Source organism: Doryrhamphus excisus, chromosome 17 (assembly GCF_030265055.1).
Source record: "Doryrhamphus excisus isolate RoL2022-K1 chromosome 17, RoL_Dexc_1.0, whole genome shotgun sequence".
NCBI lineage: Eukaryota > Metazoa > Chordata > Actinopteri > Syngnathiformes > Syngnathidae > Doryrhamphus > Doryrhamphus excisus.
This window is the reverse complement of record NC_080482.1, coordinates 3,351,997-3,424,085: the sequence shown is the minus strand read 5'-3', so window position 1 is coordinate 3,424,085 and position 72,089 is coordinate 3,351,997. Positions and strand designations below refer to the sequence as shown.

At 40.1% G+C, this 72,089-nt stretch overlaps 1 protein-coding gene across 3 annotated transcripts; it reads left to right on the top strand.

Moving 5' to 3' along the window:
* The first annotated feature begins 16,551 nt into the window (after positions 1–16,551).
* On the top strand, positions 16,552–55,079 carry LOC131105506 (zinc finger protein 516-like). Of its 3 annotated transcripts, XM_058053668.1 has the most exons (6): positions 16,552–16,809; positions 35,316–37,516; positions 40,771–42,012; positions 44,816–44,920; positions 47,484–47,554; positions 51,081–51,291. In XM_058053668.1, exons 2-6 carry the CDS (start codon positions 35,776–35,778, stop codon positions 51,138–51,140), a joined length of 3,219 nt encoding a protein of 1,072 aa, XP_057909651.1. In that variant the 5' UTR covers positions 16,552–16,809; positions 35,316–35,775; the 3' UTR covers positions 51,141–51,291. The 3 variants fall into 3 exon arrangements, with proteins under 3 accessions (XP_057909651.1, XP_057909648.1, XP_057909649.1); XM_058053665.1 differs by lacking the exon at positions 47,484–47,554 and having other exon boundaries at positions 51,081–55,079; XM_058053666.1 differs by lacking the exons at positions 16,552–16,809; positions 47,484–47,554 and adding an exon at positions 19,325–19,435 and having other exon boundaries at positions 51,081–55,079.
* The last annotated feature ends 17,010 nt before the right edge of the window (positions 55,080–72,089 follow it).

Sequence of the window (72,089 nt, the reverse complement as noted above, 5' to 3'; positions counted from 1 at the left end):
TAATATTCTTATGTGCAATATAAGACTGGGCTGTGAATGCTCAATGACGGCGAGAAATCTTATGATGACCTCTGGAATGACCTTGTTCACCAAGATTTCACATCCTGCCAGTGTTTCTTCTCCCAGGTGTGGCACAATTCTCCGTTGCATCCCCACAAAACCAATCATTCCTAGGCATCATGGAAACAACATGTGACAGCCGCGGTCGCCATGGGCAGCCTCCCTTGTGACTGTCCGCCACAAGGGAGCATGGAGGTAAAGTCTTGCATGGCAACACTCTCAGGGCTTCCATGCCGCTCCTGTGAGTAAAAAGGCAATTCACCACATAATGTAAACCATAACAATCACAATAATGCGATGAACCATTTTTTGGTGATTACAAAGGAAATCCTGCAAATTCCAGAAGAGAGAATGAAATGTATACTTCATTTGGCCAAATTAATATAATAATAATTATTTACTTTTTACATTTTTTTAAATTAATGTTTATTTTTATTTTTTATGAAATGTATACTTCATTTTGCCAAATTAATATAATAATAATTATGTACTTTTTACATTTTTTTATTAATGTTTATTTTTTATTTTTTTATGAAATGTATACTTCATTTGGCCAAATTGATATAATAATAATTATGTAATTTTTTAATTTTGTTAATGTTTATATTTATTTTTTAGTTTTATTAATGCTGACAATGATAGTGGATAAAAAACACTGTTGAAAAATACTTTTACCTGTGCCAAGGGTGCCTCACAAACATATCTTAGTCTGCAAAATACACTATACTCTATACTGCACATTATAATTAAGGGCATGCCCACTCAGTATTATTGGCGTCTTCAGTGGTGTGGGCATTACATCGCACAACTACCTATTTTTTTTGCCAGCAACAGTGTTGCGTTGTAAGACTACTACAATACTCTTTATCACCTTTAACATATATACAACTTTCAAAGCAAACATTCAGATTAATGTTTCCAAAACATTGTAACAAACAAAAATCCTTCTTTGTCTTATCATACATAATACAATGTACAAAAAAATATCATAACATCAAAATATCAACAGTACACATGTCACAATCCGCATCGCCTCCTGTGTGACAGTTTTGTGTTTCACGTTGTTTGCCTTAGTTCCTGCTTTCATGCTTTTATTTTGTTGTTCTTCCTGTGTTGGTCTGTTCTGTGTCCCGTCACTTTTACTTTCCCCTTCTACACGCACCTGTTCCTAATTTGTCTTATTTAGTTCAGCCGGGTGCGTTTGCTTTTTGTTGGTTCATTGTTTGTTATTAGCTACGTGTCGTATGCCAGTGCTGCATTTGCCTGTTTTCAGAAAATAAAAGCAAAGCTTTTTCCTGCACCTTTTGCTTCTTCTCTGCATCCTGGGGTCGCACCGCAACACCCGCATGCCGAACCGTGACAACACATAGCATAAAAATTTAAAAGTCTCCCGTGTCAATTTAAAACAGTCACTAAATGCACTTCTTGGTGGTGTCATCTTCCGGTCCTGGAGGAGATCCCAGAGGAGTCACAGGAGATGGTGGCCTGGTAGAGATACCTGCAGCGGTGATGGCTCTGTTGACCATGTCAGTCAAATTCAGGGAGTCAGTGGTCTTGTCAGCAGCGGCAGTAGCTGCAGCATACGCTTGGGAGCTGGTAGCAGTGAAGGGGGTGGAGCGCCAGAGGCTGGCTGGTCTGTGGTCCTGTCATCTGGGTTGGCCACTGGGATGGTGGAGGCTTCCGTTGCTGATTCTGTGACATCAATCTGGAGGGGTCATGCCTGCTGGTGGATCTGGGACGTTACGGCTGAGGGTGTGGCTGGAAGGGGGCGACCTGTTGCTGCTGCTGTGGGAAGGTAGGCTGCAGTGTACTAGGCACCTGCTGCTGAATCTCCTGGCGCTCTTCAGCCTGTTTCTGCCCCTCGTGGAGAACGGCCATCAACTTCATCTGTGTTGTGCGTCTGATGTCGCTGGGAAGCTCAGAGAGTCCCTCGTCTATATGTCTGGCAAAGGGGGAGGGAGCCACTTTCTTGGAACCAGAAATGTACTCCATCAGAGTTTGTTTGAGGTCAGCACTCTCTGTGGAGTGTCTTCGAGAGGATCGAGAGGAGGGGTCTGTAGACTGTGACTCTGACCCAGAGTCTGACTGGATGTTGGAGGCTGCTGTAGGTGGTACTTGTGCTGCTGACCCAGTAGCTGTGGATGTTGGTGCTGTCCTGCCTGCTACCCTCCCATTTCTGCCATGGATGCTGACGACGTTTCTGTGCTCAACTGTCTCGATGTGATCCTTCAGAAAGGAGAAGTTTTCCCAGATCCATCGATCAGTAGCAGACAGGTCCTCTAGAACATCTGTACCATCACCAGACTTCCCAACGCTCTTCTTCAGGCGGCTCAGTTGGGTTCTGTTTGATTTGTAGAAGGTTTGCAGGGCTGCCACCTCCAAACCCATCGCTTTGGCTTTGTTTTCCCATAGCTTCTCTTTTTTGGGTGTGTCTTTGAACTCAGTCAGCCTCTTGGAGTAGATGCACGGGTTCTGTTTTAACCAATCAATCAACTCTTCCTTCTGAGCCTCTGTCAGCTGGGCATAATAATATGGCTTGTTCTTACGCTTTTTGCGGGCTGCTGCTGCTGGGATTTCTGGGAGATCTTCCCCAGACTCTATGACAGGCTGATCTTCCCCAGACTCTACGACAGGCTGTGGTTGCTCTGGCACCAGTATGTCTTCTTCTAGCTGCGGTGGAGTTGGAGATCTAGCCCTCTGAATCTCAACAACATGGCCTCTGCGTCCCCCTCTCTGGTTCTTCCTGGTTGTGTCTCGACCTCTCTTGGGTCCCATATTTTACTTCATAGTAGATTTAGGGTTCACCAGATTTAGAACTTCTTTCACAGGGACAATTGGAATTAGAAGAACTCGAGTCCCAGCGGTATTTATAGGGATGGTGACAGAGCGTGTGTGTCGTGGGAGAACGTGAGAGAGCGTGAAAGAGCTTGTCAATCGTAACAAAGTGTGACAGAGCCTAACAAAGCGTGTCAATCCTATTTTATCCTATTCCGATTCGGCGTCGGTGTGAACGTAGCATAAAATAGACATGTTAGATTTTACAAGCTATGTGTGATTATATAGTTGATCTGCATTTCATTCACTCTTCTATTGTTCCTCATTGTTTTTTCTCTGCCTACCTTTGTCTCTAGTGCAAGTATGTCAGCGCACCGTTCCTCTGTAGGGGTATTATGTGTTACGTGTTATATGTTGTATTGTTATGTGTTGCCATGGAGAGATATGTTCCGGGTTGGGAAGGAATAGGGGTGGCGGACAGGAAGTGAGTAAGAGACCGCATGTGAGAGAGTTGTAGGCGTGGGTTATGGCCGCAACAGTAGCCCTTGTTAGGAATTGTCTCCTGTGAGCCTTAAATAAAAAACGACTGTTGTTCCGCCTGTCTGGTCTGGTGTTTGGCCGATCGAAGAGTGTTACACTGGTGTCAGAAGGGTTTTTACGGACCTGTGCCGAGAACTAGTGTTGCTGAGTGAGGACTCGTCGCGCACACTATGTCGACGGCCAAGGTGAAGGAGGAGGAAGGGGAAGAAATGGATCTTCGTTCGTCCAGACGCCGGGTCAGAGAGGAGGCAAGACAGCTGGCCGCTGAGGCAGGATTCGCGCCATCTTTCGCGCGGCGGGCGAACTTTGGACACCATGACGGCAGCATGGACGAAGTTGGAGCGGCACGTGATGTAAACAAAGATGGCGGCGCCCATGTCCGCGGCGTTCCGGCGAATATAAAGACGCCGAAATTTAACGGCAAATCGGCATGGGAGGTATTCCAAGCCCAATTTGAACTTTTGGCTGAAGCAGCCGGGTGGTCCTATAAACAGAGAGCCCTGCAGTTAGCTATTTGCCTGTCGGATGAGGCTGCTGAATGCCTGCTCCTGTTAAGTCACGAGGAGAGGGGGGACTACACGTCACTGCTGGGGGCGCTACAGAGGCGGTACGGACGGTACAACCAGCCTGTGTTGCTACGCTCAGAGTTTCACAATAGACACAGACGACCTGGAGAGTCCTTGCGTGTCCTGGCACACGATATAGAGTGTCTTTGCAAGCGAGCGTATGACAATATGCCGCCGTTTGTGCGCGCAGAGCTTGCTAGACAGCCTTACAGCCAAACAAAGGAGCACACATTAATGCAAACCAAATGTGGGCGCTCGAATATAAAGTCCAACTCACTCTCATCTGCTTTTGCAGGATTGCAGGAGTGCTTTGTGATCAATAATGCATGGCTGTCCATCTTCAGTAAAGATGAAGCCCATCCAAACACCAGAGGCCATTTTTATGCCACTGAAAGTCAACATGGAAGTCGTATGGCTGAAACAAATACAGGATAACTGTAACCTTTTAACTATTGATTAATGATTGAAGAACAATATACATTAACAACGATAATGAAAAGGCACATTTTTGATCATTTTGACTGAAGGCACACAGAATATTATGTTATAAGGCTGTACCGTATATGCATGATATTTACCAAAAGAAAGGTTAGACTCTCATTCTGTCCCCTCAATGCTACAAGACTTTGTGCCGCACTTCCTGGTTCTTATAATGAACTAGAGTTCTTATAAAAGGTACTTCTGTCACCTTGTGGCCGGTTTTCTGTCTTAAAACTGCATCAAATGGCAAAAAAACACAAAAAATGCACAGTATACATACATTGTTGGAAGCGAATGAGTTAACTTGCTTTAAATGTAAGTGGTCGGATTGAGGTTTGCAATTTAATATATTATATTTGATAATAAGCAGGAGAACAGAATGAACAGAATGAAAATATGTTAAAATTGTGCACAGACTGTGTACCCTTATTGCAAGTACATATTCCTTTGTGAGTGTCTGAATACAAATGGGTCATTCTTTAACTACTTTAACAAGTAGCATTGTTATGTTTCAGTGTACAGTAAATACAGTACATACGTTCCATCTTTGTGTTATTTATTCCATTGTCTCTGTGACACACTTTTGCACATCACAAAATACAATACAACCAAACCCAGAGCCAACACAGATTCAGGTGATGTAATACAGTAATTCTTGTGTTACATTTGCACAATCACAGCCATGCATACTGTATGAACATTCCTGTATGCACAAGTCTGTAAAAACCGGAGTGCTTCTGCACTGAGTATGACACATAAGGATAATCATCCGCCTACCACATGAAGCCATGGCCCCATGACAGCTTCGATCAATTAGACACCATTAAGGCTGGTCCCAGAACAGCCACAGAGACTTCCTAATGTCTTTTTCCTCTCTGTAAGGTACTAACAGAATCTCTCTCGCTCACCCAAACCTAATTACAGATAGAAAAGCATCGTATGAGATGAAAAGCTGGGAGATGCTTTGATGAATGGTGGGCACCAACTCAAAAACAGAGCAAACAGGTAATTAACATGACAATGGGGATGATGCCAGAGTCTCAAACAAAGACACAAGTGTGGTTTAAACTGCAGAATTGGAGGTTGTGCAGATGTGTTTCACATACACTCGCCCAGAAGACAAAAACACAGAATTTATATCGAAACTCGTGATGCTCTGTGTACGGTAATTCTTTTACGGTGATAAGTGAGGGGGAATAAATTAGAGCTCTGCACACATCAGCAGGGGGTGACCAGACATTTAATGGGGGTGTTGATATCTTGTGCCGAGATAAATAATTAATGCTTGACAAAGTATACCTCTTTCATTTTTCATTACTGCATATTTATGGCCCAGTCATTAAGATGTGATAGCAGTATCAGTTTAAAATGTCAGGTGAACAACCTCGAAAATTACTTCTCCATTTCACACGAATAAGAATTTGCAAGATGAACTCAAGAAAGAATTTGTCTATTATTGAGCAAAAAAAAACAAAACCTTTAAATTAGCAACTCATCACTATTTACAGCTACACAGAACACTGAACAGATGATGGTGGAAACCAATCACTATACTTACCTCTTGCAGGCACAGTTTATTTTACAACTCATGAGAAATTTAAGCATGATTGATGATTTTCATGCATGTTTCAATTTACATTTAAAAACTGGAAATTTTGTATTTTGAAGCATTGTCAGTATTTATGTTGTTGTGCATCCTATTATTTACTGTTTACTTACAAAGACCCGGCATGTTTGTGTTGGAAAGTGGATGCTTCTAGAATGCAATGCAGCATGTACTATTTAATATATTGCTAAAAAAACAACAAGTCCCCAGTGTGATCTGTAAGCAAGTTCAATTGTGTTTCGTCGTGTTTCATAGAAGTAGAAGTGTTAATATAATTAGATTTCAGAAGTCTTCAGTGTTTCTGTATTCATATCAGTTAATCAGTCAAAGGTCATGCAAAGGTACTGTAAGCTCATATCAGCCAAGACAAGCAGGACAGCCTAAGTACTGTTTTTTCGTAGTGCCACATCAGCAGAGATGCCAGTTTATCATTTCCTGTGCATAATTCAAGCTTCGTCAATGTCAAGGAATAGTGAAGGGGCGATATCTTTGCAGAAACTAGCCCCAATCAGTGTTGCAAAACAGCAATTTAAGCAGAATGAAGGGAAGAAAAACAGCTTTTTTTAGATACATTTCAAGCACAACCTTGACTTCAACACCTTTTTTCTTTTGCTTTTGTGACAGGTCAAACGTCTAAACAACTGTACTACAGCATAAGCAATACAAAAAAAGCATTGTTTTACATCCTTCTTCAAGTAACATCCTCCATGCTCTTCCACTTCCTTCTTATACTAGCTTTTGTGTAATGAAAATATATAAATGAACAAACCATTTCAGAGATAGACCTACAATTGGGCAGCAGCTTTATATTGTTACAAATGATTAGCAATGACTTCTACTGCTTCTCCTTCTAATCTACTTGGACTGCTGACTGAATAATTTCACCATCTAGTGGTACTTGAATGGTGTAGTACAATAATAGGTTTGCTATTTTTAAAGGTAACCTGACTGCAGTTGAATCAGCATTAAGGGTATTACTGACATCGGAGGACTATGCCTCATAATCAGGGTCCACATCACACTGCCCTCAGTCTGAGACTGTTGAGGTCACAATAGGAAGCAGCATGGTAACTAAGGTCCTGTCCACACGTCAACGCTCCAGATTTCTTTTTTGGGGGGGCCAGGTTGAAAACAAATCATGTCCACACTGTGCCAGAAAGTATAAGTTAATAGTTAAAGTTAGTAAATAATTGCATCCAGTTGTGACAGGCGCTGTGAACACACACGCAAACGGAACCACATGACACACTAAACCATAGAAGAAGAAAGAACATTATAGGTCAGAATAGGTCTGTTGTGTTCCGCTTCCCAGGGCTCATCTAGAATTTCCAGAAGTGGAATTACATGGAGTATAAGACAACAAAATATCAGGGGGATGTTGACTGAAGTGAGTCATGAAATATTCAGACATTATTTTGGTTCTTCAAAGCATCATCATTTTTGTGTAGGTTGTCGACACGAAAACGACAAGTCGGTATTTTCAGATTTTCACACTCCGAAACCAGTTTTCAAATAAAATTGTTTCAGGGCATCCGAATGCAGTTTCCATGTGAATGTGAGCCTGAAATTATAAAAAAATAAAAATATAAATACATTAAAAATTAATATACACCTAAAACAGGCACCTACCTACTTATTTGACCAGTGCGGCCAAAACTACCAATCCAGTGTTGCCCAAAGTGTAAAATGCTAATGTTCCCTTGGAAGGAACCAGGGGATTATTCTCCACGGCAACATACCCTCCATGAAGCCCAAAGTGTGAATAGTTTCCCACCTCTGCCCGCCTCAAAGATGGTATGTTTACATACCATACATATGTATATATTCTTTGACTCCTGCATTACAGCAGAGATATGCCTGAATACCCCTGTTTACGCCTTAATATCTGAGAAGCATTTAATATTTTATGCAGTGTTTTGAACTAATTTGGCATAACGACCCATTCGTGTTGATGGATTCACCTTGCTCACTAATATCCCCTTATAAAGGCTGTGGCATTTTGGTGGTGGGCATTATGTCATTATTATGACCAATTAAGGTTAGGGTGAAGTGAATTGGCGTGTAACCATGTTTTACATACAAGAACTACATTGTGTGGAACTAATCTGATCTGGAAATATTGCTGATTGGGAATTTCTGCCTGTTCATTCAAAAAAAAAAATTAATTAGCTCAAACAGTATTTGATTGCCACTTGATTCATATATGTCTTAGTACTTATACTGTTTTTATTTACTGCATGGATATTTGCTTAAGGCAGTTTGGTCCACACTGTTTACATTTGCTCATGCTACCTTTGTCAGTAGTGTCGTTGCATGCGTTGCCCATGCTAACCCAAGCTAACTTTGTGTCATCCCAAAAAGAAAGTGAATAGTATAGAGTGGTAGTTCTCAAATGGTCACTACTATCCCCACATAAGGGGTGTAGCATTTGACGCCCAACTTCCACAAGCGTGGCCGATAAAGCATTGAGGTGCTGAACCGATGCACAGAGTGAACTCTCTTCCTGGCTGCCAAGGAAAACAGACACACATGCACATGGAAATATATGCAGGACATGAGAAAGTGTTTTTCTGAACGTAAAATATTTCATGTTTTAATCTAATAAAATGTTGTGACACCAGATCTTGTGAAAGCCTCAGTCATTAATTTAATGTAATTAATGACAGATGCCACCTCGTGCATCAGAAATAGACTAGAAATCATCCAAAATGTTGGGAAAACCGCAGTAACACAGCAGAATAGAATTGATGGAACAAGAAAACAGATTGAAACACGAATGCTCAGTTTGAGTGCAGGCCAGTGGGGGCCAGGAGAGGGAGGACCAATCATGCCCAAGTCCAGCCACAGCCTGGTGTGACACATTCAGTCTTTTTAATGAGTATAACCCAGACCCTTAAATATACCCTGTTCCCCTTTTCCTGTTCCTTTATTTACAGTACGTTGATGCAATGCAATGTATTTCACCGCCTCACCGAGATCCAGTAAATAAATCCTTGATAGCCACACGGTTGGAAATACACAGCAATTCTCAGTCTGTGGCAGAAACCTGCCAGTGTGATTAGTGTTGTGTACAAGAGTCCTTTGTTATAGAGTTCACTCCAACAGCCTCACTGCTCTGAAATCACTTTGCAACCACAAAACTCCTTTCTTAGCAGCTAACAGAAATACTGAATGTGATCAGCCGCATCACAATGCGCTGACTCCCACTATTGAAACAGATCACATCATTCTATACAAAAGGAGAAAACAAAGACAAGCCCTTGTTGCGGCTTCTTTTTCGCAGTAAATATTTTATCCACACATTCAGGCTAATTTCAAATTATTTAACACTTTAGCACCAAGATAGTTAGTACAATGCATTTGTGTGTTCGAGACGCAGGCTCCGGGACTTCCACTGCACATTTGTCATGCTTTTAAGTGATTTTCAAATAAGACAAATGGATGTTTTGTGAGGGAGATGGGAAAGAGAGTGGGGCCTTCTGTGTCCCCACCCAAACCACAGCATATAGAGTTGTGAATAGTGCTGTGCGTCATCAATAGTCATTAAATCAGGAGATACACCGCAGGCACTTACAATATGCTGAAAAAGGGTCAGAGGTGAAAGGTGAGGGTCATAATGAAATCATAATTCAATAAACAAGCTGATGTTTCAATAAAAGAAGTATTTGATTGAAACGTTGACATTAGTTAATGTTAATGTTATTTCTTATCTTGAACTCTTTGAATTGGATAACATTTAAATTCAACAAGTTTCTGTTTCCTCATTCACTTATGTTAGCTTTACTGCAGCTGACGCCAGCATCAGCAGCGAAGAGCCACTTCGGTGTGCAAGACTTCATGGCAATTTTAGTATTTTTATGAATCAGTTAATTCAGCAGCAAAACTGAGTTCCAGATTGCATTAACACCAATTTATCAGTCAAAGCCCCTGTAAAACTACAAGCAGCTAGAGGGGCTGTGGGGTGGGCATTATGATGAGTGTGACCAATTAAGGTTAGGGTGAAGTGAATTGGCGTGTAACCATGTTTTACATACAAGAACTACATTGTGTGGAACTAATCTGATCTGGAAATATTGTCGGTTGGGAAAAAAAATATTAATTAGCTCAGAGACTATTTGATTGCCAATTGATTCATATCTGTGTTAGTACTTATACTGTTTTTTATTTACTGCATGGATACTTGCTTAAGGCAGTTTGGTCCACACTGTTTACATTTGCTTATGCTACTTTTGTCAATCGTGTCTTTACATGCATTGCACATGCTAACCCAAGCTAACTTTGTGTCAACCCCAAAAGAAAGTGAATAGTATAGAGTGGTAGTTCTCAAATGGTTTGGCTGTGGGAGAAACCATCACCCTTTAAAAGGATACATCCGATTTTTTGACTTGACCATCAGCGGTGTAGTATATCACCGGTGACTTACCCCTCATTTGGTCCAGTGAGCCCAGTTCTGGTCAGATTTCAGTGATGAAGTTCCAATTAGTTACTGAAGCCACTTAACTTCATGTAAAAAAAAAAAAACGGTACCGTAGAACGAGGTTATAAGGGACGGCGGAGTAATAAGGGACAATATTTGGGGTAATAAGGGACAATTTTGGGGAATTTTTTTAATGTAATTTAATTAAATGTAATGTAATTTAATTAATAATTTCTGACTTTTCATGTTAAACATGGAAGCTGCTTTGTGTTGTTTTTTTCAAAGAAGCATATATTCTTGAAGAAATCGTTCAAAAAACATTTTCCCCAAAATTGTCCCTTATTATCCCATTTTACGGTACTATCCCTTTAATGACAAATTGCAGAAAACCCAAATCTGCCAGCACAAAACAAGTATCATCAACATTCCAGGAACAATACATTGTCATCTACAAACTCCAAATAATTTTAACAAAAAGTATTCATAAAGGGTTTCACATTTTGAGCAGTTACTGAGGAACTAATGATGAACTAATAAGGAACTAATGAGTGGAGTGGTAACCGAGGAACATGCATAAAAAGTCCCATTCATAATAAAAATACAAGATGAAGACCAGCAAACTGCAACCCACCAGTTGAGAGAAAGCTTCAACAGTTCAAGCGCCACAGTCTCTTTGAAATAGTCGTGTCCAATCAACAATGAACGTCTTTGTCAGTTAGATGTTTGCGCCATACGATGCTATCAAAACCAAGTGAGGAAATGTGTTGCTTCATTAGCAGCACGTGGAGGGCTTGGTAAATTGGGAGTAGAGCAGAGCTTCATTCCAGACAATCATGCAAGTTAAGTCCTTCAGGGCAAGAAGCTACAGAGATAGCCAAACAAAAGATAATCAATATCATATGGTGCGTGGCCCGGAGTCTAGACCAGCCTCCCCAACATGCTCATCACATGCCTCTGAGCGAGGTCTATCAGCACATTCAATGTCAGACACAATGTCAGACAGGCAACACATCCGGCCGGGGCAATTATGACACAATTGCGACACACATGAAAACACGCTCCTGTAATATGGCAGTTCTATATACAAGGAATCACGTGAGTCGCTATGAACAAAGGGATTTTTCATACATTAGCAGTTATGTAATGTATCATAATATAATTACTCAATGTTTTCTTGTGTGCTTTGCTCATTTAAAAAAAGAAACTATTCATTTTGTGTAGTCATGTGAATAAGTTCCACATAAATGCCGACTCATTTCAGTCCCACAGGCGATGTAAAGTGGAAGTGATGCTAAAACAAGTCTGTTCAAAGGATGTAATGCATGAGAAAAAGCAGCCCTGCAGGACAACCTTGTGATTCTTGCCAGTCAATAAAGCTTCTTCTTTTTAAAATTGTTTAGTTGCATTTGAATGAGTGTCCTCTATAGAGGTATTTATGACATTTTGAAGTCTCTCAATCTAAACAGATTTGCAACCGGCTTCTGCAAAAAGTATCAAACCAGTTGTGTAAAGGTTCCAATCCAAGACATTTGATAACAAACTTGCCTTAGCCAAGGTCATATCTCGGTCAGTGTGTAAAAATAGGTTTATTACTGCTGTTTGTATTGGTGTTGAAGCACACTGCTAATACTGGGATGAGTCCAATGTTTTGTAAACACCTATCAGGTTGACACTATGAACCTACTGTAGTGGCAGTGATTGTGAACAATATTTCCGATAGCTATTTGTGCCGTTTTTTTATGCATTTCCAATGTGAGGACAGTGCATTTCCTGTGCAGGCCTCATCTATTAGTGGTACTTTACTTAAATACGTTATGTTCCAAATGTTAACTGTAACTTAAAAAGTAAACTTGTAATAATTTCACTTTTAAAATAAACCATGCATGGCACGGTACATCAACAGCCCCCAATCAAATTTCCCATTTCCTTATGGCATCCTTATTTGAAATGAAGAGGTGCAGCAAGTCTATAGAATGACAAGATTTGATGACGAAATCCCACTTCCGATAAAGTGCGTGTATATAGTAGAGTCATTCTTGCCTTAGTGTTTGTGCAACCTATTTTCTCTGAACATGCGCGGCAGCCTTTAAATAAGCCTGAAAGTACGTGTTTGCATTTGTGCACTTTTACATGAAAGAGGGTCATCAATCCTCTTGAATAGCTACGTGTGCTTTTTCACATTGAATGTGATTATGGTTGCATATGGCCACACTTACTTCTGCATCTCTGGTTTGAGTGTGTGTATGTTTTTGTGGTGATTATTCTGCTGCGATGCAGAGAGAGAGAGAGCAAGAGAGGGTGAAGGAGGAAGAGGAGGACGACTGAAGACAATGTCAGCGCTGCGGTATGATCCTGTATCTGCCTCCTGCAGTCACAGCTGTTTAAAATGCACTACCAGAGACACACACATACTCCTTGTGCACCCCCCCCCCCCACACACACACACACAGGAAATGGCCTCAATCACTGTAGAACACAGCCCCAGTTTCTCATTCCAGATGGGATTATGATGTTATTATTGCACGATTACACCACATAACTATATTAGAAACTGAACACAACCTGGGACATTTCAATCATTCACCTTTCCTTTATACTTAGATTTTTCATCAACCTCCCTGCTTGTCACACACACTGTACACACTCTGGAATAATGGCAGAATTAAACAATTTCCCTTTATCCTCCCTGCTGCTGGTGAATTACTCTTATCAGCATGGCGTAATTATGTTTGTGTGGTGATGTATTGTCATTATCTGTGGAAATGATTTGATGAAGAGTCAGTGCTGCAACAACTTTTTGGGTTATTGGATGTTTTTGCAGGTGGATGTTGTAGCCCAGCTGAGAGCTGAGCACTGCTAAAATAGCATGAATGATGATCGCTCATGTGGGTGGATACACCCTCACTTCCCCTCCCCACCCTATGGAATTTGATAAGATGGGAAAGGAAAGGTGGACAAAGACTAGAAACGGGAGGGGGGCTAAAAATAAAAGGGATGTGAACATTTCAAAAAGATGGGGAGGAGAGTGCCAGGAAATGGAAGGAATCCTAAAACTGTCTCAGAACAAATCAACAAGACACAGAAAGAGAGAGTGGGGAGAACACCAGCATGCAGACATGTTGTCATTCTTCTGGTGGGGGTGCTCGAGGGGGTAAGGGGACATAAATGCACAACAAAATAAAGCATATTCCACGTTTAGTCAGCACTTTTACTGAATTTACACAACACGCATATTTTTCAGATAATTAATTTCTAATTAATTCTGTTCAGATCCACTTCACAAAGAGTCCAAAGGGAGGTGTTCTTATTTTCCTTATTCAAACAACGTAATGTGATAACCCATAAATATTGAATATACAGCAAGATGTTGGCTGCCCATGAACTATGCATAGCATACAAACTACGTGCATGCTCCCATGGTTGACGTTACACCCCACACTCCGTTTCCACCATCACCGAATCTCCCTGAGGTATCACCATGAGGGCTTGTCTTGACTCCTTTGCCAGCTGACAATTAGCCCGCAATTGCTAATGCACTACAAGCTAATTGAACACAAGGGGGCTGAAGGTGTCAGTCATCGGAGAATTCTTATCTCAGAGATGTAGTCCTTAAATGAACGCTTAGAAGGAATGACCTTGGTAGAACCGTTTGGAAAGACAAATAAATTCTGACATTGACAGAAAAAATGGATGATATGATGGTAGATAATTGTTTTAATCATTGTGGGACACACGGTGGATGAGTGGTTGGTGCGTATACGCCACACCGTGCAAAATGCAAAATACATGCATACATCTTGAGTATATAATGCTGGTACAGTGGCAAGTCTTAACCCCGACTTTTCAAAGGTGAAAGTTCACCGTGTTACGTTTTGTAAAATGTAGAGAAAGAGGCATGTTCTAACGACAAATAGGTTTCTTCCCGGATTGATTCAGAAGGAAGCAAAGTGAGGACATGTTGGTGTATGTTATGGCTGACATTCATACAGCAGGGAAGCTTGTTTTATACAGACTGCTCTCTTATAACAGGAAGTATCTAAATAGTGACTCACACACTGCAGGAGCGAGAAAGAGCAGAAAAGCTCTGTTGACTGTGTTCCGACTATGTAACACTTACGGGTGTCTTTGTCATCATATTCAAGGGTGTGTTGTTGCTGTCTTGTGAGTCATTACATTTGGAAGGTGTATCAGTTATGCCTAACAGAGGGAATACCATAAATGAAGCATGTATGTGGTTGGTAATTGTATGTGTTCAGATCAGTGTGGCTCTCTGAATTGGACATTTTCTGGGAGGTCTCGCACATGTGTTATGAAGTGCTATTTACACAGCTGACTTGATCATATTACATTTGTGACTTACTTTTATGTGCTGCTGTGGAAGCCCTGCAGTCGGCTGCTACAATGCATTAATGCCTGCCGTTACAAATGAAAGGCCGGTCCCTGATAAGTCATCTGTGTGTCTTAAGTTACTGGCAGCAGCCGTCAACAACATGTCTGTCTCGCTGCACTCATGCTGAGTAAACATGCCCTCTGCAAAACATCCCAAACGCTGTGGAGTGACAGTTATTACACACGACTGCACGGACATGCTGGCGCACAACATTTGTGTGTCATTATGCCTGAAAATATATGTGTTTATCAGACCTGTCCATGTTTCCACTTCTTACTTTATCACAGTCATCTTCCTTGTTTCTCCAGAAATTCCAGTCTTCCAAGAGAGTCACTTTAACCCTTTTCTGACTGACGCTTATGAGACTGGAGGCATATATGACCTAATTAATCACCTCGCTTTAGTTATTTGAGTAAGTTATCGTAACACATACGTATGTCCTTGGTGAACCTCAAGGTAATGAGCTGCAGTAAGTAGACGTGTTATTTTATTATTGTAGTTATGTAAAAGACTGGCTGTCGGTTCTATTTTAACACAAAGCACCTTGTAATCCACTGGTGACTAATTAACTTTACTTAGATTAATTTAAAGAAGTGAATTAATGTGTCTGGATATAAACTGCATATGTGTTAGTGTTACAGAGCAGATTAAAAAAAGGTGAATTGACATTTATACTTCTGCAAGCTGATTTAATTTAAAGTGGAACCTTGGTTAGTGTCATTAATCAATTCCAGAAGGTCTGACTCTAACTGAAACAGATGCTAACAAGATCAGAAGTAATGCAAATCCAATTAAGTCAAGACAAAACGAGTTTTTGTTGTTTTACAAGAGTTTTAGATGGCGACATGTGCAGTTCTTGCACTACAGAGTTTTTTTTCTTTGCTCTGTGTGTTGTCTTCTTGCAATCTCATCAACATGTAATGGGTGTGTTTTCATGTAATTGTGTGCTGGGGGTGGGGGACGTGGCCATGAAGGAGTAAAGGGAAGAGGGAGGGGGTGGATGGAGTGTTTTTTGTCAAAGCAACTTTTCCCCCAAATGATACTACCTCCCTGTATAATGTTTGCTACAGGCGCAGTTTTAAAAAATGTGCCAAGTTTCTGTTTTTTCTTGAACTAATCAGACATACAGTTCATGTCATTGTCTTGAAATGAGGATGTGTTACATTTGATGAAAACCGTGTAATTTATATTTGCATATAAAAGTGTGTACTGAGACAAATGTTGGTTATAGGATCCTCTTAATTGTGTGACTCAACAGGCAGGCTGGCAATTCCGTTGGATGAAAAAGAAACAAAAACACACACACATACATACAAGTGTAGTCATGTATGCCTTCGGCGATAATACGCTTCGGAGCCAAACTTTATTTTTGTTTCGTTTTTGTTGCTATTACTTTTCGAATGTGTCCTCGAAGTCTCCCTTCCAATTGTGAGACTTTCACGGACAAACTCTAAGCTCAGATATTAACTTGAGTGCCTTGAATCACACATGGCAAGTTTCACGAATCTATTAGTTTTTGTTAGATAAGTAACCATCCACGCCATATAACAATATTATTATCGATTTCCAACATAACTATAATAAATGACATAACAGCTTAATGTGCACTTCATTCTGCACAGCAACCACAGTTGACTATTAAACCTATCGCAAGTCTTTGAATGAAGAAATGAACTTTTCGTAGCGTCTGTGAAGGCAGCATCAGTGGAACGACAGAGACAAGAGAGACACACGGAGAGTGGAGTGAGAGAAGAACCTGTACTCTTCCACAGCATAAGGAGACATGAATCCAAAACACATATTAATCGTTCTGCTCAATTTTTGCAAAGTGGGCTGCCAATAGCCTCACCCGGAGCCACATAATAACCACTCTTTATCTTCGCTGGATTTGGACTCTTTACATCGTTTTTTTGGAAAGGTGCACCGGTCTTTTTTTCGTGTGCGTGTGTGTTGGAGCTCAACGGTATTTTAACTGGTAAGGAAGTGACTAGATCATTACGATTACTGTTTATTATTTTGGCGTTGCGTTCATGTCGTAATGTATTTTTTTCCTTTTAATATCCATATCCTACAAGAGGACAACAAAAGTGATTGAACGATAGTAAAGGTGATTTTAAGGCAGGTTTGACTTATAGGAGAACAAAACCAAACAATATATTAGGTTAAAATCAATAAAGGCAAATTTCTTAATGGTAGTTATTACAAAGAGTCTTTAAATAGCCATCCTCCCTCAGGGACAAGGACATTGGAGTTAGTTATGCAAAACATATGTAAGAGAGAGCGAACAAGCTAATACACAAAATAGTCCCAATGGATATTGTTTTACAGTTGATCTAACAAGCGATCAAGAATCGAGGCGTGTCCTGATTCCATGTTGATGTTCTTGCTTATGACAGACGCACAGCATTTCTATAAAAGTTTTAATGAAAAGTACACACAATATTCAAAATGACTGTGATATATTCAACAATGTAACGACTACAGTGTGCAGTACCCCCACCTGTGTTGTGTGTGCAATGCTATGTGCAATGTTTATCTCCTTTGCACACTTGCTGTGAGAAGAGGTATTTATTTCCTTCACTGTCAGGTCACATCGAGAAAGAGAAAGAAGGGAGGGGAATGGAGGAAGAGAGACAAGAGTGTTGTTTTGCAGACAGGATTACATTGTCTCCCATGTAGATCTCGGACATTATTTGCTGTTGGGGTTTTTTTTTTCTCTTCCAACTGCTGCCAGCAGCTCTCACTGTATGATCACATAACAACCAGCAACACCACACACCAGTAATTTATGATTTATCTCAGCCAAGGTGAATGAGTCAATGACAGTCATCTGTTCTTTCATGGTAATGTTTAGTCACCAAAGCTTTATGGAAAATGTGAATAAGGATTTGGATATTTTAGGCTCCACATGTGATGCTGTGTAACACAATTGTGCAGAAGTTGTGGAGCTTGGAGGACAGAGTAAAAGATGGGATGTCGCCCATGTTGGTGTACAGCTTTTTGTGGTTAGATGTTGACACATGACTAAATTTCGAAACCAGAGTTGCTGTTTGTACAGAACACCTTTTCACCCTCTAAACTTAAGTTTTAAGATATTGCAAAGTATTTAATAAAGCCCGTTGCGTCTCTTTTTATGAATGCTGCACACATTCAGGTTTTGTCAGTGGGTGTGTTTGCCTTTTGGATGCAGTTTGTGTGCTTTACATCCCTGTGCTTATCATGATCAAACTTTCAACTTTGCCATGACTCTTTATCTTTTCCAAAGACTTGACTTTTGTAAGGCAATCCCCCCATCCCCACTGCAACCTTCCCCCACCCAGCCACACACTCATGTAAACACATTGCGTTACTATATCTTTTACCTATATGCATTCATGTTTTTGTTTACTTGCTTCAGAATGTCCAAGAAATGTTTTATTGGTGTGTAAAGAAACAATGAGGACAAGGCCAGGCTTTGTGATGGTAGAAATGCATGTTTAACCCATGTGAATGAATGGAGCCTCACATTCCACAGCGGCAGGCCCTTTACTGAATGGCAGTACTAACGCGGCTGTTTTCATTACTCATTACTGCCTTGTGCCTTTTCCAGCATGGGTATAGTCATATACCTTCACCACAGTGAAGGAGGTTGACGTCAACAGAATATGCATGCAAATAAAAGCATAACCATCCATAATCTATTCACATACTGTATTTACAAGCTCCACAGTCACTTCTTTTGTTTCACTCAAAGTTGAAATTTTTGTTTGCATCATTCCCACCCACTTGACATCACATGCAGCCCACCCATTTCATTGACTTGCATGATGTCTGGTTGCTGTATTGCTGTTAAAATGGGCAAAGTTACATTTAAAACAACAATGTGGAGTTTGGATTGCATCATGCGTACTTGTTATTTTCACCCAATTTACCTGTAGATAAAGCTGGGCTAGTTGCCAGTTGGCTAAATGGCTGTAACAATTGTGCAGAAGCCTAATTAAGGTAGGTGCTAATGTTAATTATCATTAAATGTGTTGATCAGTCGCTGTTTTCAAGTGTTCTAGCATACATCATAGTCATGTCGTCAAATAAACTATTTACTCTTCTGCACACTCCACTCCACTCTAGTTTTTGTGCAAACTGGACGTGTTAATGCTAGGTGGTTTAGAACCGACATTAACACATCCAAGGATATGAAAAAAAAACAAACTTCAAACCACAAGGCAGATGTACACAGTATTTCTCACACAGACTTTCCTGTTTTTATTGTCTTTCTTTTACAGTAGAGATTGAAATCTATTTGGTACACTTATGAAAATATATTTTTTTCAAGGAATGCAAGTAATATGTTACACAGCTCTGACTACACAGTTTCAGCTCTGCTGTCTATTCACTAGTGACAACATTGATTCTCTGCTGCATGGTGGGGGTTTCCACTCTTAAAGGGCAATCTCTCTGTGTTAGCCTCCAAACACCAAGCCTTTGGATTAAATTATAAATGAGCCCTCTATGGGAAACATTGCATTCTGCCATGGAATCTAAACTTAATGCACCTATCACTGTGGACTATTCATTTGCTGGGTCATTCCTGGTTGACAAGTTTCTTGAAACTGTACTAACAGGTGGGTATATAATCTCTTTATTTGGGTCACATCTGCGCCCTCCCCTCCCATAAGGATCAATTGAGTCTATGCCAGGCAAATCAGGTAGTACACTGTAAAGCCAGATAGCTCTCCACATTAGAGTCCAAGAAATGATTTAGTAATCAGAAGCTTAAGATAGCAGAAGGGTTAGAGATGGTGGGGGGCAGGGAAGGTGCTGCTGTGGGGATTTAGGCATAGGCACATTTTAGTCTTCACCCTTGTTGGCTGTGAGTTGAGAGAGGAATGTGTTGTGTTGTGTTGTGTTCAGCTGTTGAGAATGCTAGTATTGTTTAATCAGTGCTGACAAAAGTTTAAAATGTGTGCTACAATTATCGTAAATCGTATGACAAGAAATTTGCTAATTGCAAATAGTCTGACCCCCGCTGGCCTGCGCTCACACTGGGCATTGCCTCAGTCCATTTGCGTATGCCATTATTTGTACACTGCAGTATTACTGCGATGTCTGTGACTTTTTATTTTGAATTGTTTTGTTTATTTCTATAGTGCTAGATTACCACTGCCATTATATACATGTGAGAAGCGACCATAAGAGCTTAGCATGGCTATTTTCTATGTATTGAGTGTTTTTTCCACTTCCACTGTCCTATAAATGTCGTTAGAATGTTATTCATGTGATAAACAATGCCAAAGTTTCAGATAATTTAGAAGTGAGCTCTTAAACGCTCAGTTTTAAAAGGCTAAAATCATTCCTTTGCGGTGTCACAGAGGGACGGACTTCCTAATATGGTTCATACCTAGGAATTATTTTGCGCGTGCGACCAATCACAGCGGAGTGGGCATACCCGGAGGCGGGCTGTGGGAGGAATAATTTAAACCAGACAGTTTTATCAGGAAGCACAAACAAAGGAAATATAGCTGGAATAGGTGCAGATTCTGCAAAATCAAAAAAGTTTTCTGTGTAGGTTATTGTGTGTTGCTGCTCTATAGGAGACCACAACTCAATACAAAGGGTCGAAAACTTTGCATAATAGATCCCCTTTAACCAAATCATGTATTACAGACAGCAAAACCATTTGATCTAGTTAATTTAAGTGGAACAAGTCACTAATGTAACAGGATTAACTCTTTATAAGAGGGAAGAAACTGGTACAATTTCCCTTTACATGCTGCAGTTATTCTGTATGGCCTCACACAGATGTCTCAAAGGAGTAACCAATAAAAATAGGGGGTTTTATTCATACAGGTGTTATATGTCATTATCAAAAGTAACTGTAGCTCAGTGTGGGTGTTTTGCCAGTACAAATCTGGAAATGATGTTTTCTAGACAATGTACAAAACGTAATAGCCAATACATACACGTTCCCAGTTGTCTAACATTACCTTAGCAGCAAATGTGAAACAATGAATCACAGCATTAATTAAGGGACATCATGAAATAGTGGCTTTGCTTAATGACGCTGTTGAATGTTTGAGTAATTAACATATGCATGTTTATAGCAAAGTCATTCAGTGATATTAGTCTCGGAAAGAGCATTTTTCATAAATATGTGAGCAATGAATCTGGCTTATTGTGATAGCTAACTGCTGTTAAAAAAGTTTTACTATTGCATTAATCTACTTCTATGCTAATGTGACAAGAACATACATATATGTGATGTGTTCTTTCTTAATAGTGGTACATTTAAATCTCTTTAACACATCAGATGACAGAGAGGTGTGTTTTCAGTGAGGACTGCTTATATGCCTGGTGCTGATGTTTTCCACAATCATCTGCACCTCAGTGTGGGTGTGAATTTGAAATATTTGCAGTTTGAACTCATCTCCACAAATAACCTCACTGGAACAACCCGCCTGGTTAGCACATGATATCCACTGCAATGACAATGGCTACAGTTAAGGATATTACAGTGTTTGCCTTGCGGACATTGGGGTCTCTGAACAAACCCAAGGTGTACCTCACTGAGAGTGTAATAATCTGATAATAATGGCTGGATATCCATCTCATTTATCAGTGTTGTACTGTTTGTTTTCACTGGGGACAACCTGTAAGAGATTTTGAACGTTAATTGAATACAAGCAGATTAAAATCTTTTTGATACTTTTTCTCATAGATTGCCTAAAATGGCATTTTAAAGAAAGAACAACCTCACTTTACATCCAGTCCCATTACTACATTCACATTTTCCAATATTTATCTTGCATATTATTGATAAACAGATGAAACGGCAATTGACACACACATTGAATGTGCAGGATTAACAAACTGTTCTAATCAGTTCTAACCGACATAGTGATCATAGTTAATAGATTTCAGCCCGTGTCTATTATGAACCAGCGCATGGCATTGTTGCTGTGATTGCTGCGGGATTAAAGAAGAGAGAGAAATAAGCTTAGCTGGGAGAGAACCACGTGGTTGTGATCAGGGATTGAAAGAGAGAGAGAGAGAGAGAACGGGAGAAGGAACAGCACTCTTCATCCAGCCCAGATGTCACTGTAGTAAACTAACACAATTGATTCACAGCTTTGCACGTGCACATACCCATGCACACTCTAATTGAATATCATCTGGCTTCTGTTACTTCATCGATTAATTAACCATTAGAACCATTACAAATTAATGCTATAACACTACATTTTATGTTATTGGATCACACCAATAAATAATATGGATTGGTATATTAACACTAAAGCAATCATACATGTACAAGCATACATGTTTTATGAATTCTTTAGACTTTTATATTTCTTACTGTAGGTCCGTAATGCCCATGACTCAAATACATTATATTGTTTTTTGTGATAAATGAGTATATCATGCAACATTTGTATCCTGCATCCTGTCTACCATTTCCCTGCATTCATATCTGATGTGCTGCTAAAAAAATTAACACAATAAGGTTTTCTTTGTGCGTACATTCTTATGAGTCCATATGTTTAGCAGGCGCGATGGTGGGTTTTCTTAGGGAGGCAACTTAGCACCTAAACTTAATCCAAACTCACAGCAGCCCAGAGGGCATTAAGGTTGAGTGGGGGTTGGGGGGGTGGATGTTTAAGCAGAGAGCTCCCTTTTTTTTTTTTTTTTTGTTTGTTTCTGTTATTAAATAGACTTCACATTTATGAAATATGCCATTATTAATAAATACCATTATGAGGTTGGTTATTTGGAGTTTGGGGGATTATGTGAAGCTGATTTAAGCAACAAAAAAATTTAGTTAACATGAGTTAACACTTTTTTCGTCCATGTTACAGCAAAACATACTGTGCAGTGTTGTGAATATTGTGCTAGTATGGATTATAGATATCTATGACAGGCTTTAAAATCGATTCTCAAATCAAAATATCAATACTTTGATACTTGAGTCATTTGAGGTAAAGTAGGACAAAGTTTGGATGCATTCACATAAAAAATGGTGGCGACAGTTATGGCATTCTACCTGTGTGAAGACATGGATGACCATTCCAATAATTTGGGGAGCCAGTTATAAAACACTTATAGTCGTCTGTTTTTCTTATGTGTTTTCATATGCAACATTTATTTTCTAATAATCCTCTCAAATCAGTAATTTCAGTTATTGTACGGAATGAGGTCTGCACAATGGTACCCTTCTGTCATACACAGATGCATTCATGCACACATTCACTAAAAGCATCATGGCAAGGTTAGGCTGACATCGGTAGCTAACGATCAGCTCTTGTGTGGGCCGAATGATTAGCTGCTGTAGCCTGAAGACATTTCCAGCTTGTTTCCCTAAGTTAGTCAGACACGCAACATCACTGGCATTCAAGCTGCACTATATCCACTCTCTCGCTAGCCTAGAGAAATGACAGTTGACTGAAGGATTATGGGAAGATTGTAGACTATGTGATGTGGTGGAGTGAAAAGCAGAACAGAGGCTGTTGTAATAAAGTGCTTTTCATATTCAAATAGAGTGTCTACATTAGTATAGTATGTGTGCATGTGGGTGTGTGAATATCAAAAGGTGACAGTAACATAAATAAAATGAATATAATTCTGGACAATATATAGATTATCTGTTGCACGTGAAACACACGTCTTTTGTGTCCTTATACAATACTGTTTCGTTTATAGTACAATGAATGGGAGGGTTACATGATGCACTTTGTATATAATGTAGTTCATGTGTGATTTCAAGTCTCTTGTTAGAGCATCAATTATCTGACATTTCTTCAAAATTCACTCTCAAATGTAGAACTAACCATAACTAACTTGTGATTCGCCACCCTACTTTATGAGTTAAACTTCATGAAAGTGTCATAAAGGTTTGACCAAAGTCTTTCTGTGTGTGATGCACAAAGTCACTGAACCTATTATGCTAATTTTAGGCGCTTTGTATTGAGTTGTGGACTACTATAGAGCATTACACACAATAACCCGCACAGAAAGCTTTCTAGATCTTCCAGATTCTGCACCTCTTCCTGCAGTGTTTCCATGGACTTCCTGCTTTCGACCCAAACGGTCTGTTTAATTTGCTCCACCCCTAAAGGACTTCCACAAATGTAGGTCACCCCAAATAAGGAAGTCCGGATAGCATTAACACCAGTAGAAGTCTGTGTTTTTAAAAATTCAGTAAAACCGAGCATGTATAGCCATCCAAAACCACTTTCAGGGCTCACTTCAAAATGCACAAACTTCATTATCTGACGCTTTGGAATCTTTTAACACGATAATAAAACATTATAACAACATTTTTAGGTCAGAAAAGTGGAAATAGCATAATAGCCCCCCTTTAGTTGAGAGTTGTTTTGATTTGTTTTGTTGTGTTGCGGCATAAAATCTCGGGGTGTGTTAGGAAGTTTTGGTTGTCGTGAGGCAGTGGCGGGATCAAGTCAGGTTTGAGTTCATTGAGGACAGAGGCGAGGAGATAAAAGAGTGGCTAAGTTCATGCGGAATATACAGATACAGTACACATGAAACTTTGCCCGCTACCTGTTACTTATGTTACCCTTTGGCATTAATTGAGGTATAAGACGTAAAACTGCAAATACTAGACTAATATTTGCTCATACACCAGACTGTTGCAGATTAATTTAGTTCATTTCGTGTTTACTCTGTGAAGTAACCACCAGCCCACTGCTCACATGTGCAATAATCATGGGTGATATTTGACTGGAGGCAAGATAAGAATACAGGTTATGTATTGTAGCTCAAAAAGACACATGCAAATAGTGAAAAAATTACGGGAAGGTGGATTTCTTATGCAATTTAAATCTATTTTTAGTTTAGTATTAAGTATTATAATCTTGTTTATCATCTGCAATAAAAATAAGCCTAGAGTATAACTGAGTGTATATTTTTCATCTCCCCATTATGTGTGATGTCTCCCACAGATTGTTTACTTTGGTTGTATATCACTTTTGTGTTTTGGGGTTTGCTACTCCACCTCAGTTCCCAGCTGCCTCTCTGTCTGTAGCTCGGGGGCCTTGCAGTGAACTATACAGGAAAGAAGAGACCAAAGACAGGCAGCCTTTTAGGAGCTCCCCGCTCCTCACCTCAACCACAATACACACAATCCCACCATCAGCAACACCACCTTTTCCACTGCCTCTTAAATCTTTTCTAAAGAATTCCCCAGAACAGTTACACCCTCCCTTTAGCTATCCCTTTGGCCTCAGTGCCCTGTTCCCACATTGTATCCAGATGTGACGAGGACAGCTGAGGAGAGAAAGCCCTAAAGGCAAGGCCTCCTGGAAATGACCTGACTTTATATTTTCCTCTGTGACATTTTTGACAATAAGCATGTCATAATTTCTAATTCTTTTTCAATTTAAAAATAATCATTTCTAATAATTTTCAAGACACTGTGGTTTCACACCATAGTTACACATAATACATTTTTTATTAGGTTAATACAATTGCCTGTTTTAATCAAACCACTGCATTGTTTTTGTTGCAAAGGCAGAATTGCTGATACAGCAAACTGAGTGCATGACTACATAGCCTATGTTTGATGTCTGCTGGGGGAATATTTCTTTTCAATAACGTTCTTTCTCCGCACGAAGACGGCATTTCGTTCACATTATGTCACATTATGTTATCGGCCAATTCAGTGATTCCATCCACGTTTCTGTTAAGGCGGAAATCATTGTGCCCTAAATAAGTAACATTTAATTGTGACAACATATCATAGTACCGTTTTTTTTTCTTTCAATACATAAACAATACATAGACAATACATAGACAATACATTGAATAGAAGCATCTGTGACTCAGATGAGGAAGTAGGACTCGGGCTTGTCTGTTCACTGTGCTATTTTAAGATGTGAAGACAGCTAACATCCGAAAGCTAAATATTGTATATTGATGTACATCATCAATTAACTGCCCAAAACCTTTTCATGTTAATGATTTATGCATTTATATAGATTTTCATAGATGATATTGGTACTCAATCCGCACATTAAATCAGGTTTTACACAGGCACACATTTAAACACACTATCATCCAAGTGGCTTTAAGTCGCTTTAAACTGAAACCTGTGATGAAAATCTATTGCTTTATTTGGCTGACTGGCTCTGATCATCTAATCCCGTATTGCTGAACTCTATTTAAAGAGTATGGTTGCTAATCCCATCAGATTGTACCTGACCAGCTCCAACATGAGTCAATTAATAGTCGTAAGAAGGGCCGCAAAACCCAGTCTTCCTCCAAACAAAACCATGTTTAGGATATAAACCTAATCTCATACATTTGGTCCTATTTTCACAAACATGAACATGAACATAGTGCATTTTTAAACTTTATGAGGTTTTTTAATTTCTTTCAAAATCAAAAGAAAAATCTCACAAAGCAAAGCAGCAATTATGTTAATTTCAATGATAGACCTGCAATATGTGTCCCATTAGCAGCTGGTAGGCCTGGGTTTGAAAAACCTAGGAATCCATAGTCGTCATTGACCCAGATATCGTATTTTAGGTGGAGATTTGTGTTGGGATGTTGTTGTTTCATTTTCAGGATTTATGACTAGCTTTTTTGTCTGTAGCAGAGACTGTATTTGTGATTTTCTTTTAAGTCTTACTAGCAATTTCTACAAGTGGATATGTTATAAATCATATTTTATGTTTAGTTAATACACCCTCCTTTTGTTAAAAGAAATGCTGATGCTATGCAGCTGCAATCCATCTGGACATCTTGGGGTATCCTCACTTAAAACTTAAAACATGCCCAGACCATCTGTCACTTAAAAAAACAAAAGGTGGCCCTTTGGCCCAAAAGTTTGCTCACCCCTGTTTTATGGCGCATATTTGTAGAATAGCATTTAAACTATGACATTATTAGGTACTTCTAACATATACCCACTGTACTATCCTACCTTATACAACATTTACTGTGGTAATTTATGTGCATCACAGCAGTTCAATCAGATTGAGATATTGCATACTTGACCTACATTAGAAGTTCATGGTCATCTTATTGTTGCCATTTAATCATTAATGTGACAAGTGTACTGTATGACATTGAAGTGGACATCCTCTCACTACATTGTATAGAAGTATTATGTTGTATTTCAGGGCATATTTCATACTCTTTTTTTTTTCTTCTTCTACATTTATTTTCATTTTCCTCAGCTCATAACCAGATACCTGTGATTTTTGCACAAACTGCTGATTTTAACGGGTGTGTGTGTCTACTGTTTTCCACATTCTTTGAACTCATCTCACAGTCTGTGTGCTGGTGTAATGTGGAGTGAATGACGGTGTCTATAATTCTGCCGCACTTATGTCTTGTGTAACAGAGCCTGTCATTTTTTTGTGGTGGCTGACTGTCAGCTTGGCTTAGTTGATAACTGTTATGCTGCTTGGCTGATGTACAGTAGGTAACTCCCGTTGGAACGGTGTGATCTCACCAGGGAAAGCATAACGTAAACACGACTGCTTGATGCAACATTTGCCTTCCACACAGAAGTCCTATATTTACACAACAGGAACCTGAAAGGAGATCACGTTTGACCATGGTTTCCATTATTGTTAAATAAAAGAAAGAATAATAGCTCTTTATTGACAATAGGCTTTTTTCTCAGTTTTCTTTCATTTATAAATGAAAGCAAGTGATGACGTTTTGATAATGAGAATGCAACTTAAACACAGAACATTTTTAATGATTGGTTCGTGCAATTTGGCTAAATTTATGACTGTAACTAAAAACTACACCCATCAACTTTCCCTCAGTCTGCCACCAGCTGCTAGTCATAGCTTTCACCTAACACTAGGAAGTATCTGCTCAGTGCTCAAAGTACCTTTTACCTTACCTTGGCCTATCCCATTTACTTTTATTACATTGTATCCATCCTGTAATTATCTTCATTATTGTGTGTGTGTGTGTGGTTTGTTGGTTTACAGCACACACACAGAACAATGAACAACTCTGTACCTGTCTCATTTCTCCTTTCTAAAGATTTCATTCATTCATTCATTTTCTACCGCTTAAGGGTTTATTTTGTCTTAATATTTTTGGATGTTTGGAAGAGATTAATTGGAATTACATTATTTTTTATGGGAAAAATGTATTTGGTTTCCAAACGTGTCAGTTTTTGTCGGACCTTTTGGAACAAATTAATGACAAAGTCTGAGGTTCCGCTGTACTAAAGCACTACTGTATATGCTTGTAACAGTCGGTTTTGCAGGAAGCACAAATCAAAGGAAATACAGCTGGAATAGGTGCAGATTCTGCAAAATCTAAAAGGTTTTCTGTGCGTGTTATTGTGTGTAGCTGCTCTATAGGAGGCCACAACTCAATACAAATGGTCGAAAAATGAGCATAATGGTTTTTAGTCAGACCTCTCATCCATTTCATTCATGAACAATTGAATACACTGTATTTACAAATGTATTAGTGATGAATATGTAATGTACATATGTTATTTTTCTAAGTAAGTACTTGTGTTTTCGTGCAACTTTTGTACTCCAAATCTTTATTCCATTATAACAAGTGGAGTAAGGACAGTTTTTAGTGCTGAGCCTTCTTTCCCTAGTCGGTGGCAAAGAGTATTACTATAATACGACTTGTATTACTGTTGTTATACAGGTAAAATGTTTAGTTTGTGTTTATAATGGCCATTTCCACCAAAGCACAGCCCCTGTCCAAGTTGCTCTTTCCGTCCCCTTGATCTCTCTCTGTCAGCTCTTATTCTACCACTCCATCTCCTGCTGTGACTTTACATCACTACTTAGCACTTATCTTTGCTCTGCTGCCTCCCGTCTCTCCTGTCATTTGCTCTGCCTTTTCTACTCTCCTTGACATGCACCTTTCTCTCCTTCCGTTCATATGCTACCTTGTTTCAAACCTGGCTGGTTAGAATATGAAAACTGGTTTGTTATTCTCAAGCATCCCATTTCACTACAACACTATCATTATCATTCATTCACAGATATCACGCAGGGAATCAAATCTGATGACAGCTACATATCTATGTTCTTACCCTGAACATGGAACGAAATCAAACGTAAAAGTAAATCAATAGCTATTATCATTGGCAATTTTTAAGTAATATAATTCCTTGCCATGTAAAGCACTTTAGGCTTTATATTTGCCGTGGCAAGCTACATAGTGTATTTTCAGACAGTGTCCTCTTATTGTTCGTGCTACCAAACTGCACATCAACCAACACCAACAACAGCTCAAATGATATAATAGCCTCTTAGTCGATTTCATTAGCTTGGAAATAGAAATACAGTATAAGAGCGCACACACTCTCGCTAAAGGACACTTTGGGACATCAAAATCATTTCTGATGTTGTGAAGGACAGGTGCGTGTATGCTGGCATGTGTGTGTGTGTGTGTGTGTGTGTGTCAGTACTCGCTGATGTCCGGGCCATCTTGCCGCAGTGGGTTACAAAAATAAAAAGGGTACATCAGTGTGACAGTGTGAAAGACTGGTGGGTAATGTTGAGGTCGGCGGTTTAATTACACTTCAGAGAGACTGATTTAGGTCCGCTTGCAGAGGTTGTTTGGGGCTGCAGACGGATGGGGGACAGCAGAGAAGAGTGGGGAGGGAGAAGACAAGGAGAGTTCTGAGAGGAGCGGGCATTCTGACATTGAGTGAAGAGATACAGGGGAGTTTCAGTTTAGATTGAAATTGAGCACCGTTACCTGGAATGTCTCATCCCCTTTCATTTCTCTTAGGTCATTAATTTACAAAAACATTTATTTCTTTCACATTTGCTACTACCTATGTTACATGATGTTATATTATAGTATATATGAAGCATAGTTGTGTATTGGTAAATTATTTGAATCTCTCCACTTCATACACTTTACACTTCATTCCATGAAATCAGGAATTTGGATGTTCAAGGAAAAGTCCAATGGAATACTGCTTAAAGGGGCAAATCAATTCAAATCAGTTTAGTTAGAAATATTTTTAAAAGGGTGGGAGAATTGTTTGTGAATGTTCTGAACTTCTTTTGTCATGTCATATTGAACATAATTATTCTGTCCAGAGGACTTTTGTCGTAGTCAATGTCTGTGTTGCTGTAGCTCAATTTCCTGTATGTGAGGCCTTAATGCTGAGATTGAACCAACAGCGCCTCTGTGAGTTGAATACTTTATACCAGGGGTGGGCAAACTACGGCCCGGGGGCCACATGCGGCCCACCAAGCGTTTGAATCCGGGCCCGCCAGTTGCTTTCTAAATATTTCAACATTTAACATACAAACTGGCAACATGACTTGCAAGTTTGATGTCTTATTTAGTAAAAAAAACCCAAAACAAAACAATAAAACTGTAAAATTAATTAATGTGGTTGATGTTTAAAGGGACATGAGAACATACAGCTGATAGTATAACACTTTTACAGATAAAATTAGACAAATAATTCAAGGAAAATTATAAGAATAAAATAGTGGGTGTGGGTGTGTTAAATATATGTTGTGGCCCCTCCCCCCCAGACAATTTTGTTAACTCAATGCGTTCCACGAGTCAAAATATTTGCCCACCCCTGCTTTATACAGTATACAACAGTAATCTTATACAGGCTACTTTTCAGTATATCATCGACCCCTCCATTCAGCCAATTATGTTTTTTTAACACAAGTAACACATAAAAATAAATGTTTATAGTAAAGGTTTTTATCACCGGGTTGGAAACCTCAAAGGTATTGATTATGACCCCTGGCATTTTGCTTTTACAGCTCGGGAACATGTACCTCTTAGATGTTGAAAACATGCAAGCAGTTATCCGAGTGTCAAATGATGAGACCTATCGGGTACATTAGTGCAGATTGCACTTTGAGGTACAGAAACTGACTCAGACTGCACCCCCATTTCTGACAGTTTGCCGACACGTTGCACTGGTTCAATAATGAGTCATCAGCGCAGCTGCTTTGGAATACATGACGGCTAATGGCTTGTCCTCATACTAACTCAATACTCACCTTGCTCCTCTCCTCCTGCTATTTGACAGATAAAAATGACAAATTTAGCCCATCTACTGTATATAGTGACTGGCTGGGGACTTGTCCTGCTTATTACCTTTTCATATAATGAACATTGAAAGACTATAGCTTACATGTCTTTCCACTTGCTACTAAATGATCTAATGTGGCTGACCCAGGCAAGGTTCTACAAATGCAGAAGTGTAGTGTACACATTGTAAGAAGAATACTGCTGTACTGCAGGGGGACATGGGGAAGTGTGTGTGTGTGTGTGTTGGGTGGGGGTCGGGGGGAGATACAGGCTCGAGCACCCACGGGTTAACAAGTAGTGTGAGAAAAACAGCCAGAATTTGAGGAGAGGGGGGAGGGAAGCACACACACACACATACACACACACACACACACACGTACACATGCACACAACGCACAAGTGGGAGCGGAAGATGGTCATAAAACATTTGCACTCTATTGTGATTACTAAAGTTACAGTGCCTGTTTAAAATTGCACATTACATCATCATTTTTTATTTGAATGCATGGTCGTCAATTTAGCAATTTAAGTCTCGAACACATGATAATACACTACAGTATATTTCATTGGTGCAAACTCCAGGTGAGTACCAGTGGCCGTAAAGATCAATTATTTTGAATTGCAAGCTGCATTTATTACATGCGTGTCAACATAAACGGCTGAGAAGAAATCCTTTTCCCCTTGTGGCCTGTCCAATAATTCCACTGGCATGGATCGGTCACCAAAATGTAAAATGACAGTATTGACCCAAACACCTGCCACTTCCTACACAAACATACACACAGGCCCAGTGGACTCTTTATCTCAAGGCCCTTCTCACGCAAATAAGGAGGGGTGGGTGTTGAGAAGAGACAGACAGCGCAGACCCCCTCTATTGTCCTGACCGGGTTTAAGGCATGGGGGGTAGGGATGGAAATGGGGATAGGATGGGAATCGGGGAGCCTAACAATGCCGCAAAACCCCCCATTGCTCTTCCTACTTATGAGCATGACCTGTTGTGACAGTCCGGGGACACACTGATGAAATGGAACTACACTTAAATGTTGTTGCGCTTTCTCACTGATGGATTTTTTTTTTTTACAGGATACAGTTGCGATGGGAGCCCATATGGACTCACTAGTTACCTACTTGCAAAGCAACAAGTGGAAGTACACTCAGTGGTCACTATATTAGGTACACTTGCACAATTTAGTCCTATTAAATAAAATCACTGTGCCAAGTACTGCATTTATTTATATATTAATGTTCAGTTTGAATGGACAATGAGAGGCATTAATTGAATTGGTTTATTATTGTGGCTGCAGTTTGCCATCGGATGCCATCTGGTGTAACTGCAAACGTATGTTGGTAAACCTCAGCTCAGTTGAATCTGATCATTTTGTGATGAATTGTGCAAAAAAAAATTTTTTTTTTAATTTGACAACTGATCCCCAAATTGTCCTGAATCGTCCTTGTTTGTGTTTTGCAAACAGACTGTGTGTGTGTGTTTGTGTGTGTGTGTCCAGCTGTGCTTTACCCTCCGCGCTCTTCATCACAGAGCTTCAATCCAACCCCTTTGTCTGATAGTTTAGAGCAGGGTGGGAGGTGAGGAGCAGTTTGTTCATAATGGATTATTGATTGGTCTGAGAATACACTGGCTCTGCACTGTGCATGTGTGTTTGTGTGCTGCTGTGTTTTTAGGCACCCCACCACTTCCTTTGTCCTAGTCTAAGCAGCCAGTGTCTCCACTTCATGAGCAACTGTGCAGAGGCTGTCAAGGATTTTGCAAAGCCTTCACTGTATGTTCTTCACTGTGAAGCAGCGAGTGTGTGAGCAACGCTCTGTACAAGCAACTTTCAATGCTGCCTGTATGGAATACTGTTAAAAGCCTGCAGTGTGCACATATAGGCTTCTGAAAGATGTGTGGGCAACATTAAAAGCCCCCTCTGTTTTGCTGCTTGATTCCACATTTTCACTGCTTGTGTGCGTTTGTCAGTATTCATACAGATGGTACACTCTTTATTTTGCACCGTTGTGTATCTATACTGAACTTCAAATCTTTGTCTCTGGGCTTCTTATCTGGGATTGAAACACATCCTGTCAGTGATGAGCGATGCCCCTCACTAGAAGGACACATATTACCAGTGATAAGACAAGTGTGAGAGTAAGACACTGCATTTGGAATACATAACATTAGCTTTGCACCCTTTTAGAGCTGTGTTGAATGTGCTTGCAACTGGACTGCACTGAATCGATTCTCGATTCCAAAGACCTCAGACATCTTTATAAGCCAGAATCTCTTTGTCTTTCTGTGGTTTGATATTAAGTTTGGACAAAAAAAAAATAACTTGCTTTAGCATGTATTGCTTACCAGAACACTGCAAACTTAACTATTATGATATTAATATGGGTTGTATGCCTCATTTTTGAGGCACAAAGCGTTTGGTCAATAATCTCATTAATGCAAGTAAACTGGGGCTTCACAGAGACCGTTCCATTTTGGAAATCCGAGTGTTTTAGTGCATGCAAATGAAGTGTGTATAAAGACTTCTTAGATTTCAATAAAATAAAGAACACTACGTAGATTTGTGGCTCTGGTGCTGCTTATTCATTTTCAATACAAGACATACTGTATGATTATTCATGTTCTTATGCTTCCTCCCCACCACCTTATCCTCTTGTGATTATGATCAATTATCCTCTTATAATTAGACCTTGGCAACAATTCTGCTATGGTCTCCTGACACTTTGTATAATACATACCATGAAACAATTAAAAATTAGTCTTATGTTATCTAGTGCTCAATTTCAGGTTCATCCCCTTGGAGTAAAAGATTTTGAAAAGCAATGTTTATGTTGAACAAGTTTCAGATACGTAGATGTAAATTGTCATGTATGATCAATGTTTTTATATTGTGAACTAATCAAGGGTGTACCCCGCCTCCCGCCAAAAAGACAGCTGGGATAGGCTCCAGCATACCTGTGGTCCTAGAGAGGATAAGCGCCATAAAAAAATGGATGGATGGATAATTTCAAAACAAAAAAATGTTAACAAATTGACACAACAGTGAAACAATTCAGTAATTATGTCCTCAAGTACTGTCCACACCGTATGTGGCATCAAGTATTTTCCTAGTATAGTAAAGTACATCATCCCCGTTGTCTTCATGTTGCTCTGTGACATAATTCAACTCCAGTTTGAGAATAGAAAGCACATTGTCTGAAGAGCCACTTCCTTTTGTGTACCTAAGAACTTTGTCATGTGATAGTGTCAGTGGAGGCCATTATGGGGAGGGAATATAGTGGCACTGCTGATCTTGCTGATGTGAACACGGAACGCCCACCCCCTCCTTCCCCCCCACCATGATTGTGTAAAGTGTCGACTCAGCTGGTGTGGCGTCAGTGGCCCCAAACCGAGCACAAATCATTGCACAATCATGCAGATGGAAGTTGTGCATAAATACATTTAATGGTACATGTTGACACAGTTACCCTCAAAATGTTTTCCACAAACTTTAAAATGAAAGGATTCAAGGGACACTTTATATTTTGTAAACAAACATGCAGATATCATAAGAAGTTGGATATATTTTTTAAAAACTGCATGTGAGCTTTGGAATCTAGGTGAATAGGCATATTAATATGAAATTTGCATTTTGCTCTTTGTTGTCTTTTTATTTTTATTTTTATATTTTGACTGTCTTCTTAAATAGTCTTTTTTAATGTTCTTCTTGGAATATTATGACTATATTTTTGACTTTATATAGTATTACGCAACCCAATTTTCCAAAATTAACTTACTAGTTTTTCAAGATATGACTTTAAAACCATAATATATTTTTCTTTAATACTTCAACTCTCTGCTACTAAGATGGCATTATTTTGTCTCGAAATATTATAAGTTTATTCTTGTATTTTGCTTTGTCAGAATATTATGACTTCAAAAAATGCAGTCATTTTTTTTTATATTTCAACTTAACTACTTTAAGCTTTACTGAAGTATTACTAAACTATTAGTTTTTTTTATTAGTTTTTAGTTATTATGTTATTTTCGTAAAAAAATATGACTTTTTATCATGAAATCACAACTTTTTTCTTTAAATATTTTCACTGTGTTAACTTAAAATTACTGCCGACTTGCAGTTTTGCTGTTTTTGTAGTTTTAGTAGTTAAATAGTATGTTTTATAATGTGTCACCGGCCAATAAAAAAAACAGCCGTGGGCTGCAAAAGGCACCCAGACCGCACTTTGGACACCCGTACAGCGTACAAGCACATGGTATTCTGTACCTGTGCATTGAGATCCTGTTCTACTGTCAGTTACATAATCCTACATGTATCTACTTTTCCTAGTAAATGCTTGTGTAATGTAGATGAAGCTGCGACTCTTTGAAACAGATTTGCTTCACTAACATTATTGTTTTCTCTTTTTCCCCATCTCCTCCTCCTGCACCACTCCCTGTCTACCTCAATACCCCACTTTCTTTTTCATTCTCAGGTGGATGATAGAGATGGCCCTAAAGCTGCTGATACGTGTAAAATGTGAAGATGGAAGAGAGAGGCCAGTCATATGAATGAAGAAAGGAAGTGTGGAATAATAGTCTTTCCTGAAACGCTACCTGGAGAGATTACGATCTTAAAATGTCTCCTTCTTCAGAGATAATCGGACATCAGAAACAGCTTTGAATATCTAATGCATTTAGTTTTCTTACTAATCCATACGTACTTTTCATGGTATTATGGTACTTATAGTACATAGCATCACACATGCTGACATTGATAGATGAAGATGGCTAGATGGCATTGTTTTTTGTAGCAGTGCTAAAGGAGACTGAAAGCAGATGACATTTTAATGAATACAAAGGCCTTCTCGGCATGCTTGGATGTGCACGTGCAGATAGCAGTGGTTTGACATTTTAGTTCAAAGTCCAGGTGTGCTGGATAGTTTAAATCCCACGATGAATCCTAATGCGGAGGTGATGGAAATCCAAACAAGAAGTCAAAAGGAAAAGTTGACTCCAGTCAAAGCCAATTCCAAACACGATGTGGAGAGCGAGGATGACAAAATCCCAGGGTCTTACGACTGCAACGTTTGCGGACGGAGCTTCCCTTTCATGAGCTCTCTGTCACAGCATATGAGACGCCATACTGGCGCACGCCCTTATAAATGCCCCTACTGTGACCACAGGGCCTCTCAGAAAGGAAACCTCAAAGTTCACATACGCAGCCACAAACTGGGCACGCTCTCCAGCCACCACTCCAACAATGAACAAGAGGGAGGAGCAGAGGAGGAAGAGATGAGTGTTTCAGAGGGTCTTGATGGAGGCACAAGTCCAACCAAGAGCAGCTCTGCTTGTAACCGCATGATGAGTGGAGATGGTGCGGAAGATAGTCGCAGGAAAGTACCTGTGAGGAGCTTGAAAAGAGAGAAACCTGTAAGTGACCAGCGGCCTTACTGTTGCCGACTTTGCGGCTATGAGGCCCAGCGGGAGGACCAGCTCCTGAGCCACATCGAGAAGGTCCACATCACTGTTGACAAAGATGAGCAGATAAGTGTTAAGGAAGAAGTCGTAGCTGAACCGGATGTCCCGCAGCCTCAGTGTGATGGGACTTTTCCTTGTGAAACCTGCGGCCAGGTCTTCACGCAAGCCTGGTTCTTGAAGTCACACATGAAGAAACACGCAGGAATCCTGGACCATTGCTGTCGTATATGTGGAAGACGATTCCGTGAAGCTTGGTTTCTTAAATCCCACATGAAAACACACAACACACGATCACGCTCACGAGTAAAATCGGATTCCGCTGAGCATCCGGCCACCATAAATGATGTAGCACAGGATCCTGAAATTGTCAGCTCTGTTGCATCTGTCTATCAAATGTGCTCGAAATGTGGGAACTTGTTTGATAGCCGAGAGAGCTTGAGGGCCCATGATAAAGTCCACAGTCTCAGTCATGGAAAGAAATCTCAGAGCCGATCACCACCCATTGATGATGAGGACTCACCAGCTGTGAAAAAACGTTTGCTCGACTACTTAGGCCTTCAGCCATTTGCGGAAAAGGCTGATGATGATGTCAATAATAGGATACCGGGTCAAAGAATCCCTGAGCTTGATCCAGTTTGCAGCTACCAAGCCTGGCAGTTAGCTACTAAAGGTAAAGTCGTGGAACCAGTAGAGTGCAACAAGGCTTTCGGTGATGGAGGAAGTATCGGAGATGAAGATCTCGCCACAGCTGCTGCAGTGTTTGATGAGAGCAGCAGCTATGTCCTTCAAAGTCAAGAAAAACGCAGCTCAGTTCGCCGGAGCAGCTCCGGTTTGGGAAACCCGGTTTCATCCGGAGACCAGACACCAGAGAGCCTCAGTGATTCTGAGTACCGACCTTCATCTCGCCAGGAACGAAGACGGCCATCGCAGTCTCAAACTCCCTCCAAATCCAACGAGTGCTTTGAATGCGGGAAGATGTTCCGCAGTCGCCACCAGGTGATTGTCCACCAGCGCGTCCATAGAAAGGACGGAGGCAGGACGTCCGTCGAAGGCAAGGAAAGAACTGAGAATAAAGACCAGTGGGCCTCAACCAGTGACCCAGAATCTGGCTCCCCTGGCCGACCCTTGACCCCGGGTTACGGTGACTCTCCACCAGCCTCCACTCTCAGAGACCATGCATCCGAGATGGGAACTGCTAACTCGGGGGAGCTTGCAGGTTAGTAACTACTCACTAAGCAAAACACATTTTAAAACAGCTTAATAGAACTTCATGTCACGATTTGAACCTCCTGCTGTCACTGCCTTCAAAAAGTCACAACGTTTGCGCACGGCTCAACGTCGGCTCAGTAGTCCTACTGTATAAATATCATATGTCTGAGTGAATAGAAAATTGTTTAGTAAGCTTGATTACACACTTTGTTGGCAAATATGGTAATGCATTGGTAATAGTTCATTCATTCATTTTCTACCGCTTGTCCTCACGAGGGTCACGGGGGTGCTGGAGCCTATCCCACCTGTCTTCAGGCGAGAGGCGGGGTACACCCTGGACTGTTCGCCAGCCAATCACAGGGCACATATAGACAAACAACCATTCACACTCACATTCATACCTATGGACAATTTGGAGTCGCAAATTAACCTTTTTGGAATGTGGGAGAAAAAAAACGGAATACCCGGAGAAAACCCACGCATGCTTGGGGAGAACATGCAAACGCCACAGAGAGAAGGCCCTGGGAATTGAGCTCGGGTCTCCAACCACTCGACCACCGTGCAGCCGCATTGGTAATAGTGATTATGGTAATACTTGCTTTGAACGTGCTTATCCAATGACATTAAGGAACGTCACATTTAGCAATTATGAGGTCACTGATACTGGATAAAAGAGTCTTTTTTTGGTTGAGGTCAAGGCTTTCCTTTATTGTTCCACTTCAATCTTCAAATCTAAGCATGCCTTTATGGACGGTGCTTTGTACGCCGGGGCTCAGTCACGCTTTACTTCAAGCTAATATGGTGAAGCATGTCTCATTACCTTGGCAGCATAGCATCCAAAGCATGCGCTCCTAACTGTCACCTCAGCTTTGGTTATTTGTTTACCCTGTTCCTCAATCTGTGTGGAATCAGAACATGAGCCACCATGTGGCTGAAAGGCAAAACTACACAGGAGCCGTGGGTTTTTGTTGTTGTTGTTTTATAGAGTGCCGCAAACAAATATTGCTCTATAAAATCTGCTCAATAACTGTTCTTGGAAACGTGTACGGCAACGCAGCAATGAAATATAACATGTTCATTAAAACGCTGTGCCTTTTATTGGCACGTTAGTAGGGTCGAGGGCATTTTTCACATACCTATCATTTTTGTCATGTCCTTAACCAATAAACATTGCAGAGCAAAAACCGCGAACCTTGTCGATGCAAGGACAGACACCCCTTATCGTGAGGATAAACTGTTCCCAAGTAAAGCTTTCTCGTTATGGGACATGTGAACAATCTTTTCACCTTTTCAATCGTAACAATCTTTGCTGTTCATGCACAAATCTGCACTGTACCCGTAGCATGGTAGATTTGTTAACAGTGATTGTCCCTGGTCTTCCTTGCTCATACTGGCGATCAAAAATAGCAGCAACATCTCTTCAGGCATGATTGAGCTGTGAGCTATTTCAGGTCTTCCTGTCTCAGGAAACACCTCCTTTATTCCCCTGTATGTGAACAGAATTTTTATTGAGGTTTTGTTGCCATGTTTTAATGTATTGTTTCGTGGATTTTGTTTCTTCTGCAACATTTAATTACCATCGTTTGTTCTACATATTCAGTTTAATTTGATGATAAATGATAATGATGATACATTGAATACTGATGTACATATATAGTGACAAGAACAACAAAAGGCTTTTCCATAGAGGACATAAAATGCAGCACAACGTAATATTTCAAACAAAAATGGCTGCTTTGATAGTTAATATTGCTCTCAGTGATTTAACCATGGTATTGTTTTCATAGTTTCCATTGGTATTTAAGTTTAGTTATATGAACAGGATCATCTAAAAGGCCTCAGGCTCAAGACTATGTGTATGGAGTATTTACTCTAGGTATTCTGGTTTCCTCTCACAGTCGAAAAAAAATGCATTAGATTAGCATAGGATTCTAAATTTCCCATAGATGTGAATGTTTGTTTGCTCTTTAATTGTGATAGTCGATAATTGTCGATATTGTACCCCACCTTTCACCTAAAGTCATCTGGAATAAGCTTCAGTTTGCTTGAATAGCAAAAGCGAATAAATGAATGCGTTTCCAAACCATTAAATTATTTAAAGTAGCATGAAAAAAATAAAACGATCAGTGGTCAGATAAACAGTTAATCTGTGTAATCAATCTGGCTGCTCTGCTAATCATCCAATTTAGCTGCAGTTTTTTTGTATTTTTTTTTTACCTTGGCAGTGTGTGTTGGTTATTGCTGCCAAGAAGAAGTGAAATAAAAAACAGATGGTAACTTAGTAGTACTGTAGAAAGAGGAAATTGCTTTTGGGAGTTTGATCTGCACAATGCAACCTGTGTGTGTTTGTTAACGGCACATTATTGGGGTTTTACGCTTAACATATGCTATATTAGATACAACTACTACTAATTATTCCTATTCTCACAAGTCTAAATTACCATAAAGGTAGAGACAAGCTGCAGTGCTGTTGTCATTACAAAGATAGGGAGGCCATCTGGTGGAGAATCTTTAAAACTGCACATAAAATACATTTTATTATTACCTTATATTTAAAGAAACACTCGACCAGCCTCACTACAAATAATAAAATATTGTTTTAAAATAATGTAATGTAATAATCATGTAAAATATAATAATAAAAATATATAATAATAAATATAATAATAAAATATAAAAAATATATAATAATAATGTAAAATATTGTGATAACAATGTAATACAATAATATTACAATCAGCATCAATATGATTAGTGTGGATAAACAGTAAGTGAGTGGTTAAGTGTAAACAGGTCAATATTTTATTGACTTTCTGCACATAACATACATTTTATTATATCCTAATATTTAAGGAAACACTCGACTAGCCTCACTTTAGTAAAATATTGTTTAAAAATAATGTAATGTAATAATAATGTAAAATATAATAAAATAAATAAATACAATAATAAAATATAATAATAAAATGTCAAAATAAAAATCTAATAATAATGTAAAATATTGTGATAACAATGTAACACAATAATATTACAATCAGCATCAACATGATTAGTGTGGATAAACAGTAAGTGAGTGGTTAAGTGTAAACAGGTCAATATTTTATTGACTTTCTGTTGGAAAATAGCGGCACTTAGTGGTGAATTGGTTGTACTACAATAAAAAATCTAAAACTCCAGCCCAGATGGTGGTAGAAAATTCAAAAGTCTGAAGCAGACTATGTTGTTTTAATGAACCTTTGCTTTGTTCTTGCTCTTTTGCAGATGAGAAGCCTTACATCTGCAGCTTGTGTGACTTTGTTACCACTGAGTCCCAAACCTACTTGGCTCACGTCCGTGTCCAACATCCAGCTTCCTCCGCAGAAAACACAAGCCCCGTTTCCAGAGTCACCCCCGATGGTTATCCCAAGTTGAAGAAAGCCCTTTTGCAGGGGCTGACAAATGCTGAATCCCCTCCAGCTCACCCTTCCACTTGCTCCTCTCCACTTGATCCTGTCTTGACCCCTGTGGATTTATGTGTCAGAGCTGGGGGTCACAGAGGCAGAGCCCCCGTAACCGAAGACAAGAAATTCCTTCCAAACCACAAGTGTTCCTTCTGCTCCCATTCCACGCTCTATCCTGAGGTTCTGTGGATGCACCAGACGATTGCTCACCGCATGACAAGTAGTAGCTCCAATCTGGCACCAAAATGGGCGCTGAAAAACAACAACAAGGGGCCCAGAGACAGCTCGTTATCCTCAAGGAGGCGCACTGGCCCCCCACCAGTCTTGGGGGGTAAGGAATGTCCACCGCTGCCAACACTTGTACGTGCCCAACGTACACGGCCCCCGATGCAGGCTAGCGAGGTACGGAAAAAAAACAAGGCAGGTGATCATGCAGGTACAACACCTCCATCATCAATTACCCCCTCGCCGACGCTGTCGAGAGCCTCAACATCCGCCTCGAAATCTCACTGTGGGAGAGTCCCTCAGAATCAGCCTCCTCGCTTCAGACACAAAATGACTAGTTCCGCCAGAGGAAGCTCACAGTCATCCTCCAGCTCTGTTGAGAAGAGCCCCAGCACCAGTTCACATTCCCCGGCCCCATGCGCCAATTCCTCTACATCTTCCAGAAGGCCAGACCATTACGTGATGCCACAGGAGGGACTGGGATTCATGCTGTCTAGCAAGTATAGCGGTCAAGCAGAGTACAACCGAGCTGCAGGGTTCTCTCATCAGCCACTTACTAACTACCACAACGAGCAACGCATGAATGCTACGAGGCCGAGTGCCATCATCCATAGCTCCACAATGGGACAGAGCTACGGAGCATCGCAGGCACATGGCAGCATGCTGCACACTTATTCAGGTTCGTCTTCCTTCCCCGCAAAACCGAATGGAAATATGAAGCAGGAGACTCCAGAAACGCCAAACGACATCCTCGGCTTCTTAAAAAACTACAGTCCGCATGATCTGGCTGCGCTTTACCACCGCTGGGGTGCCTCGAATGGACTTTTGGATCCTAATGGTAAGGAGTCATTTTTTCTTGTTTTGTCTCAACAAACAACAACAACAACAAAAAGGCAGTTAATTTCTATGCCGCTGACTGATATTATATGTTAAGTGCTATTAATACTGGGTTAAACTTCACAGTGGTCAGAATCTATAAATAATGTGTTTACACTTTTGGATATCTGTATCAGGGTTCTCGTTATATACATTTTGGGGTGTCTACAATTTTAGGTGTTTGTGTGTACATGTGGGTACTACACATGCACAGGTGCACAAATGCACATTACGGGCACATATCCGCGAGCCTTATTGAAAAGTGTAGAATTGTTTACATGGAAAATACCAGTTACAATAGTTGACCCCCAACATAAAATATATTGAAATGAATGACAACCATTAACTAACAGGGGTTTGTAAATTTAGTTATCAAATGATAATATTCACATGCGCTCGCATGTGTGTGAGATATGTTAAAAGGCTGCGTATGAGCCAGCTTGTGTGTCCATATGTGCTTGTTTTTTTTCTCCGACGCAAAATAAGGCTACGTGTGTGTATTTATTTAATATATTTATTTTTCTGCGAAAGACGTGAGAGAACCTTTGGTGTGTTCAGGTCTGTGAGGCATGCCTCGTCTGTAGCTCCACTCTCCCAGAAAGCTGTCACAAACTGTTTAGGTCACGGCTCTGCCTGATGAGAGACTCACACAGATGCGAATGGGGAGAGGCCAAACAGAGCGAGAGGGAACATAAGAGGCAAAGAGAGAGACAGCGAGATGAGACAGAATAATTATCCCACCAGCTGCTTTGGAAATGGTCATTACCGAACACCAGCATTATTTGCCCATTTTTAGTTGTGTCTCTAAGGTCAAGTGGGGCTGCGTGGAGCTAGGGGTCAAAGACAACAGCCCCAGAGCAGACGCATGACATCACTGTCACCCGTCCAGGCACATATCGTCACCATCCGCCTTAGCCCTTTGAGTCACATGCTATAAAGTGACCTTTTTTGAGCAGCTGAGTCTTTCTCCCTTTTTTTTTTCTGCGGAATATGTGTATGTGCTTGTGTTTGTGTGCGCGCTTGGGCTTTTCATCCGGCTCTGTCTTGTCTTTCATTAGTGCATCAGTGAGAAGGGCTGGCAGGCCAAAGTAGAAGTGGAGTAACCAGAGGCCAGCCAGCAGTTTGGGTGCCAGAGACGCTCTCTGTCACCTCTCCTCCCCATATCTTACTGGTCCCATTTTCACCTCTTTTCTACTTATAAATATACACAAACTCGCATAACAAGTAAACAGAGGCTGAGGTTGAAAGTTGTTTTGATGCTTGGACGACCGTGCTACTTTAAGCTTCACTACCAAGCTCCCCAAAAGTACACCCCTAGACCTTTAAGACAGTTACGTATCAGACAGAGAGGCCACTGAAGTGCATCCAAAGTGTGCGTGTTGTCGAATAGATGCGCCATCTTTGCCTCTGCTGTCCACAAAAGCAATGATAACATTAATGTATAAAGTAAGTATAGCATTACTTTTAAATACTTTTACTTTTTAGCATATGACATTTTGTAGTTCAGGAGTATATTCAACAAGTTACAGCTTTTCCATACTCATCCCTGCGTTTTATATTACTTTAATATCGGGCATCATCATGTGTGTCTGTGTGCGTATACACTGACATTCCTTCATTAGAACAAACACACAAATATACACAACTCTTTAAACACATACAACGCATGCAGCAGGCACACACACACACACACACACACCTGACATGTGACACACGGGCAACGGAGCGGGCACATCACAGCCGGGGCGTTTTAATTGCCTGTAATTTATGCGGTGTGTGTGTCTGGCTGTCAGCTTGTGAGATGATGCTGTGTGACAGCTGCAGTCCAGCCCCTGGAGCTAGCAGCTCATAATGACACATTAGACATACTAATGATGCCTGCACTTGTCCACTACTCATCGCTGCCTACCTCCACCGCTGCAGCCGTGCTTCTGTGCGAATGTACATGCGATCGCTTTGTGCGCAGCACTGACCTTTAGGACTTCATTTGGCCTCAAACGCAGCAAAACACTTGAATTTATGAATTTATGAGGATGATGACCACCTTTTGTATTCTCTTTACAGAAATTATTCCTGATAAATTAGTGGAAAGTGAAAATAAAGTGAAGTAAAAGAAGTTCCTAACTTATTGAACTTCCTTTTTGTACATGTTTGGTGGCATTTATTATTCATTTATTTTCTATGCTGCTATATTTAGTGACATATTTTATTTTTTAAATATTACTTATGTTAGCATGTTGGCCACACAGTTAGCTTCATTGGCCACTCTAAGTTGTCCATAGGTATGAATGTGATTGTGAATGATTGTTTTCCTACATGTGCCCTGCAATTGGCTGGTTATCAGTCCAGAATTTACCCCGCCTCTCGCCCGAAGTCAGCTGGGATAGGCTCCAGAGGGCACATATAGACAAACAACCATTCACACTCACATTCATACCTATAGACAATTTGGAGTCGCCAATTAACCTAGCATGTTTTTGGAATGTGGGAGGAAACCGGAGTACCCGGAGAAAACCCACACATGCACATGGAGAACATGCAAACTCCACACAGAGATGGCCGAGGGTGGAATTGAACCCTGGTCGCCTAGCTGTGACGTCTGTGCGCTAACCACTCGACCGCCGTGCCGCCCCATCCTTACAAATGCAGAATTTTAATTCAGCTTACATGATTTGAGTGTATAGAAAATGACCTCTGAGATAGTAACTTAAAGCAACCGGAGCAACCCACTTGTGCTGATCCTGCATCTGCTTATGTGTCATCAGGGATGCTGAGGTCTCTCATGCAACAGGGACAACATTTCTGCCACGAGTGCGGGAAGAGTTTCAGTCAGCCCAGCCACCTGCGTACTCATATGAGGTCCCATACAGGTAAATAGCCCATTCTACTAAACTACACGCTAACACACAAAGGTTGCCACCATTGTAGTATCCTAGTAGAGCCTGCAGCCAAAAGGTTATATGCAATCCAATGCAGCGGTTACAGCAATCATAGACATAAACGACATCTAACAATATGGATTCGAAGTTGTAGTTTGTGGAGTTAGTCTAACATGCATGTTGTTGGTAATCATATAAAAAGTAAATTATATACACTCATGTTGAAAAAAATGAGGACACCCCCTTGGGGTACGGACGTAGAGGAAGAGTTGACACAACTGTGGTACTTGCAAGAATAGGACAACATGATTCTTCAATTTGTAAAATAACCCCCCCAGCTTGTAATTATTCATGTATTAGAACATTTTCAGTCATTCGCATGACACCTGCTCACACACATCATCGCCCTCTCAGCTATTTATCCACTCGGAGACAACTCCTATGAGTTATAGAGAATATATGCATGGAAGGATTTACACTCAACAATAAGTCATTGTCGGACTCTGTGCTACATTCCTGCATGTACCCAAATAAATCAAAACGGATCTTTTTTGTTCAGTTGAGTGTGACAGCCAGTCTGTGAGTCCTTCCTTGCCTTGGGCCGGGCAGCTGTCTCTATTTTTTAAACTGAAACGTTTTTTTTTCTTTCTTTACATACTGACCTGTGACAAATTGTATACATTATTAATCACATGTCAATTACAGAGATGAAACTGTTCGTTCTAATGAAAGAGGATAACATTTGTTCTCACCTGTCTCATGAGTCCATTAGCATGCATACCAGTACAATTTATTAAAAGAAATTCACTCGGGCTAAATGCACGTATACACAGATTAAAACAAAAACAGTGTTTTTTTTTTAAATCTGCCCACATTTGACTGCTCATAATAAAGCAACAGTTGGCATTCTAACACTTTAAAGTCAGTCAGAAGAGTGGAAATGAATAATGTTGGTAAGAGAATCATATGTTTATATAACATGAACCAAGGTGTATTGTTAAAATAACTATGGAATGAGGGCTTAGACGTGCTTGTGAACATTTGTGAAATATCTCAAGATACTAAGAGTTCTGTGTTTAACGCAGATGCAGTGTTCTCCACAAGTATTGGAACAGTGAGGCCAATTATTTTATTTTTGTTATTCCGCACATTCCAAATGGTTGTAGTTTGTTTGTCTTCTCTCAGATTCACCATTGCTTGCTTTTCATCCATAGACAGCCTCTGGTTTTCATGTTGTTTTGACCTCTAAATACCATCTTCTAAGTTGTACATCCAAACCAGATTTATGACCTCATTGTTTCAAAACTTCTGGAGGACACTCACATTGTGTTTATACAACTACAATTTAATTCTTGTTGCATCTTAATTTAATTCTTTACAATTCCACATGTATTCCTTTAATGTTAGATTTAGATTTATTTGCGTAATCGTGAATTAGCCTCGTAATTGTGTCATTTTGTTCTTGGATTTGTTTCTCCGTCATGTGGCCCGAACATTCCTTCATGCATGTTTGTTTATATACGGGGTGCTCACACTTCCTTAGCTTGCAAGCTGTTTTTAGTCTCAAAGATGTACCAACTACTATAAACACAGAGAATATACTATAGTATATATTCGCATGCATATGAGTGTTTTGAATGTACGTCTATAATCGAACATTAGCCTGTAATCAATATAATGGTATATATGTATATACATTGTATTGTCTTGGATTTTCCCATTTTCTACAATATTCCATTCGTTTTTCACCCCCGTGCTTCCTCCCACTTGATCTTCCCACCTCATCCCTCTCAAAATGGAATTATCATTTTCTCGCTACCTATTTCCAAAGTTCCCCTTCCTTTGGCCTTGCTATTCTCTTCCCTTCCCTCAGATTTCCCATGCTTGTATGGCTCCTCCCACTTTCTACTCCTTCACTTGTCCCCGCCTCATCTCCTTCCTCTCTTCCCTGTCCTGTCACGTCCATCATGTGAGAATGAAGCGATCACAGCAGACAGTGAGATAAATAGCTTCTTTACGGAGAGTGTGAATGATATGTGGCACCGCCAGTGATTGTAAGCGACAGAGGCCAAATGGTAAGTGATGCAAAGCTCAGCATCCCCTAAGCCCCGATAACACACACGCACAGACAGCGCATTAACACACACTCACGCCCATCCACGGGCTCTGTAAACACTCGCCAAGACTGTAATTAATGTTGTCACCGACGATTGTCCTCAGCGTGGACGTGCGCACGCCGAAAAGGCCAGCCACCCCGAGGCCTCTATTAACATGCGTCATATTAAATCACTGACTTGGCTCCACCAAGTTCCATCGCCATCATCATCACCATCATCATCGCCTTCACCACCGCCATTATCATTACTGCCAGCCTCCTTCCATTTCGCTGGTTGTGAAAGCCACTTGGCATTGTATGGCTGGTGGCAGAAGGGGAAAACAAAATGCTTATGTGGGTCTTGGTAGAGCTTTTAACCAAATGCCCCCCCCCCCCACCCCTTCCTCTTCCACCTCTCCCACCTCTCCCACCCCCGTTTTCCTCCTTCTCCCCTCACAGTTGGGTTTGATTTAAATGGACTCCACAGAGGTACTGATGCTCACACCACCGCTTCTGAAGTTCCCAAACAAGTATGTGGCACAACGGCTAATCACTCAGCACCACCATTGCTTCTGCATGCGTGTGTGGTGTTCTTTGTGTTGCACGTGTCTTGCATGTTGTGTAACGCTGTCGACCTCTACACCACCCTCAAGCCCGCTTATGGTGTTTTCTCTTCCACACAATGTGCACCTGGCGTTAGCACATGTCATCCTCAAGTCAGATTTCACACATAGGGAATCGTATCTGACCCTAGAAAGCACACATGGGGAGGATTCTGGAGCTCAATGTAATTTCATAATTACAACAGTAACCTTTATTGCAAATGTTGATCTGAAATCAAATAACATCAGCGTCGAATCATATGAATTTCTCCCAGTTTTCCACCATTTGTTGTTGGTCCCTGATGTATTATATAATTATTCTATTATTAATAATATAATATAATATAATATAATATAATATAATATAATATAATATAATATAATATAATATAATATAATATAATATAATATAATATAATATAATATAATATAATATAATGATTATTAGTATCATATCATTTTTATTTTATTATTTGTATTATTTTTATTTTATTATTTTATTATTGTCTTTTGGGCACAAGAAAGTGGCAACATACTTAAAATGTACGGTATTTAAAAGATAGTTTCATGTGAATATGTATTTATTTTCATTTCTTAGTGGATAGCATTGTTTTTTTAATCAATTTCTTCCAAATCTTTTAATATTTTTATTATTAATTTATTCTTCATTTAACTACGTAACATTATACTCACATTTCATTCATCAGCCACACCAATAGTCACCCCGTAATCAATCAAGCTGTATTTTTATGTACCAATAATTACTATATTAGACTCATAATAAATCAGCATCACAAGCTAATCAAGTTTATCTTTCAAAATTTTAATGACATGTTACACTTTTACGCGTGCTGCGTAATAAATCATCAGAGTAAGATTTATCGTGCACCGCAGTCAAAGGTGGAGACAATAAATAAAATCCTGCGTATTATCAGAGTACACATATGCAAAACATCTCAGCCTTCCATCCATTACTGCCCGGCCTTAGTTTCCCCAGTCAGTCACAAAGACAAGAATTGAGGCCGAGTTGGGAAGCAGAAGTAAATCTGCTCTGCTTTGACATTCGCTTGTACACGCCGCAACCTCAACTTTATTAATCACGTGGATACACACACCCCACATGACTGAGATTTACCGCATGCTATATGAATGATGGGAGCAGGCGTCTGGCGGAGGGGTCCAATTAGATGCAGTGTTGACGCTGCTTTACGGTGACGATAACCTTTAGTATAATGTAGTGCAGCAGTCCCGTCAGCCATGTCTCCTCACAGGGCGATGTCGCCCAGGTACTCGCTTTCCTCTCACGTCTAATACTCACCTTCTTTTCCAGCTGTTTTATTATTTCCCTTTATGATTAATTATACCTATTTTGTTGTTATCGCTCTCTTCCTCAAACACCCCCTTTCTTTCTCTCTGTTGTGCTTCTGATGATGTATGATAACAGCTATATTTCCCTGTGTCTTCTTCAGGGAAAATGGCGGGGGCAGGGCACGGGGAGTCATTTGTTTTCCCGCTTTGATATTCTTCCATTCATCAAAATGATAATTAGGTGCAATTAAATGGCAATCTCATTTGTTTTGTTCAGGTGTGAGATGAGCATTTTTTATTATTCTTTTTTTTTTTTTTTTGCTGAGGTCTGTTATCTGTCCCATTGTAGGTCAGTCTAATTAGAAGATATATGCACGTGTGTGTGCGTGTGTGCGTGTACGGGGCACAGGGTGGCTAAGTTGATTGAGTGAAGTGCATGGAGATAAAACTAGGACTGTTTGGACGGGAATATGTGGCTTACTTGTGTAGAATTCGGGAAGAAAGGGGCTGTTCTGGCATGTGAAGCAATATCATGGAATTAAAACCTGCACTATACAGTCAAAAGTATTTCAACGCACCTATTAACGAATACATCAATAAATAAAGTATTTGTCCGAACACTTTAGGGAAGGACCTTTCTGTTCCAGTATGATGAAAGCAAGATTCATACAGGTGGTGTGTCGGATCTTATACCTAAATTATACTTGAATTAAGTCCCAAGTCGCTCACATTGAAGATACAGCAATAGAAAAATTAAAGGGTACCAACTATCCTTTTTTCTGTCCTTTTTTCTGATTATTAATGTTGCTACAATTTCATATTCTCTTCTTAAACGACGCTGACAGGTCAGACAATGAGGTTTGTACATTTGAAAGTTCTGCACTGAGTTTTACTGCTGCCACTGCAACCCAGACTGCCTTTTATGGGCATGCCCATGCACAAGCTGTGTGTGCATAGAGTGTGCATACTCATACACAGGCGTAGTGGGCTCGACATGCCTGGAGGTGCGTTGGGGGTGGAGTAAATCACACGGATCGTTTGTGCGGGAGGCAGCAAATCCAGGGAGGTGCAGAGTCTGGAAGATCTAGAAAGGTTTTTTTTTTTTATTGGGAGCTGGACATAGAAGAGGGAGGAGAAGTAATAAAATGATAAATTGGACCATGGTGCTTAGATTTCACTGTCACTTTCATAGGAGCAGATGATGGTTATCCTTAATGATGGCCGTGTTAGTCGAACATGCTGCCGGTGTCGCCTCTCTCTGAGCTCTGATGTGCATTGTCACTTCCATGATTTTCTTTTCCGTGGCGTATTTCCACGCGTATTAGCTTGCCTTATGGTTGGGAGACTTTATGAAGTGGAAAAAGTTAATTAACTTCATTTTTTTAACCGATGAATTAAGCACTGTTATTCACTTTGTGTCGCTTTCGAATGAGGCGTTCACTGTTTCCAGTCCAGTCGCAGTATGCAAGATGAGTATTCACTGCATTTGCTGAGTGTGCTGAAACTACAGTATTTCTGGAGCATGTCCAGTGTTCACGGACCACCTGTATACCGTAGGCATGCTTGGATGACTTCGATGTGGAAGGACTTGCCTTGCTAACATCCCATAAAACACCTGCAGGGTCTTGAGACACATGCTAACTCGCAAACTAGAGAGCTAGCGACCTAAACGGTAGCCTTCAAGTTATTTCCTTTAAACTTAAATAGACAAAAACTTACCACTTCCACACTTATAGGGAGGATAACTATTAACAGTTATTTAACTTTTAACATGAACATTAATCAAATGTAATAATTTTTTCTGGGTACATGATACCATATAGCATCCATATCAAACTTGCGCGGGGCCTCAAACTAGTGTCCTGCGGGCCACATTTGGCCCACGGGCCGCGTGTTTGAGACCCCTGCTTTAGATGTAATGCGGAGGTGTCCCAATAGTTTGGTCCATATCGCGTGCATAAAGTGTCCCTTCTTCCTGTTAAATGTGTCTTATGCTGCTCTTTCCTCCCCATTTTATTTCCACTGTGCCGTCTCATCTGTGGCATACACGCTTGATGTCATGTCACCAAATCCCTTGTCGCCACCACATGACCTTTGAAATGTTCTGTTTCTGTGTCTCTTTTGTTTTTATTTATTTTTTATCAAGGGGAGAGGCCTTTCTGCTGCCAGCTCTGCCCATACAGAGCCTCTCAGAAAGGGAACCTGAAGACACACGTCCAAAGTGTCCACCACATGCCTTTCGACAACAGCCAGTACCCAGACTCAAGGATCTCGTTACCAAGCTCTGAGGAGCGAGGAGCTGTCAGACCACCACCGACACCACAAGAACATCTTAGGTCCTGTCATGGACCTGGGTCTGACTCCAGACCAGTCAGGGACTGAAACACCTGAGGACTTGATGAACTTTACAGCTTGTAGGTGACAATGTGAAACATTTTCTCCATCCTTGAACATCCTTTAATGAGAGTTTTGTATATTTTTTGTAGTTTGAGGGAGATGTTTTATAATCCAAACATGGAAAATATTCCTCTACAATACAATCGGTACAGTACAGTCCTGGACACATACAGTATGAGAATGTATCTCAATGTGCAGTAAAATGAAGAGTTTGTCAGCTCGAAAAGTATTGCAGGACTCCGAAACTTGATGCTCCGATTCTCAAAAATGAAGATTGTGTTTAATTTATATGTTGCCCTTGACCAATCCTATACTGTCCTACAATGGAGAGTCCTACCGCAACGACTAAGGCGGCATCAAACATGCTTAAAAATGACTGGTGATTATTTGATTATCAATATAGAGGCCGATAAATGTTCTGTGGATTGTATAATTGATTAATCGACTAATCATAGCAGCTATAAAGAGTTTGTCTTCAGGCCTGGAAGCCATTAAAATGCCTCTGTGTGTGTGTGTGTGTGTGTGTGTGTCAGCATACACAAATGCGTTAAAGTCACTTGGCTCCACTCTTTAAGTGCGGTCTTAGGAGTGACCACTCTGAGGGGGAATGATTAGAGGCAGGGAGGTGAGATTAGTGGGAGAGAGAAAGATGTGTCTGCACTAATGCTCATTAAAAAGAGTTGCGTTTTAATAGCCATTATAAATGAGTGTACCATTTTTATGGTCATACAATTATTGTCAATTGAAGAGGAAGGGGGCTGAGTGCCGGCAGTTTCCATCTATATAACTCCTTTATATTACTGAGCCTTTCTCATACTGACACTTTGACTTTGATTTACGCTGCAAACTTGCAGTTGGAGAAGCATGAAGTCTCAGATAGGAATTGCACAAATTACAGTCCAGCTTGTGCACTTTTGGTGGCAAATAGAATCCTGTTAATGCTTGCCAGTGTGATTGCTCTCTGCTAAGTGACACTAAGATGTCAAAAGCGGAGAGATGGGCTATAGTCAGCATCATTAGGGATTTTAGACATGTTTTTTTTTTTTTTTACTGGAAAGAAATGTACTTCTTTATCACATAGAGTTACTGCATCCCCTTTAAAATGACGATATTCACCAGGTACATTGTGGTTTCACGATTATTCCTAGTATTTTGACGGTACACACAGAGAAGAAAGGGCATTCGGCATAAAACTAAGACAAAAAAATCTCAAAGTGATGTTTTCTTGATTACGGTCTTAATATGGTCAACTACCATGACCGCTGCACAGTAGCAATACAGTTGATCAATATCCAAAATAATCATTCATTCATTTTCTACCGCAGCCTATCCGGAGTCTAACCTGGACTGGTGGCCAGCCAATCACAGGGCACATATAGTCAAACAACCATTCACACTCACATTCATACCTATGGACAATTTGGAGTCGCTAATTAACTTAGCATGTTTTTGGAGTACCCAGAAAAAAACCCACGCATGCACGGGGAGAACATGCAAACTCCACACAGAGATGGCCGAGAGTGGGATTGAACTCGGGTCTCCTGTGAGGTCTGCGCACTAACCACTCATCCGCCGTGCAGCCCTCCAGAATAATATGTTTATTATTATTATTATTGAATGATTTGTAGTTTAGGATTATAAGAGTTCAAAAGAAAGCACCATATTTTCTGGACTATAAGTCGCTCCGGAGTATAAGTCGCACAAGGCCAAAAATGCATAATTAGGTATAAAAAAACATACATAAGTCACACTGGAGTATAAATCGCATTTTTTGCGGGTAATTTATTTTACAAACTTGACCAAAACAGACATCATGTCCTCTTGGAAGGCAAGTTCTAACAATAATAAAATAATAGAGAACAGGCTGAATAGGTGTAAGATATGCTAACACAATGCTTATTCAGCTACACAAAAATAAACATGAACACAAAAGGTGTCCAGTGTTTATGTAACATAAACACTTTTTTTCATTTATAAGTCGCTCTGGAGTATAAGTCGCAGGAACAGCCAACCTATGAAAAAAAGTGTGACTTATAGTCCGGAAAATAGAGTAATCAGCGGTCAAAAGTTATGGTATAGTATTGTATGCCTTCTTGGCCCCGTAGCGGGACATTAAACCAGGGTCTCAGGACGATACACAAGTCTTTTGATACCCATTCTGTGTTTCAGCCATGCCACTAAATAATGACATAAACCCCTTTGAGCCGTAACATATACATGTGCATGTGATTGTTTCCAACCTAAAAATACTTACTAACATAAATATTAACATCCACGCTCTGCAGCCCCTCCTTATACAAACTGTAGTAAACGACATCCTTTTCAATGGGGGTTAAAATGAATTCTTTTGTGTCTTCTACTTGGGTTTGTGTTCTCAGCAACACCTGAACCGAGTAAACCATGCCTCAACACTTCGAGTGGAAGGAGAGCATCACACTTGTCAGGGATATACAGGAAGTGGCGGGTTCATTTTTTGCACGCATGGACGATTCAAAGCAGTTAACAGAGAATTAGACTATAAGTCAATTTTGGAACCTCAGTCGTTTTGAATGAGCGACGGATGTAACGGATGTAACGGATGTAACGGCCGCTGGTTGTTGACATATGCATACAATATGGTGTGCTTGGATATGCCTAATGATACACAAATGTGTGTCTTGAAGTTGGTGAAAATACTTGAAAAAAATGGATATTCTAGCCTTGTAGTGTAGTGTAGTACTAATTCATACGTTGTACAGAATTCCCTTTAAGATGACGCTCCTCGGTTAGGAATTTGTACTCCGAAGTGTGACTTAGAAAAAGTGAGCAACAGCCGCGGAGTGAGTGTAATATAAACTATGTATGCGTAATCCACTCGTACCAAACCATTTATATACAGCGGTAGAAACCAAATGGCATTACTAGTGCACTTAGACTAGATTCCTGCTTTAAACTTTCTGCTCAATTCTAGCCAAGGTTACGTTGAGAATGTTTTTTTTTTTTTTTTAACGTTGCCAGCTAATACAATTCAATGTCAGTTTGGCTTTAGAGGCTTTTTGCATAGATTTTAATGACGGATAGTTTTTTTGTACTGCTTTTTAGTTTCCTCGGGGAAAGTTTGACAAGTTGAGGTGCAGCACTGCTTATTTTTCATGAAGATGTAAGAGCTTGTTTTTAGTCTTTCTCTTTGCTAAATTGTAGGATTTTTGTCATTAACTCGCCGTGTCTGGCCTCCCACTGGGACTGTTTCCTTTTTTTTCTTATGTCGGGGGTTTATCACTTATTTTAAGTTGTATTTTTTTTGTGTGTGTGTGAGCTTTTTATTTGTGATGAACTTGATGATTAATGTACCTTAGAAGACCTTATTATTCCAAGTGTATTGGTTGAAATCTGTATTTATTATCACTTCAAAAAGGACACAAGGACAGAGGCAGGACAGGTGCATTTGGTAATTTTGATTTTCTGGGTCATTATTTTTATTTTTACTGTGTCGTTTCAAGCCAGCAAGCTGATGTGAAAGCTCTACCTCGTCTGAGCCATTCTCAGTTCTGTTATACTTTTGTAAATCATGTCATGTCCACAATAAAGACACACAAAATGGAAAGTTTTGGCACCGTGTCTTCTGGTTGTCCTTGCTTGTTTTATTTGTGCCTCCGCCACTGTCACTGAACACATCCGCACTTAGAATAAACAGGTTTCTGATTTTTTGTTCTCCCCCCCCCACCCTTTCTCACCTACCTGGTGTGAACTTTACCGAGAACCCTGCAGAGCGGCATCTCTGCATACTGACAAATGACATAGCATCTTTTGTACCGTGCTTTGTTGCTCACAATGCTGCTTGTTGCCGCGAGCACTCCCTGTCATCAGCTGAGCACGTTTTACCAAGCCTCGTCTACAATGACAAATATTGAATCATGAACTGCAATCTTTGAATTCCTCTCCTGCCTCTATTTAATACTTTTAACCATATAATAATAATATAATATAATAATAATATAATATAATAATATATAAAATAATATAATAATATAACACATATGTACAGGAAATTATGACATTTAAGACAGTGTTCCTCTTTTGGAGTTGACATTGACATGACCTTATCCCAGTGCATACTATGCAATGAATACCCAACCCTACTTCAGGGGAACCTTGGTTTTCGTCATAATTAATCCATTCCAAAAGGTCAAAGCAATTTTTCTCACAAGAAATCATCCATCCAACCATCCATTTTTGTGTTAATCCTAAACACAAATTACACACCCACATTGATGATTCAAGGACTCCTCAGCCAGAATCTGTCTATAGTGTCCCAACTTAAAGAACTACTGTCCATTTTTCCCAGAGACTTTGGCTTTGTCTTTGGCTGTAGGATAAGTGAAATTGTGTACGAAATCCGGGACATTTTTTTTGCAATAATTATCTAGGGTGTACGAAAACTGAGGTTCCACTGTACTTTTAAAACGGGCACTGACCTTGGTTTTCGTCATAATTAATCCATTCCAAAAGGTCAGATGAAAATCAAAGCAATTTTATCTCACAAGAAATCATCCATCCAACCATCCATTTTTATGTTCATCCTAAACACAAACTCCACACCCACATTGATGATTGAAGGACTCCTCAGCCAGAATCTGTCTATAGTGTCCCAACTGTTAAAGAACTACTGTCCATTGTTCAAAGAGACTGTGTCTTTGGCTAAGGATAAGTGAGATTGTGTACGAAATCTGGGACACTTTTTTGCAATAATTATCTAGGGTGTACGAAAACTGAGGTTCCACTGTACTTTTAAAACGGGTACTGATCTTGGTTTTCGCCATTCCAAAAGGTCAAAGCAATTTTTCTCACAAGAAATCATGCATCCAACCATCCATTTTTGTGTTCATCCTAAACACATAAACTACACACCCGCATTGATGATTCAAGGACTCTTTGGCCAGAATCTGCCTATAGTGTCCCGACTGTTCATGACTGTCATAACTGTTATGACTGTTCGTCATAATTAATCCATTCCAAAAGGTCAAAGCATTTTTTCTCACAAGAAATCATCCATCCATCCAACCATCCATTTTTGTGTTCATCCTAAACACATAAACTACACACCCACTTTGGCCAGAATCTGTCTATAGTGTCCCAACTGTTAAAGAACTACTGTCCATTCTTCACAGAGACTGTGTCTTTGGCTGTAGGATAAGTGAGATTGTGTACAAAATCCGGGACATTTTTGCAATAATTATCGAGGGTGTACGAAAACTGAGGTTCCACTGTACTTTTAAAACGGGCACCGACCGAGTGTCATGCATTTACCTCACGCACTCCTCAGTCTAGCCTACCTGCAAACTGGGCTAAAAGTAGCCATGACTGGAGTAGATGAGGTGAAAACACAAGACCAAAGCCATCCTGCATGCTGTTCCCTTTCATAGCATGTGACACATCTGATGGATGCGGACTTTGATGTTGACCCAGGCCCGTTGGCACCTTGAAGTCCATGTGTGGCCGTGCGGTTGAAGTGGGGCTGCCATGCAGCGGTGATGAGAAACACTCAGCCTTCAACTGTGAAGGACCACATAGGGATTTGTTGCTACTTTGCCAGTCTCTTTCATGTACTGTCTACATACACCATCTGTCTGTCGGCTTGAGTGACGGCAGAGTGACGGGTTCCCTCTGAGAACATGGCACATAACGCTAATGCCAGGCAGGCCCACGGGCTGAGAAAAGACTGCAGCTGCCCGTCACTCTTTCCAACCTCATCAGTCACTGTGACGGCCCTGAGCTCTCTGAAACCTGTTGGCTGACATCTCCTCCCTCCGTCACACAATTCGGTGAAATAAAATGACTGACTGACGTGGAAAATATGCCAAATGTCAGCCAGCTATGGATGTGATAGGTAGATGTGTTGGACAAAAGAGTCCTTCGTGTGCTGCTGTTGTTGTCGGGGTTTTAAAAGTGTTAACCCAGAATACGGTCGGGGACTCATCCATCTCTGAAAAACTGATCCTCGAGAGCCTATTTTCTGGAGATTTTTCAGAGTTTGAAAAAGGTGCACCTCCCCTGAGGCTGTCCCAGGGGAGGCCCACCTCACACTGCGAAAACCCTGGTTGTAAAGGTATCACTACAGGGACATTTCTCATGCCTGCCCCCCCCCCCCTTATAGAAAACTAGCAAACATACAGCAGAACCTCTAATGCGAGGTGACCCTTCCACGGGCACCATGTTGCCTCCCACAACCGCATGAGGCGCCCACAAGCTTGCTTTTCATTCAGGTTTTCAGTTCATTTTAAACTATATTAGGAAAGCAGGAAGTGAACAAATGTAAAAGTACCAGATGGAGGGGTAGGATTTAATAGGGGTAGGACTTCCTACTCCTTTTGGACATGTGGAACTGTGAAATGATTATATGATGCATTCAATTGTAATCTGATGCATGTTTAAATGAAATAAAACCATTACCATTTTCAGTTCAGTTCTACTAAAACAAGCAAATTGGGTTTATTAGTTCATTTTGAGACCACTGCTAAAATGTCTTCTAAAACCTTAGTCGAACTTGTCTAAAGTCCAACATTCCTTAGTCATATAGTTTGGAATTCAAGGTTTAAATTGTTGTCATGCGTGATGTCAGTCGGATGACAGATGAAGGAGGCAACCTGAAATGTTTATTTATTTGCATTATTGAAACGTTTCCTGTATATACGTCACCTGTACACCTGCAAAAACATCTTATCTTAGTATGCATGCCAGGACATCACATCACACTGCATGGAGACCCAGCCGAGCTGACATGCCATGGCTGAAACACATGATCCTCTCCTTGGGTGTGGAAGTGGTAAGTTTTTGGATTTGTCCTTATTGACTGAAACACTTTTTTTTACATTTAGCCTAAGTAAATTGGATAGGCTAGCTCCATAGCCAAGCGGCAGTCGTCCTTGAAGTAATCCTGTACCCTGTGCAATGTAATATAAGCAAAAATAATAGAGTTTAAAAGTGACTATAGGGTGTGATTTTATATCTATACAGCACTAATAATGTAGTACAAAAATATAATATATGTATTAAATAAATTCATTCAAGGAGAATGAATGTAAACTTATAAAAACAACTTATAAATTGCAAATTTTTGTTACAGTTTCAGCCTGAATATTTTTTTTTTTTACTATTTCCATACTTTTCTAGTGTATAAATAATACTGTATTCTTCCCCATCCTACTGTCTCCTTTTCATATTCTGATCAATACAGCAATTAATTGATGCTCTCACATATATTGCATTTATTTTGCAAGGGGGAAAAAAAACACTTGTTGTATTATCAAGAGTTGCGGTGCAGCACGACAGTCAATGATGTCGACCAGCCACCAGGGAGCACTATGTCTCTCCAGTGTCCGCTGATCGCCTTTCCTCAGGAGTACAAGGCTAACACAGAAGACCAAATGGTACTTGAACACATGCGATGGCTACAGCAGCACGGCTTGTGGAGGGGCAAATACATCTAAAAACACTACAGCGTATATCGCCGTGTAACGGCCTTGACAACGCAGCTCCTGCCCGAGAGTCGGACTCCTCTGCATTTTCCAGGCAAAAGGCCAAACACATTTACAACACTTCAAGTATCCGCAACACAAAAACGCCCTCTCTGCTGTGAAATATGTAAATATTGCACTAATCAAAGGGTTGTGGAATCGCCAAATGCCACAGAAAGGTTATGACCCGGAGCCTGTGCTAATAGGGGAGCGAAAAAAGGGGGGGGGGTTGGGATAGTAGGCATGAAGGGAGGGCTCGGGGGTTGACTTGTTGTGGTGGGCAGTAGGAGGAGGAGGAGGAGGGTGCGCGGGGAGGTGCAGAGGAGTGACAGCTACCACAGGCGTTTCTCCTGCCTGAGGAGGACCTTCACTTGCTGACCTCCGCCGCCTGCACTCCAACGCTCTGACAGTAATGAACAGGAAGGGGCTGTTTATGCATATCAAATGTTATTTACTCTCTCACAGTCAAGTGTAGCCACAGAGGAAAGAACGAGGACGACACAATAAGCGAGCCGTTCCCAAAGACCGTGGGCTGCCATTAGAACAATATGGACCCCGATGCAGAGGCCGCGCTGGTGCGCCGAGGTTAATTTATCCATCCTAATGAATTACATGGAATTGTTTGGTGGGGATTTTTTTGGCTAGGCTCTTTTTTAAAATGCCGCATTTAGCCACGTTTACATGAGGAGTTTTTCTCTTTCCGAATGACCTTTCCGAAAGCAATGGTATACATGGAAAGGAATATTCCAATCACGTGTCTACATGCGCCGCTATAATCAACCAGAATAGTCAATGGGGCATGCCCAGTAAAGCGTAAACACCAACATCACGTGATACCGACTTCCTCGAGTTTTTCTTTCACTTGTCTTGAAATTTAGTTTGAATTTTTGCAGCAGTCCAATGCCGATTGCTCGCCTCCATTTTTTCAAATCGAAGAACGTCTCGATCTGCATCTTACGTCATATCTCAGCATTCGCTGAAAGAACGCAACACGGGAACAGGAAAAGAAAAACTTCATTCATTTTCTACCGCTTTTCCTCACGAGGGTCACAGGGGGTGCTGGAGCCCATTCCAGCTGTCCTCGGGCGAGAGGCGGGGTACACGCTTGACCGGTCGCCAGCCAATCACAGGGCACATATACTAGACAAACAACCATTCACACTCACATTCATACCGATGGACAATTTTCATTCATTCATTCATTTTCTACCGCTTTTCCTCACGAGGGTGACAGGGGGTGCTGGAGCCTATCCCAGCCGTCTTCGGGCAAGAGGCGGGGTACACCCATGACCGGTCGCCAGCCAATCACAGGGCACATATAGACAAACAACCATTCACACTCACATTCATACCTATGGACAATTTGGAGTCGCTAATTAACCTAGCATGTTTTTGGAATGTGGGAGGAAACCGGAGTACCCGGAGAAAACCCACGCATGCACGGGGGAGAACATGCAAACTCCATACAGACATGGCCGAGGGTGGAATCGAACCCTGGTTCTCCTAGCTGTGAGTTCTGCGCGCTAACCACTCGACCGAAACTGGACTTGTGAACGGCGTATAGAAGGGTTCAGATTCTGTTCCACAGATGGCGCTAATGCAATGTGCCAACCGCCAATAAACAACAGAAGAAGAAAAACACCACGAAGAAGAACGCAGTCTGACAACTTTCCGATTGAGCGGGTACAAGATACCTCAATCGGATTGGGGAAAGGAATATTCCACCCCTGGGAATCTGATTATATATTCATTCGGATTGGCACTGAGGTGTATACAAAGGTTCGATTCTTGCCGTTTGAACAAATAACCCGAACGGAATTGGAATATTTGGGTCCATGTAAACGTGGCTACTGTTTGGTAGCAACTTGACAACCAAGCGCTCCTACTATCTATTTACTTCAAGTCTCCAAACAAAGGCTTATATCCGGAGACAGAATCAAGAGGATGCGAACACACACTCCAGTCATGTAATATATTTTAAGCAGGATTAATTCTTCTCCACATTGACATGATTGGTCTTAAATAGCACAAACCTCAAAGCCAGAGGGAGGAAAAGCCTGAGCGGAATTATTCAAGGGAATGACGTCGGACGACAAGCTCAAGAACATAACCTTGAGCGGGAACAATGAAGAATCAGCCGCCAGAAAACGTTTGTGTTTTGCCGAGCCTGCGTGTCATCGCCATCGCTTTACGGCTCAGCTTCATTTCCCATCAGCCCTTGTGAGAATTAAGTTGGATCTTAAGTATGTAAATGAGAACCTATTCTGTGGCCCCCGCCCTCTCTTTATAGGAATCCCAGGACAGACCATGACATTTAACATCGCCTCCTCTAATTTGTGCTTAATAGCCAAAAAGTGATTAGAATTAACATTAATGACATTTCATATGTCTCCCCTTCTCCATTCATTAGCCCTCGCCGCCGCCGCCGCCACCACCGCCGCCGCTGCTGAGACTTAACTTAATGCCGCTTCCTAAAGCTGACTCTTTCTGCACTTTACGGCTCCTTCTCAAGAGAACAACAAGCAAGGACACTTAAAAGGGGAGGGGGGCGGTGATCGCGGGGTGTCATAAAGCTTTTAAATTGGGAATCTATTCTATCGGTCACACCCTCTTTACCAATTGACATAAGCGTCGCTGCAGATTAAGAAAAAAGACGAGCGGGGGCATTTTTATCACTCTCGTTGTGTTCTTGGGAAACAATTGCTGTCGAAAAATCTTCAGCTCTTCTCGTCCTCCACTCGTTTGAATCTCTGCTCTCCTCGGCATAGGCAAATCATAGCAGATAACGCAAGTGCTAGCATTCTGTTATCATTACACTTCATTATTGTGTGGAACATTTGCATTGTGTTGCAATCAAAGGACGCTTTCTGCAAACTCTGAGGTAATTAGGGTCCCCCACCTTGGTCAAGGACAGGATGCTTTGCTTTATTATATATTTTTTAGCAGGTCACATGGACCCGCCGAGCTCGGTGACAAAGGTCGCTCAGTATGATGTTCGCTGTTGTTGTTGTTGTTGTTGGTGTAATTTATTTTGTTTAAAGAGGGAATGGAACCGAGCAGGATGTTGTGGAGTAAACCTTGACTAATGCACGTTGCATCATAATTACCGCCGCCAAAGAGGTTATGTTTTCATCACTGTTTCATCAATGTTAATTAGCAGATTTTTTTTTTTTTTTTTTTTACCATTAGCAAAAAACATTCTCATTTATTCCGAGTCTAATTTCAGTTATTGCATGTATTTATACATTACACAATGTTTCTGTCACTTTTTAATTGTGGAATTTATTTATTTAGCAATTTATCCACACTAAAAAAAAAACTACTCTTTTGAGTATATCTAATAAATAAATAAATGAAACAAAATAAAAATAATAAAATTAAATAAAAAATTATAAAATAAATAATAAAATAAACAAATGAAAAAAGGAAGATCTGTTTGATTTTTTGTGATCCAGAAATAACTCAAATGTGCATTTATTGTTTGGCATATGTTATTTATGATTTTTTTTTTTACTATTTTTAAAAATTCTCATTGCCACAATGTACATTTAAGACTGGTATATTATTTTTTTGTGATCCAGAAGTAACTCAAATGTGCATTTATTGGTTAGCATATGTTATTTATATATTTTTTAACTATAAAAAAATTATCATTGCCACAATGAATATTTATGACTGGTATATTATTTTTTTGTGATCCAGAAATAACTCAAATGTGAATTTATTGTTGTGCATATGTTATTTATGATTTTTTAAAAGTATAAAAAAATTTAATTGCCACAATATATATTTAAGACAATTAGAGTACATAATAATAATAAAATAAAATAATAAAGATAGGTAAATACACACGGAGCGACTACCAATACTAATGACAAACAACAACTTACATAACATTAAACATAAAGTCATGAAGAAGTCCAGCAAAGCATGCTGGGAAGCAGGAAGTACTCTGTTTTATTGCATATGTGCCGATTCATTTTACATTTTGGATTGTGCAAATGTAAACACCTCATTGTAACTTGCTAACCGTGTTCAGGACAAAATATATACCATATCTTGCCATTTGATACCTTTTTACATGAATCTTAATGTAAAAATGTCAGCAAATGCAGGAGGTGGTGTTTATGATGGTGATGTCAGTGCAGTAGAGGTCATGTCTGAATCCACTCGTCATCCACTTGCGTCTCCTAAAATAGATGCCATCTTTTTTTCCTTAGGGGCTGAAAAAGAACAAGCTGAACTGTAATTATGTAAGTTCCTTGTTCAAATACAAACAGTAAAGATTTATCTGCTGAGCTCATGGATATACGTTTTCAAAATGAAGTTTTGGTCCTTTGCAGTGTTTAAGGCATCCAAAAACAATTTTTTGTTACGCTTTAAATGTATCCATATTATTTACACAAAATATCTAACCAATTATACTACAATATACCGTATTTTCTGGACCATAAGTTGCATTTTTTTTCATAGGTTGGCTGTTCCTGCGACTTATACTCCAGAGCGACTTATAAATGAAAAAAGTGTTTATGTTACATAAACACTGGACACCTTTTCTGTTCATGTTTATTTTTTGGTGTAGCTGAATAAGCATTGCGTTAGCATATCTTACACCTATTCAGCCTGTTCTCTATTTTTTATTTTATTGTTAGAACTTGCCTTCTAAGAGGATGTAATGTCTGTTTTGGTCAAGTAGTTTGGAAAATAAATTACCCGCAAAAAATGCAACTTATACTCCAGTGCGACTTATGTATGTTTTTTTCTACCTAATTATGCATTTTTAGCCTTGTGTGACTTATAGTCCAGAAAATACAGTATATATAACAAAAAAAAATCAAAATAGCAATTTATTTAAAAAAATACGGTAGAAAATACGGTAGAAAATACGGTATACGGTATACAAAATATGGTATATAATACACAAACATTTTTGTTTTACATCAAAATAGCAATTTATTTTAAAAAATACAATTTTTACAATTTTCACATTTGGAACTTAACTGTATGTGTGCATGTGTTAAAATTAGCCTTCAATGTGTAACCTTCACTCGATGCATTTCCACTTCCTGCTTGCTGTGGCGCGTATTATTTCATAAGGAAGATGCATGCCCAGACATTTTTATGGCTTAAAACTGCACTAAACATGACGTCTTATATTGTGCACTTGCGTCATCACCTCCTTTTGTGCAAAAACGTATAAATATGTCCTACCAAAACATATAAACAAAATATTATTCATGTTGCAGATGTGTTTTCTTGTCAACATTAAGCGTTATTTTCTCCTTTGGTGATCAGATGTAAACAAATTTTTGTTAACCACAATACGGCTATTGGAAAAAAAGTGGGTGGAGCTTACTCAGGGGGACATAAATATTGTGGATACAATAGGGAGAGGGTGTGTTAGTGTAGTTGTGTATGTGGGGGCAAATGCTGTGAAGATCTAGGGTGATCATGGGTAATGGCAGGTCCCTCGCCGTTGAGAGACAGGCCAATCTCCCGACGAGACAGACTCAAGAGAGATGTGTCAGTCTCCACCGGCACCTCAGGCCAGCCGCTGCACCACCGCGCTAAGTGTGTATTGGCAAAGTGTCGTGCCAATGCCATTAGCCAGCAGACCTAAATTTACCTTGTAATTTTCTTGTTATTGGCACCTCTGATGCGTGTTAGTATTCGAATCCTGGTTGAGGTTTAATGGATGACCATGGTGGGGATCAGTGGGCCCATTTCTTACAACTTGGACAAGATCGGGGCGTTCTACACAAACTTGTCTTTACTGACTCTTTGACTCGGCCATTTTGAAACAATTTGAAACATTTAAGGTGACCTTTACTTTCATTCGAGACATGGTTATTGATGTGACTGAAAACAGGAAGCAGCATCGAGTATTTGGGTAAAAGTAACGAAGTAAGTAAATTAGAGATGACCCGAATAATACAAATAATTTTGCCGATTACAAATATGAAACGAGTACAGCTGTCAATTACCTGAACGGTACATTGTAGCTAAGAAAAAACTGAAGAGGTGATCCTAAACAGGTTACTTACACACATACACAGTACATGTATAGCTGCTTAATAAACAATACATACAGCAACTTCTCACGTTCATTTTTTAGACTTTAAGCCCCGCCCATTTCCGGCTAACCACGGACACTTCCGGGTCACGCCCCCCATTTAAAAAAAAAATACACCCACTTCCGGTTTATGCCCCACCCATTCCCAGTACAGATACGCAGTGGCGTCGTTAGGTCTATTTTTGGGGGTCTGGCGACCCCCTAAAATGTTCTTAAACACCCCTTAAATAATTTGATATTTTTATAGATTTTTAAAAAATTTTTATAGATTTTTTTATTACTAAAACATCTCTGACAAATTTTATATAATAAGGCAAGAATAGTTAAATAAATATTCACATTACCTGTCACTAATTAATTAATTATAATCATAATTCCATTTCCATTTCCCTTTATTTCATGGCGTGTGTACCACAGAAATAGAATAGTTATATCCCGGTTATTTGTTTTTTGGATTTCCTAATGTGTACTACATTCATTCATATCCTGTACATCTCCAGGGGGCTAAGCCCCCCCATCCTGAGAACCCAGTGACGCCCCTCCATATACACATACAATATTTAGGAGGCTGTAAATAGATTTTCTATGTTGAATTAGTAAAATATTCCATTTACAAATAAGGACTCCTACTTTGCTGAAATTCACTTATCATGGTTGGATTTGGTACCAATTATAAGTGATAAACGAGGGATTGCTACACACACAATCCAAGTCCCACATGTCGGAGTGACAGCGACTGACACTTCTTTCGTAAATGTCTCACACACATGACGACACAATGACTTCAAACTTTTTAGGACTTGTTTCACTTCACCACCTGTGACCTACAAAGACATTAAAGCTGAATTTGCATGAGCTAACGCTTTCAGACTCTTGAGGGATTTGTAGCTTTGAACGTTCCTTTCACTATTTTACAACTGCTCCCCCCCCTCCCTTCCATGCGTATCCAGGGAATACCGCTCCTCATCAGTCCAAGACAAACAGCCTTAAAAAAAAAAACACACAACTCCACCCCAAAAAGTGAAATAACCATACACGGGAGTCCGTTATAATTTGTGTATGCGATTTGACAACCTCACTGAAGACATTTTCACCCCACAAATGCTAAGTAGTCCCAGCAGGAGTCAGTCAGGAAAAGTAGAAGAGCTCTTAGCTGTTTGTATTCTTAGGCAGTGCAGAGGCCTCCAAAATACTGCATGTCTTTCCCGTCCAGCGTACACACACACACACACACACACACACACACAGAGACACACATATTGGCACACTCACATGTCTGTCGGCTGTCAGGCTCTGAAGGAACACTGCTAATGGGGCTGTTTTTAATGAGGCAGGAAGAGGAGAGTGACCCTTGGAAGGTGAATATCTCTATCGTTTCTCGCTGTTTTGCTGTGTGGAAAACGCGTGCGTGGATGTCCTCCTCGCTGGTGTGTGCACACAACGGATTTTATGCAAAGTTGTATCCGTGTCTAATTGTTTTTAAGTGCCGTAATTACTTGCAACTCTTGACTCCTGTATTTGTCCGATTCTGTTATCAGACAGCAGAAATGTGTGTTTTTACGTCTGTGTGGATATAAAATGGAGTAAAAAAAAAGCCCAAATCGGCAGAAGTTCCACTGATTTCCTGAAGTTCCACTCCACGTCACCAAGACATATCAATCAAATGACTTTATTTCAATTATTTTTATGAGCTTGTATGAAAATAAAGAAAGAAATAAAGCAAGGCAGTTCTTTAAAGAGCCAGAAGATGGCACACTATGAATGGCAGCAGGACGGCTGAGAAGGTTTTGGGAAGCTTGTGGCAGCTCACTGGTGTCTGTATTTAACCTGGAACCCAAAGAGCCAGAGTGTGTTTCCTCTGCTGGGAATCTTTCTGCTTGTAGGATTGAAAGAGGAGGAGGGAGAAGAAGGAGCTAGGTAGGTGCACGGATCATACGGATGTCATGCTTCTGCACGTGTTGCTCAACAAGGCGGACTGGGGCCGCTTTTACCGCTGAAATGAGCCTGAGGAAATATGACTGTGACATTTTGTCTGAGAGCCTCTGGTTCATTTTGTCTGCAGAATAGGTGGAGTTCAGTGTAATCTGATGATCTCTCCCCGTGATTGCTGTTTTTAAATCTCTAATTTATATAAACTGTGAATAATATCATCATTTTGTGAAGAATTTTGAAGTTTTTCTCCTTAATAAATCTGCTGGGAAGTATTTTTCAGGGGCTTTTATTTATTATGTAATATATTTAAAATGTATTAAATAACTATTTGTGCCCTGTTTCTTTAGTTAATATGTAAAGTCAAGCTTTAGCAATTAATCGATACTCCAGTTAAAATCTATTTTAATATTTTTCATTATAAAAATGCAAATATCCAGACTTATTATTTTGTTTGAACACATCATCTTTGACTTTAGAAAGCAGTAATCAACATTTTTGCATATTTTCTGATAATAAATAAATATAAATTTGGTCAGTCTGGGGCCTAAGCGATTACTCGATTAATCGGAACAGCAAGCTTCAGATTAATCGACGAAATAATAGTGAGCTGCAGCCCTAATGTAAGCCATTATACTGGTTTACATTGGTATATTATGGGTGGAATATTTACTGGCAACACACTTCTTAAATAATAATGATAATAATAATAATAATAATAATAATAATAATAATAATAATAATAATAATAATAATAATAATAATAATAATAATAATAATAATAATAAAATTTATTTGCATAGCGTTTTCAAATTTATTTATTAATAATAATAATAATAATAATAATAATAATAATAATAATAATAATAATAATAATAATAATAATAATAATAATAATAATAATAATAATAAATTTTATTTGTATAGCGCTTTTCAAAATACTCAAAAACTTTACAGAAAAATTTAGTTGAATAAAAGCAAGTAAACAGAGTAAAAGATACATTAAAATACAACATTAATTTGTTTATACACAGCTAAAACATACAAAGTTTGTATCGTCCTTTTCATTATTTATTTTTGTTAATTGTCCATTTTATTCTATTTTATTTCCACCATCCATCAGGCATAGAAAAGTGTGAGTGAATTGCACAGGCTGTTCTCACTGTGTGATTACATTTGTTCCGGTACCACACAAATACTTAACATCACTGCTTTGAACGTGGACATGCTCCCTTATGTGCACACACACACTCACACACACACACACACACACACACTACAAGACCACTGAAAATCAGTGTGACAGGTTTCAGTCGTCCCTCAGTATACACATCCCCTCTCAGACTCTTTCCTGACATCTGCTCGATTACCTCCTACAGCCACACGCACACACACACACACACACACACACACACACACACCACATAAAGACACACTCCCCATGGCCGCTCTAAGCCCCTCTGAGCCATACGAAATGTAGTGCAGGAGAAACCAGATACTGCCGGCTGTGTCACATTGCGTTTGCCGCCACCCGTCAGGAGTGGGTCTGTTTGACTGCCAGACGTTATGACAGCGTCAGTCATCCTCTACCCCAACAGCAGCAGGCTGCAGGACACGGAGAGGAAGATGAGGAAATAGACCTCCATCACAAACTGATGAGAAAGCGGGTACACTCCAGCGAATACAATTAAAAAATTAAAAAAACTGTACGGATATTGCAGTGTAAAATAATTGTACATGGTACGTATAAAAGAAGGCTGATGTCGCCGTACAAACACATTCGCAAACAAGGTAGTTAAATACTGAAAAAAAGCTCACTCTACCAGCAGACTTTGCACAAAATCGGAGTTGTTAAAGCTTCCGCATCTTTTGTCTCCAGCAGGCCCGCAACTGTTAAGCAGCCTTTATTTCAGTTTCAGTGCTCTTGCACCGGGATTGCATGTTTTTGTCTTTTATTTCTGGGGGATTTGACAGTTGGCAAGCTGATGATTGAGCTGCTTATCCTCGCTCACCTGACTGCAATTTTTATTTGATTCGGTTGCTGCTTCATACCTTTTTCTTTGGGATTGTACAAGTCCATGCGCGGGGAATGCAGATGAGAGCAAAAAGTGACTGCAGTCAAGGACATGCATCAAAAAAGTAAAAAAAATAAAATAAAATAAAAAAAAATACACACAGGTGTGCCCTCATATAAACCAGACATTTTATACATCCCATGACATGCTGAAGATGCGAGGCAGTCTGTTTTTTTTTTGCCGACATCCGACAGCACAGACAGCCCTGTGAGCTCCCATGTGGCATGAAGGGTAACCAGACAGCAGGACAGTGAATGCCCCACCATCGACACCTCCACGCTCTCCTCACCTCCACCTACAAGCCTCACCCACTGCCTCTCATCGTACACGATGGCAACTCTCGGAAGAGCCTGCGGAATGAGAGGTGATGGACAAGGCCGACTCTGGTGTGAGCAAGTGCCGTCCTCTCAGGCCCGAGACGCGCAAGCGTTATGGACGGACGGCTCCCCGTGACATAAACAAACAGAGGAGGGAAGCGACTTTTTGGTCTTTTGTCTGTGAGCAATTTTACGAGTTATTCTTTTGTGGTTCTTTCCATTTCTTGTTGTTTCGAGTCTTTTTTGGGGGGCTTTTACTTGGAAGGAATAGCCCCGAATCACAAGTAGAAAGAATGTCAGTACGTTTAGGAGTTAATTTTAAGCCCGGCGAGGTCTATTTAATAATAACAGCCCATAACAGAACCCCACCTCTACGTTTGGGCCCATCCATCTGGTCTGTCAATCACTCTCATCTTGGTTTTGGGGATCATTAAGATGTTTTTTGGCAATTTTTTTTGCCATTTTTGCCCAGTGTCTTTCTTATGGTGGAGTCATGAATACCTTAATGAACTTAAGTGAGGCCTACGGTTCTTTTGGATGTTGTTGTGGGGTCTTTTGTGACCTCTAGGATGAATTGAACTCGGGCCTACAAGCTGTGAGGCCTGCACGCTGACAACTCGGTCGCCGTGCAGCCTACAAAAAATGTAAAATTACAAAATCATCAATCAAACAAATCAAATAATCAAAGCCACAAGAACGTTGAAAAACTGGCAATAAAATGATTTTAAGAACAGAATGACATAAGACGATTATGTCAAATGCTTACATTTTGGAATGTAACCAATATTTTGGGGAACAAACTTGGGAATTGAACTGCCGCTCTGCATGACGTCCCTAATCTGTGCATATTTTTTTTTTGGGCTTTATGTGATTTTTTTCATTGTCCCAATGCCAGTCAATTGAATTTCCCAATAAAAAAAACAATGAAAACCTGGAAAGTTTCATGAATAGGACATACAAATTGAACATGTCATAGGAAAAAACCTTTAATCCGACCAATGCCGACCTGTGTGCTTGTACAAAATACACATGCCAAGATTTTGTGATGTTGCAACCTCTTCATCCAATCTCTGTAAATTCTACCCAACCTTTGTCCAAACTTTACAAATTCCATTTTCCATCTTTTCTGACCTCTTAGATGAGTCGTGGCTGAGCTTTTGGGGTCATTTTGGTTGGCCAATCACTCCACTGTTCCATGCTTTTGCCATTTGTGGATGATGGCTCTCATTGTGCTTTGCTGGAGTCCCAAAGCAGTAGGAGTGCGGGTGTCGTTAGGGGGATAATCACTTTTTCACACTCTTTTCTCCATTAATAATGGTAATGGTAATGGTTTTATTTCATTTCAACATGCATCAGATTACAATTGAGTGCATCCCATAATCAGTTCACAGTTCCACATGTCCAAAAGGAGTAGGAAGAAGCAAAGCTTATTAAATCCTACACCTCCATCTGGTACTTTTATAATCACTAACTGTTACATTTGTTCACTTCCTGCTTTCCGTAATGCTAAAGTTAATAAAAAGTTTCATTTAAAAACTCAATTTTGTGTCTCCAGCCAATGACAGGGCACATCTAGACCTTTTGGCAACCCGGTTGCAGCTAACTTCGGGTAATAAGAACCAGCAGTATAGAAAACGCATAAATGTTAGTCCACAAAGCATTCCAGTACACAACACACTGCTGCACCGGTGTCTCCGTAATCATTTAAGATTGTCCGATTCCCTCAGAAATAAAGGCCTCTTCCTGTGAATGATTGATAAACAACGCTATTAACCATGCAGCAGACATTGCGGTTCATTTCCGAAATACAATCTCCCTTTTGTTAATAATGTCCATTAATCATGCAAGGATGTCACTAAACACAAGGTTAATGAAACACTGCTAATGCACGGCTAATCTATTCCCAGTCAGAAAGCTCTTGTAAGTGCGATTCCTAACCTTTTAAACTATTTCCCCTGCGATCCTGTGTGAGTGATTGATGGATGCCAGACAGGGGATGTCCATTATTTTTAAGTGGAACAGCGGTGTAGAGTATGGGGTCAGCTATGGGCGCAACTCAGAAAGCATTATGTGTCCAAAAGGCTAATGAAGCGCTGACAAGACGTATGGGAACATTTCATGTATGAATTGAAGTATGACATAAGAACTTGATCACGGTTACGTTGCGGTCCGTGCAACCATCCGTTCCTAAGGCATCACGCACTCAAATTGTGTGTTGATGATCGCATACTGTCGGTGTGCACGATGTGCGCGGCTCGTTCTCACTTCCTTTTCCAGCTGTCATCCCGACCTATTAAAGAGTGTATGATTTTTTTATGTTCTGTGTGCATAGTGTCTGTGTAAGCATGGCGTGGTGTAAGCACAACATTAGCAGAGATGTTTATTGTAATGCGGTGCCAGCTGAGCGGAGCTGCAAGCTGCTTGCAGGCGCGGATGACTGTTTGATTGTTTGATGACAATGTAAGGCTCACATCTCGCTTCCTTTTGTTTGAGTCTCTGAAGAATGCTGACATTAAATGTTTGATGTTGGCACGCACAACTGATGTACAAATAAAAAAACTCACCAGTGAGACGTGTTTTTTTTTTTTTTTTTCTGGCGGTCTGACGTTCTTGTTGTTTCTATTCTTTTCTCATTCAATACAACCTTACCTTTTCCCCCTTATTTTAAAAGTTTCTGTTGATTTATCTTTTTCTTTCTTTTTTTTCTTGAAACAGGCACCAGAATTGAGCAGCAGAAACAAAACAAAGCTAGAATGCAGAGACATGAATTTGTGAATTTCATGACTAAGACACAGATATCACAATATTTATGTACAGTAACAATACACCCATATCAGATATTGACACTGGCACTGTGGAATGTCCAGGTAT

Excerpts from the sequence above, each read along its gene's own strand:
- LOC131105506 (XM_058053665.1), top strand. The coding sequence starts at position 35,776 with ATGAATCCTAATGCGGAGGTGATGGAAATCCAAACAAGAAGTCAAAAG. Across the intron at positions 37,517-40,770 it reads TAACTCGGGGGAGCTTGCAG|ATGAGAAGCCTTACATCTGC; the intron begins GTTAGTAACTAC and ends GCTCTTTTGCAG. Across the intron at positions 44,921-51,080 it reads TCATATGAGGTCCCATACAG|GGGAGAGGCCTTTCTGCTGC; the intron begins GTAAATAGCCCA and ends TTTTTTATCAAG.